At 49.8% G+C, this 65,150-nt stretch overlaps 1 protein-coding gene across 2 annotated transcripts; it reads right to left on the bottom strand.

The window, feature by feature from the left end:
• Positions 1 to 4,646: 4,646 nt before the first annotated feature.
• LOC144721174 (tektin-like protein 1) lies at positions 4,647 to 58,678 on the bottom strand. 2 transcript variants are annotated; one of them, XM_078598559.1, is made up of 9 exons: positions 58,599 to 58,678; positions 46,333 to 46,452; positions 43,394 to 43,615; positions 40,378 to 40,482; positions 30,636 to 30,786; positions 27,141 to 27,307; positions 26,162 to 26,257; positions 10,975 to 11,088; positions 4,647 to 5,186 (listed from the first exon to the last, which is right to left on the bottom strand). In XM_078598559.1, exons 2-9 carry the CDS (start codon positions 46,432 to 46,434, stop codon positions 5,019 to 5,021), a joined length of 1,125 nt encoding a protein of 374 aa, XP_078454685.1. In that variant the 5' UTR covers positions 46,435 to 46,452; positions 58,599 to 58,678; the 3' UTR covers positions 4,647 to 5,018. The 2 variants fall into 2 exon arrangements, with proteins under 2 accessions (XP_078454685.1, XP_078454686.1); XM_078598560.1 differs by lacking the exon at positions 58,599 to 58,678 and adding an exon at positions 50,106 to 50,289.
• Between the last annotated feature and the right edge of the window lie 6,472 nt (positions 58,679 to 65,150).

Genomic DNA, 65,150 nt, shown 5'->3' with positions numbered 1-65,150 from the left:
AACCCACAACCTCCTGCATGCCAGGCAATGTAGTTAACATTTCGCAGATTGTAAAACTTGGCGATTTACAATAGGCAAGACCCTTTCCCTCCGTGGCGCAACTCCCTCCCTCTCTAGCGGGCTCTATTCTGCCCTTCACGCCGCTGAACCCGGACTATCTTGTCGCTCGCGTTATGGCGCCTTCACTCAGAAACCACAGCCTTGTAGTTCTGGCAGTGAAATGGTAGCCTTCAGGCCCACCCACAACAAGGCCCACCTATGACACCTGGCTCACCCATGACAGGGCCCACCACAGATCGGTTGCCGCGAGTGGGAAGGGATTGAGGGGCCTGACGGTCATTGGCACTTTGGAGGTGAGGTAGTTACCGGCACGCAGATGCAGCTCGGCCCGTCACCACTTTCGCCGCTGTGAGCCCGAGCAGCGCGTCACCTGCACGACGTCGCCCTACCCAAACCCACCCTGCTTAACAGTTCATTCGTCTGACAAGTCAGGGTTATGGTTACAGGTTAAAGGTTATGGTTAGGGGTTAGTGCTTGGGATTATAGCTAGGGGGTTAAGATCCCTCTCTTGGTGGCGTGGTCTCCTCCCTCTCTCTGGGCCTGCGCTGTCGGTTGGCCATGGCCACTCAACGTCTCCCATCGGGTGCCGTTGTCCCTCGGTCAAGCGGCGGGAGTGTCGGCCGAGCGGAACATTCCACCCCTTCAGTAATCCTAAACCTCAAGCCCTGCAAAGTGTCACTAGTTTTGATGCAGTTAACCTAATCATAATAATTATTATAAAATAACGGGAAAATGTCAAAACTGGGTGGTTTTTAACTTTTGCCGACAAAACTGGATCCCAAATGTCAAAACTGGGTGGTCTTGGAAAACGACAGGCAAAACAGGGTGGTGCTTTTTGATATGACAAAACTGGGTGATGTTCAATGTGGACAAATGTCAAAACTGGGTGAAGAAGGTGTACGATTTAATGTATCATTTTGTACACGTTTAGGTCCTTGCGTTATTCATCCATATGTCGCCACAGATTTAGAGCGTTCCAAATGATGTTTCTCGTGGCTCATGTTCCATACCTTGCACCACAAACTTCCCGTTTGCATACTGGCACAGTGTGCCAGCTCGCTACTACAGTAACACTTACTTGCCATATGTATACTGGCACAGTGTCCCAGCTTGCAACTACAGTAACACATTCAGCTCGCGAACATACACGAACTTGCCATTTGTATACTGGTACAGTGTGCCAGCTTGCATGCTACACCTACTACAGTAGAACAACGGTAGATAGTGTTTGCGTCGAAAAGTATGGTGCTGCACACTTAGAACAAAACATGTTTGTTACATATATATAACTACTTCGACGGGCAAGAGCGCTTGTTGTGGCCCTTGGCGCGACAGAAGGAGCACCGCGTGAGGCCCAATGGGCCACCTTCGCCACGGTTGCGAATCCGACGCTTCTTCGGGCGGCCAGCCTTCTTCTGGCGAGGAGGTGGCATCATGGTGTTGTCGCGTTGCAGCTCCTCGGCAATGGGCAGCTCGATACCGGCAACCGAGGTCCATGTCGTGTTGATGGCAGAGACTTGGTAACACACCGCACATGCGTCGTAGAGCTCGGGCATCCGCCCAAACGCCATGAGGGCACGAATGTAGTGCCGACACGGCAAGCCCATCTGCTTCATGTACCCGCACGTGCACGACCGAGAGCTGAGATCGACTCGGCGCTTGGCAGAGGCGTAGGCGTCTGGATCCTTGACGTATGCACGCGTCGAGGTACTCTCGTAGACCTTGTACCTCGGGGCCAACGCCTGCTGAGCGTCGATGAGTCCTTGAGCGTACGGCGTAATGACACGCCCTTGAGCGGCCCACTTCTCGGCGTCGCTGCAGTGGGCAAAGGCCGTCGTCATCATGTCTTCCATGTGGTGCATGAGGAAGTGGAAGGGGTCCATCTCGCGAGCCGGCAGGGCCTCGCTGTTCGTGGACTCCACAAAGTTCGTCGTGCGCCAGCCGTACAATGGCGTCGTGTGCAGGTGCGGGTAGAGCGCCCACGTGTGGGGGTCGATCTTGTTGTAGTACGTGGCCGCCGCAGGCAGAGCTACGCCCAAGCAGCCCAAGGAGCTGCGGAACGCGGCCTCGGAGGCGCACCCTTGGGCATCGTAGATGATGCCTTGGAGGTCGGGCGTGAACGCGGAGCCGATGTTGTCCACGCCGTTGCAGATCAAATGCCGCGTGCAGTGGATGAGCATGAGGTCCTTCCAGTCGGAGGCTAGGATGCCCGTGCCACGATCGCAGAAGACCGGCGTGCCGTCGAGCTCGATGTCGTTGGTCGTGCAGCAGTTGAGAAACCAGTCGTAGGCCGCTGCCGTCTCGGACGGCACCAGCGCCACGGCGAGAAGGACGTTGCGGTTGTTGCCGTCGCGCCCAACGAGGACGAGCATGGTTCCATTGTAGGCGCGCGCCTTCATGTGCGACCCGTCGATGCCGACGACGCGTTGAAGACTTGGCTGCAACGAGCGTGCGATCGGGTTGCAGATGAACGCACCCCAGAAGATGCCCGCGTCTTCTCGCACACTGCAGGTCGTCGCGTTGAGCTTGCCGAACGTCTCCACCAGCGAGTTGATGAACTCGAAGCCTGCATGGGCCGCACTCTCGTTCGCCGCGATGCACGTGTCCTTGGCGCGGTACATCATCCGGGTCGGGACAATGACGCGAGCAACGTCGGCGACCTGGGCAATGACAGTCGGTGCGGAGGTACGGGGGTTGGCGCGAAAGGCCGAACGGGCTGTCGTGTTCGCCTCCACTTGGCGCTGCGTGATCTTGGTAGTGCCCGTGCAGCCGTGGTGATCCGTGCACAGCGCCGAGACGCGGAAGCCGCGTCGTTCCCCCGTGAGCTTCGTCAGCTTCACCTTGAAGGAACAAGGTGTTGAACTAGAGCAGACGATGGCAACGTGCCATCCGCCGCTTCGCTTGAGGTCAAGGACCGCGCGCTTGCCTTGTTGCAAAGCAAAGTCTTGGATGCCGTGGATGGCCTCGCGGCGCGTGGTAAAAGTCTTCTTGGGGTGGAGGGTTGCCATTCGAATGTGAGCAAGGTGGCAGTGCGCCCGCCTGGTCGCAAGCCCGCCCCGAGCTCACTTCCGAGTCCGAGCCGTAGCTTGAAATGTTGGTCGTTGGGGTGCTGGCACACTGTGCCAGCGTACAAATATCAAGTATGTGTAGTTATATGGTGCTGGCACACTGTGCCAGCATACTAATACCACGTGTTTAGATGAATGGGGTGCTGGCACAGTGTGCCAGTATACAAATACCAAGTGTTTGGATGAATGGGGTGCTGGCACACTGTGCTAGTATACAATTATCAAGTGTATTTGACAAATGTCAAAACTGGGTGCACCCTGAGTGTCCAAAACTCAAGTTTTCAGCCACCCAGGGTGCACCCAGTTTTGACATTTGGGATCCAGTTTTGTCGGCAAAAGTTAAAAACCACCTAGTTTTGACATTTTCCCATAAAATAACAGTTCCGACATTGCCATTCAGAATCATACAGTAAACCTTAAATAGCAACGTCGTGTTTAATTGCTATTGTTGGTGGCTGTGAGCGGGAATCGAACTCGGGCTGTTGGGTACAAGGCGCAGTGCGCTAATCGCTACACGACTGCTTCCACTGTAATTGCTCTTATTTATAAAGAAAATTAACACTAAATGAGAATTGCATTGAATTCAATGCAGACATTTATCTATTACAATAATCAGCCATCTTGTATTGGCAGTCAGCATTAAACAAGCAGTCATCTTATGTTGGAAAAATCCCATTCTAATCAATGTATAAATGGTCGAGTTTGTAGTAACTTACACTTGACAATGTGTAGAGAACTAAATAATTCCACCAGAGGGTGAAGTAAAACCACAACACAAACCCATAACAACTAATCATAACCCCCAGCCATAACCATTAACCTATAATCATAACTCTGTGCCTCAGACCTGTCACATGAATTGACTGTAAGGAAAGGTGGGTTTGGGTAGGACATGTCCTATAAAAACCACAACCCTAACTCTGGCCTCAGACTTATCACATGAATTGACTGTAAAGAACGGTGAGTTTGGGGGGCATGTCATGGCTAGAAATGAAAAAATTAACCCGTAAAAACAAAGTTTTTCACTATAAATCCTTTATATGCGTGGCGGCTAGAGTCCTCTCGTCCTCTGGCTTGAGATGGCTGCCACCTATGGGTCAGATGATTGTCTGCCACCATTAAGCAATTGGTAATTAAATATAAAAAAAGCCTAAAAAGTGTAAAAAAAAATGTTCACGAAAATAAATTGTCATGCACAACGAGTCTGTGTGCAAAATGTCAGCTCGATTGGATCACGGGAAGTGGGTTAAAAAACGACCGAAAGATTTGCACGGTCGTAAGGGCACAAGCAAGCAAGTGAACTTAATATAAAGGATTTAAAAAGGCCAGTGGCAGAGGACTAACAACTGACTGGCAGCCAAAGGAGGAATGCGCCAGAGAGCACATCCACTATGTAGATGGAGTGATAACTTCAGTTTGTGGGCAGGGGCTGGGTGGATTGATACATTGAGAGGCGATGACAACTTGGGGAGGCCTTCATCCAGCAGTTAATGAATCATGAATGACACAATCAAGAGCTACTGTTGAAGCAATTCTTTATTTTCTATACTGCAATGACAACATTTAGTAACAATGAAGATATTTGAAAGTATTTTGCAATACTGAAATGTACAATTACTTTAAAACAATGAAACAGGACTGGATGTGTACTGTATGTTATGATATTGAAGAAAATAACACTCTGCACATCACGCCAATAGCATTGATTTATGTTTAAAGGCAAAAATCTAAGCGTGCCGCTCTCTAATTTGTATCTGACATCAAGATAATTTAACAATATGAGGGAATTGTCAGAACAATTAAACACTTTAAATTACACACAATCAACAAATGCTCAGATTGTTGACATTCTTGAGAAGGTAAACGTGTGCCGGTGAATGTTTTACTCTGCTAGTAGCGGAAAGTGGCACACCGCCTTCTAAAACGAGCAGCTTCTGCATCTACCCGAGTGGCAGCCACCTTGTCGCGTAAGTCGGCAGCTAACATGTGCTGAGCGCTCACGAGTTGTTCCAGGTCCCCTTTGCATGCAGCAAGAGAATGGGACAGCCCTTCCCCTGCCTGGACACACGCACAGACACGTTTACGGTCATGGACAGCAAATGGATAAAAACCTACCTGTGGGATCATTTGCCAGTATGAAGATGATAACAAATAAGAGGCTTTACCCTTTCTGGCATAAAAACAGGTGTTAAGATGTTCTAACAGCACAAGGTTGATGCAAACGCCAAAGCATGAATAGCTCGGGTTAAGAAGTTATATATATATATCACTATAAAAATATAACTGGGAGGGAGGGAAGAAGCAGAAAGAGAAATGTTGTGATATGTATATAACTGCTGTACTCAGTTTAACACGTAGGCTTTCGCGACCAATATTATCCATATGTAATGCGAGCAAGGATTGAGAGAGGGCGGAGTCTGGGTCACGTGAGGAGTGGGTGGAGTTAGGGTCACGTGGGGGGAGAGGATTTAGGGAGAGAACCGGAAGGGGAAGGGGGAGTTGAGACGGAGTGAAACACGAGGAGGCCACGCTGGGCAGGACGGAGAGCGTGGCACGGTCGCCACGCGGTGAGAGACGTCGACACCGTCAGCCATCAGTGTCAGACGCAGAGAGCTAGCGGCTGTGGGAGGCTAGCTGTATACGGGGCAGCAGTGAAGCTAGAGAGCGGAGCAGCAGTGGGGCTGCAAGGCGGAGCAGCAGGGAGACTGCCGAACAGAGCAGCATGGAGACTGCATATCAGAGCAGCAGGGAGACTGCATATCGGAGCAGCCGAGGGGCTGTGGAGAGGTCATCGAGAGGGACGCGGGCCTGAGCGAGTACGCCGTGGTATCGAGATTCTACGAACCCAATAAAGGACAACGGAGATCGACATCTGAGAGAGAGTCCTTTATTACATTGGTGTCAGAAGTGAAACGGCATGTCAAAACAGCTCAGGAGGAAGACCGTCCCTGCACCATCTTCGGCAACATCTTCCGACGACGACCTCCCTCCAGCGGTGGCGCTACCCACGATGGAGGAGGAAAGCGGAGCAGGGACGAGCGGGGTTCCAGCCGTGCAGGACGTGGCCGCCTCGGTGGGCCCATCCGCGCGACTGGACGCTGAGGATGGATGGCGACAGGTGGCGGCACAACTGGAGGCGATGAAGACGGTGTTGGCGCAATTGTGCGTCCTTGTGACGCCGGCGATGACTTCGGGGAGGCCCGGCGGGGAACAACGGGCCGGGGCCTTGCCGTCGCCATCAGCCCTCTCGACCAAGCGGCACAAAGACGCCATCTTGGGCGTGGCCGAGGAGGAACGGTGGGAAGCCGCCATCTTGCGCCCTCCGCCGCGGGAAGCCACCATCTTGCACACGTTGCGGAGTGACGCCATCTTGTCGCTGCCGCGCGTGTCACCATCGGAGGAGGACGGAGGAGCAAGAACCCGCAGCCGTCATTTAACAACGGTCAAAGAATTCTCAATCGGCGGCGATTGGAGCGCATTCGCCTGCCGTTTTCAAGCGGCTGTACGCTCCGCCAAATGGACGGACGCGGAGGCCCTGGAAGTCCTACCAACACTTCTCGACGACGAGTCCGTCCGGTTCTTCCGCTCCATCAAGGCCGACAAGAAGAAGACGCTGCAGGGTGTCTTCGAGGAGATGGCGGATGCGTATGAGCCTCTGGACGACGCCCATCGGAGATTTGTTCAGTGCCAACGGGCGCCTGATGAATCGCCGGTGGCTTTCAGAGGCGCAGTTCTGGAACTGGCGATGGCGGCATACCCCGAGACGGAGCCTGATCTGTTGGAGCCCCTCGTGTTGGGCAAGATGCTCGAATTATCTAGAGACCTGGGGATCCCCATGCCGGTGTGCAGCCATGATAAATTGACGTCCCGTGCTGTGGCTAAGTGATTGGACGCTCAATTTAATCTCCGACGCTGGAAGCAGGTGTCAGCTTGGACGGGGGGACCCATCGTTGAAGGCTGTGCTACGGGGTGGGATCCTACGAAGGCGGTCTACGTTCCTGACGACAAGGGTCCACAGGAGTTGACGGCCGCCTCCGTCCAGTGGCCTGCTCGGGGAGGGACGGGGCCGAGGTCTGGCCCGCTGGCGCGGGAGCGTCGGGACAGAGAGGGTGCCATGCGCCGGAACGACGTGGAGTGTTTCCGCTGCGGCCGTAAGGGCCACTTCGCCAGGGACTGTTGGGCTCGCATCCCGGGGCCGCCCCAGCAGGAGGCCTCGACCACGGACATCGCGCGAAAAGACCCACCAGGACAGATGAGCCAGCCGTTACGCAGGTGGATGTGGCGAATCCTGCTCTGGGTGGGCCTACCACGGCGATGGGGCCACTTGACCCCGCTGCCCCTCCAACCCCACCACAGACACGGTTGCCGGAGACCCTGGACTTGGGTCTCCCTGGGGAACGGGACCTTGGCGTTGACGGGCCTCCAACAGCGGCGGGCGGTTCTACTCCCGTCAATCTCAAAACCCCGTCGCGTTCTCGGTCTGTGGGGGGACCGCCGCCCGTTCGGGACAGGCCGGCGACCCGCACGCGTTCCAAATCCCTTTCCTTTCGTTGATTGTTATTGTTCTTGTTGTTCTTGTTATCGTTCTTATATTCTCCATTGTCCAGTGATGTCAGATGGTTACAATATTGCTCGCATTATTTTATTGTAATTATTGCAGCCGGGGACGGCTGGGTTTTCATTAGGGGGGGGTCGTGTAATGCGAGCAAGGATTGAGAGAGGGCGGAGTCTGGGTCACGTGGGGAGTGGGTGGAGTTAGGGTCACGTGGGGGGAGAGGATTTAGGGAGAGAACCGGAAGGGGAAGGGGGAGTTGAGACGGAGTGAAACACGAGGAGGCCACGCTGGGCAGGACGGAGAGCGTGGCACGGTCGCCACGCGGTGGGAGACGTCGACACCGTCAGCCATCGGTGTCAGACGCAGAGAGCTAGCGGCTGTGGGAGGCTAGCTGTATACGGGGCAGCAGTGAAGCTAGAGAGCGGAGCAGCGGTGGGGCTGCAAGGCGGAGCAGCAGGGAGACTGCCTAACAGAGCAGCAGGGAGACTGCATATCAGAGCAGCAGGGAGACTGCATATCGGAGCAGCCGAGGGGCTGTGGAGAGGTCGTCGAGAGGGACGCGGGCCTGAGCGAGGACGCCGTGGTATCGAGATTCTACGAACCCAATAAAGGACAACGGAGATCGACATCTGAGAGAGAGTCCTTTATTACACATACTAGAGGTTTTGTTGAATTAGATCGCATAAATATAAATGTGTTGTTTAACCCGCTACTACCCAACACAGCCAATTAGTAAAGCTTGTCAAGGAAACAAAACATGCCCAATAGTTACTAGTTCAGTACACTGGTGGATTGGAGGGTAAACTGATATGTAAATAAACCCCAAATGTAAATGTTGTGAGGTGGACGGGTTGAACGCCACATTTACATTTACGCAATCTAACCCAAAAAACTTATATTATGAACTTCTGTACTGTTCATCTTTTTGCAGCCTTTGGTCTAGCACTGGTGAGACAAAGTGTGATGCCGCTGCCACGAAGCCGTTCGGCAGGCGCCCTATCCCCGACCTCGCCACCACCAAGCAACGGAGCCAACCCCTCGTCCCCCTCACCTCACCTCACATGAACACACCCGCACGCATTTCCCCCCCCCCCCCCCATAGAGCTGGAAGGGAAGGTCACCTGATCGACCGGTTTTTATCCGAGAAACCCTTATCGGGATTAACTCTCACGGTTTCTGGCGATCAGGGAATTGGACGGCCTCCCCCGACGCTACGTTGCACCGCGGCGCTGCGACCTGCCTTAAGATGGTATGGCCGCGGCGAGGGGCATTCGGCCACCGCGGTTGAAGCGCATCCCCCACACACACCACCCACGTGTCGACGGGGCAAGCAGGGGAGGGACGGGACAGCATGAGTAGCGGGACCGCAGGGGCTCTTGCGCATAGTCACGGATGGTTGGGATAATTACGCTTGAGCGCGCAGGCACCATTGTTAGGGAGGGAAAGGGATTAATTAGAATTTACGCCGCGCAACGCCGCACACTGATTAGCATATCACAGGCGCCCGGAACCGCGGTGCGCGTGCCAGAGGGGCGCGAGCCCATTGTTCAGAGCCGCATCCCTTTGAGGTAGGGAGGATAAATAGTGGGCGCAAAGGGGAAATCGGGCTCTCTTCTCTCCAGCGCCAGGCGACAGGACGCTCTCCAGTCCAGCGACCCGAACGTCCGTGAGACGCATCGAGGCACGCTGCGAGTACGGGATCAACGAACCGCCGTGGGCATCTAACAGGGAGTAAGAAGGTGAAGTAGGATAATAGCCGGTAGATAAGGAATAGGTACAGGTTTAGTGGAATAGGCCAGCCTCGTCGACTCACTGATTCAACATTAGTTACCAGGTAGCGAATAATAAATCATTAATAGCGAAGCGTGGTCTCGCGTGATCTTGTCGAGCAGTGGGAACGTGTGGGTGCGCGTGTGTACACAGTGGTTCGCCACGTGAGTGAGCGCTGCGTAGAGCGGCGCACAAGTGGGTGTCGCGTGTGTGCAGGTGTGTGCGCTCGTAGTGTGGGGGAAGGGGTCGGTGCGTCCGCAGGCCCCCGCTCCGTCTGTCGCCGCCGGGACTCGCGCAGTGTGAGGGCAGCGTCGTTCGCCCTCCGACCCCTGACCCCCGTTTAATAGCGCGTGATCCGTGGAGAGACAACGCAGCGCCTGCAGGTGAACGAGGGCGTGCGGCGAGCTATGCCTCTCACACGAGCTCGCGGAGGGACGGACCAGGGAGGGGAGCCGTCGGGCGATGAGCCCAGCGACGGCAGCAGCTGCTCGCAGAGCAGCGAGGGGTCGGCGCACGGCAGAGCCCCTGCCATAGGCACGGAGCAGGGAGGGACTTCGGGGACCAGCGGCCCCAACAAAAGCCATAAAAGAGGCTGTCTGGTGTTTCACGTTCAATGCATGCGTTATCAAAGCATATTTGTTTGCACGTTTCACCACAAGCATGCATGGGTTCGTGCAGACTTGATGCCTTGTGATAGGTGTGTCGATTTGTATTCATGCCATAGAGGGTTAAAAACATTTTATCAGAACAAAACTTAGTTCAAACACAATTGCTGAGCACAGATCGAAAAGCTCGGAATGTAAAAAGGCCAGCAACAAATAGTACAATAAAAGGTCTAACATAAGATTCAACACATTTATTGAATCGAACAAGGTTATAAGAGCTTGGAAAAGAGACAATGGGAGGGAATTTCAAAGTGGAGGAGTGGGAGAGATCTAATCTAGATTTGAAGTTTTCGTGTGGGAGAGAAGCAGAAAGATAATTATGGTGGCCTGCAGTGTGGTGAGTTAGTGAGTGGGTGCGTGAGTTGATCGATGCGTATATGATTATGTGTGTGAGTGAGCATTGGATTAGTGAGTGAATGAGTGGATAAATGTGATTAATTTTATTTTATTTTATACCTACGTGACTTTACCGAAAGAACCAAAGAGTAGTGGATACATGATTAAGTTAACAAATGAACTTGTTGTGAACTGCAGTGTGGTGTTTGAAGACAGTACAGACATGATGAAACAGTCAACATGGGTGGAGGAATCAGTGAGTTAAGTTGACAATAACAGTAACCATGGTCGTAGCAATATAAGAGTGATAAGGAGACGACTATTCACCGTGAGTGAGCAAGTGACTGAAGGGAATCAGCTAGTGCTGGATCATAAAACACCCAGATTGCTCGACGTTGAGACACCTTTGCAGTTTTGTTCTTGGAAGATATTATTTTGAATGGATTTTATTGTAATTTTCTTGAAATAACTAGGCTTCATTTATTGAAATAACTAGGCTTCACTGCACAGACGCACTCACCTGTAAGATTCCAGTTGCTTCAGGCAGCTGAGTTCCCGGGTGCCTCTGGTAAACTTTGACCATGGGTCGATCCAAACGCTCTCTCAGTGGAATGTCACCGTATCTCTTGGGACCCTAAACCACAGTAAATAGAAGATGTCACGCTAAAGCTATGCACGCTCGTATACTCATGTTAATACTTATCTGCATGCTCTTACCTGGCTGATATGTGCAAAGTGCCAATTCTTTCCAGTGCCGGTTGTCATTACGCGCTGATATGCTTGTCCCACGCTCTGAGACATCGAGATACAATCCCTATAGTTTTGCACTGTATGGCATTTGCTGAGCAAATGCCCAGAGATTCAAAATGTCAAGTGGCCAGCAGTAAACATCATTATCAAAGATGTAACAGATAAGAGTTAACATATTTCTTGAATTGAACAAGGCTATAAGTCCTCTGGAAGAAAAACGATGGAAAAGCATCCCAAAGACCAAAAGTGAGAGGGAGGAAGCATGAAGAGATGTGTTTTGACCTGCAGTGTGGTGAATGGGTGAGTGTATGAGTGGTATACAGGCGTTCGAGTGGACGGGTTCTGGGTCCAGTCACCATGCGGCAGAAAACTGCCAAACAACAGGGAGTGGTTTTGATTTTGAACAAAAATTTTTAAGAGGGTGTGGGAGCGTGGAGGCAAGGTGTGGGAAGCTGAGTCCCAGGCTACTGTGGACTCGCCTCCCCATCAACAGGATGCGAGGAATGGTGGTGGTAGCTCATGCCCCACCAAAGATAAACAGCAGTAGAGGGATGCAAACAAAGCCTCATTCATGCTAATCTCCCTCCCTAATCCCTCTCCCTAATCCCCCATTAACACAACTGAGGTGCTTGTGTCCGGGGGTGGAATTCCTTTCCAACTCAGACCCTGCTTGCTTGCCCATCGCCACATATATAGCCTTGTTGTAGCTGCTCTCTCGCTAGTTCAGCTGTTCCACTACTGGATTATAGTTTCTGCCTGAGGACGACCGCTTGTGTTGCGATCGAAACGTCGTGATTTATTTTATACCTACGTGACTTTACCGAAAGAACCAAAGAGTATGACTGACTTATCTACCTACAATAGGCATTTATAAATAATACAAAACAAAGTACTCAAATGCTGTCCCCATGACCATAAAGTCCACACTACACAACTCCTTTGACATGCCAAAAGCCTATAGCATGTAGGCCATGACCTGCTATATTTGCACAGTGCAATCTCGCGTTGTGACATAGCAATTACAGCCATGGGCGCCTTTTTCACCGCCCTGAATGGGTCTCAAAAGGCGTGGCTAAAATGCTAAACTAATCGCAATGAATGAAAGGATATCTCTCACTCGGACGCCTTCACAGCCACCCCGAGACCTCACCGGGACACAATCAGACTGTGTTGCAGCAGTTTCTAATATGGACATTAGGTAATTCACGTTGAAATAATTATTATATGTATATATTTTTTTAAACACAACAAAACAATTTAAAGAAAAGTAATTTTTATTAGAAAAATAATTTCTCATTTCCAGCTGCTTGGTGGGGTGGCACCCCAACGCCCCTAGTGGACGAACCGCGCCTGCCCATTGGTGATGAGGCAGATGTGGAGAGACTGGATAAGTTTCTGTATCTGGGCAGTGTGCTTCTGACCAGCTCCGGTTTAGCAGCTGAGGCACTGTGGAAACTACCTGAGCTATCACTCCATATGATGCTAAAGTTCATTTCAGCCACAGTTATGCCCAACCTTCTCTATGCATGCAAAATGCAGACAAATTTGAAGGAGCATACGGGTCAGCTTTAAACATTTAGGCTGGTCTGTCTACGATCAATCCTGTCTCTGGTGTGGACCAATCAGTTTCAAAGACAATGCATATATTACACTGTGTAACAATTTTTTTTTTAAAAGAATTGCTCCTGGGTAGTGTTATTTCCCAATTGCTTATGCCCCAAAAGCAGTGGCGGAGCCAGTGATCCGATCAAAATCCCTAATTTCGATCAGATCATTGGGGTTTATCTATATATAGGGGAAATTTGTGATTATGTGTGTCTGTTCAAAATGTTTAGCGTACTTCCCGACATGCAACAAACTTGAAATTTGCCATGTGGGTACTTTCCAGACTGTAGACAATGCAAAAATATACTTTTGTATATTTTTTTGGGGAGGGGGGCTCAATAATGCATATTTTTTTGCACGGCAAGTGAGCTGTAATGTCACATGTCATGTGACCTGCACATGTGGAAGCGCGCTGCGTTATGAACCCGACGACCCGAGGTCGATTCCCGCTCTCAGCCACCACTGGTGACGATTATTTGAACCGGTCCTGGGCCTCCCCTAGGTCGACTCAGCCTCAAACGAGTCATTAGTGTGGTGTGTGAACATCGCCACTGGGGAGACAAAGGCGGCCGGGCGTGGTGAATCCAAGTCCTGGGCGAAGCTGGGTAGTAAAGCTAGTTAGTAATAAATCGGCATTTTGTGACCCCCACCGCCACTGTGTAGCATATTATTACGTGCCAGGGACTCTATGAGATGATAGGACAATAGTCTGTGTCCATAATTAGCAATAAGTAACGGCAAAGCAGTTATAAGTGACTCACAGAAGTGTGCGCAGTTGCGTATACAGTACACGACTTCCCTGAAGGCATACCTTCAGCGAGCGCGATGCCGATCACACACGGTTCCAATTCGACCCTCGATCGATGGCTGCGCCATCGCCGCACACGCGTCGAATAAAAAGCAAGGGACAAGTCCCTACTTACTAACAACTCCTAACATATTTCATTGCTGGAGGGGTTGCCCCCCCTACCTGAAAATCCTAGCTCTGCAATTGCTCAAAAGTACAGAAAATGGCTAATATTCCCCACAAACTTTGCTTTGTGACCAGGACAGTGATATTTTGAAATTGACCTATCTTCCAGAACATTCCAGATAGATTCAGTGGTGAGTAAACTTGGAGTAACTTCTAGAACATTCTAGAACTTTCCAGTAATATAAATAGAAGTCAGTTTAGTTTCAGCTGCCTAAGTGAATACATATGTAGAGGAGTAGAGGAGAGTGGTGGCGTCGCGTGCGCTGTCCGGTGCTGTGACATCACGGGACGTGGGGTCGCACGCGCCGGGCAGTGCACGTGACGTCTCGCCTCAGAGGGTATTTAAGGGAGACCCCGTGACGTAAGCGGGGTCACTGGAGGAACGGGGATAGTGGAAGGGGTGAAGAGGGAACCCTTATAGTGATACCTGTTAATAAACCCTGGCGGAAGCCCCTAACTCACCTCCGTCTCCGAGTACCTCCGTCTACAACAGCAACAACTACTTAACAACTGGTGTCAGAAGTTTACACCGTCGCCAACATGTCAAAAGCGGGCGCACGGCGTAAGAACCCACCGGCACATGACTTGGAGGGTGCCGAAGGCGGAGAGGAGGCTCCAGCAGTGACCCCGGAGCCCGGGACCCCGGTGACGGTCCCCATGGAAACGAGCGGGCCGGAGCGGGAGGATTCGGCTGCGGGGAGTGCCAGCTCACCGCCGCCGCCAGAGACGGAAAGCGTCCCCGCAGCTCTGCTGCACCAGCTCCTGCAGGCGGTGGGGCAGCTGACCGTCAGGTTGGCCGAGGTGGAGGCACGGACGCAGCCAACCGCCCCGCACTCGAGACGGGAGCAACTGTCAACTGCCAACGTTGAAGGCGCCGCCGTTTTCCCAGCGACCGCTCCACCGGAAATGGCCGTCATGTTGGCTGCGACGCAATCCGCGGCGGCCATGTTGGCTCGGGAGACGTATGCGGCCGCTACTACGGCTGCGACGCGGCGGGCGGCGGACTTGGCTGCCATGGCGACCGCGACGCCGCGTCTCTCCACCGACGCGGCCGGGGTTTCTCGGCACGCCGCTCCTGCGGGACCAGCCGCCGGCGACGACGCGGCCCTACATCAAGCTGCGCCCGCCGGGGGGGCCCCGGGTAAGTACGCGCGTGCCGTCCTCGCCGGGCCGCCGGGGTGGGCAGCGGCGGCTGCCGCTGCCCCGTACATCGCTGTGCCGCCGGAATGGGCCGCGGGTGCTGCCATGGCGACCGCGACGCCGCGTCTCTACACTGACGCGGCCGGGGTGTCTCGGCACGCCGCTCCTGCGGGACCAGCCGCCGGCGACGACGCGGCTCTACATCAAGCTGCGCCCGCCGGGGGGGCCCCGGGTAAGTACGCGCGTGCCGTCCTCGCCGGGCCGCCGGGGTGGGCAGCGGCAGCTGCCGCTGCCCCGTACATCGCCGTGCCGCCGGAATGGGCCGCGGGTGCTGCCGCGGCTCCACCTGTCGCTGCGCTCACGGGGCCGGCCACCGGCGATGCCGCGGCTCTGCACCTCGCCGTGCCTGCGTCCCTTGTCATGGATGACGCCGCGGCTCCGTGTTATACCGCCGCGTCTTCGGCGTGGCCCATGGAGGCTGCAACGCCGTGGTGCCTCGCCGCGTCGCGAGAGGTTGCGGCGGCTGCGGCCGCTGTCCCGCACCTCGCTGCGCCGGCGGGGTGGGCCGCGGGGGCCGCCGCAGCTCCGTGTTATACCGCCGCGTCTTCGGCGTGGCCCGGGGAGGCCGCAACTCCGTGGTGCCTCGCTGCGTCGCGAGAGGTTGCCGCGGCTACGGCCGCTGTCCCGCACCTCGCTGCGCCGGCGGGGTGGGCCGCGGGGGCCGCTGCAGGCCCGATTTATACCGCCGCGTCTTCGGCAACGCCGTGGTCCCTCGCCGCGTCGCGGGACGACGCCGTGGCTTCGTACGCCGCCGCTGACAGGTGGGTCGCGAAAGCGCAGGTGCCTTCACACCTCGCTGCATCTACGGCGTGGCCCATGGGGGCCGCAACTCAGCCGCACTTCGCTGCGTCTACGGCGTGGCCCATGGGGGCCGCAACTCAGCCGCACTTTGCTGCGTCTACGGCGTGGCCCATGGGGGCCGCAACTCAGCCACAATTCGCTGCGCCTACGGCGTGGCCCATGGGAGCCGCAGCACCACCGCACCTTTCCGCGTCTTCGGCGTGGCCCGCGGGAGCCGCAATGCTGCCACCGCCGCACCACGTCGCGTCCGCCGGGTGGCCCGCAGGTGCCGCTTGGCTTCCACACCTCGCGGCGCCGCGCGGCCAATGGCAGCGCCGGTTACCCGACGTTGCGCCGTTTGTCGCGCAAGGGGGCGACTGGTCGGCCTTCCAGGACCGGTTCGACGCGGCATACATGTCGGTCGGCTGGTCCATGGAGGAGGCCTTGCCGGCGCTTCCGACCTGCTTGGACGAAAGGGCTCTGCAGGCCTTCAAGTCCATCCATCCGGCCAATCGGGCTACACTCCCGGCGGCCTATATCCAAATGGCCAACGTTTTTGAGCCGCCGTCCACCGCGCAGCTAAAGTTTTCATTGCGGCGGCGGGAGGAGGGGGAACTGCCGCTGGCCTTCCGCTGCTCGCTCCTGGCCCTGGCACAGGCTGCATACCCTGACCTGTACGGCAGGGCACTTGATTCTATGGCCTTGGGGAAGCTGCTTGACCTGGCAAGGGAGCTAGGAATTGCTCTGTCAATCAACAATGATCGGCAGATCACATCCTTGGCGGTCGCCGAAAACATTCAGGCGCACCTCTCCCTCCGCCAACGGCCTCAGATGGCGGCGTGTGCGGGGGTCCCGGCGCCGGACGGGGGGGTCACCTCTCAGGGGGTGGACACCCTCGCGGCCCTGGCGGTGCCCGATCGTCGAGGAAGGGGGGCGGGTGGTCGCCGTCCGGAGCAGCGGGGGCGGCCGGGACCTTCCCGTCCACAGGAGGCGGACACGGTGGCCTGCTTCCGCTGTGGTCAGCGGGGCCACATTGAGCGGGGCTGCCGGAATGCCCCGGGGGCCTTTGGAAAAGGGACTCCACCTTCTCCTAGACCCTCCTTGGCATCGGGTCCGGGGCCCCAGGCGAGTCGCGACGCATCATCTGCGCGGCCGCTCCCTTCACCTCATGCATCTAGCGGGGCTAGGACCCATCGTCATGGGGTTGTCCTCGAAGGGTCGGGTGCACCATCGTCATCACCCCCTCAATGGCCCAGACAGACCCGCCACTGGGATGCACTTGCGCATAGGATGGTGGCGGCAGCTGCCGGCTCCTCAGCGGTGGCAGGATATGTGCAAGGGGTGCACGTTCGCCTCCTGGTGGATACGGGGGCATCGGCCACCATTATTTCGGAGGCCATTTTTGGGCTGCTACCCCGCAGCGTGGGTCCGTTAAGGCCGGTTCGCGGGGCTTGTGTCGCCGCGAACGGCGGCAGTTTGGGCATCTTGGGCCACGTTGTAGCGTCGGTTCGGGTTGACGAGATTGAGTTGGCCGGGCCGATTTTGGTCTCCAGGACCTTGGCAGTGCCATGCCTCTTGGGGACCGACTTTTTGTCTAGGATGCCCATCCGAATTCTCGTTGACCAGGGCTGTGTGGAAATGCCGTCAGGGAGGCGGCTGAAATTCCTACAATCGCCTACCGTCCTGTCTCCCTTGGTCGCCGGTGTACGGGCCTTGAATAAAGTGCCGGTGACCGTACCACCGGCGTCACAAATCCTGATACCCCTTAGGTTGCGCAAACCGCTCGAAATGGGCTCCACGGAGACGGGTATCCTCCTGTCCCCGTCAAGCTACTTTTCAAGGACGAAGGGGTTGGTGGGCGCCTTGACAGCCGTGTCGGGGGGCCAGGACCTTTTTTTGCAGGTCCTCAATTCGGGACCCTTGCCGGTCGTAGTCCCGGCCGGCGCCGTTTTGGCACACGCGACCCCGGCTCCTCCACCCGAGAGCGCTGCCCCGGATGGAGGGGTCGTGGCGGGCGTGATGCGCACGGGGGACCCCGACGCATCATGGATTGCCACGTTGTGCGACGAGAATGCCTCGTTGTCCTCCGGGGAACGTCGGCAACTCCGCGACCTCATCGAGCGGTTCACCGATGTATTCAGCCAAAGTAAGTTTGATCTGGGTCGCACTACTCTTTTGGACCACCACATAGACACGGGCGACGCGGCCCCTATTCGACTTAATTCCCACCGCTTTAGCCCAGCGGAAAAAGATCATGTCCGCTCGGCTGTCGAGGAAATGTTGGCGGCGGACATCATCTCCCCATCTACTAGCCCTTGGGGTGCCCCCATTGTGCTAGTCAAGAAACGGGACGGGAGTCTCCGGTTCTGCGTCGATTTTCGTAGATTGAACAAGATCTCGGTGGCTGATGCATATCCATTGCCTCGCATGGATGATTCCCTGGACGCCCTCTCGGGCGCGCGGTTCTTTTCGACTTTAGATTTGCTCTCCGGCTTCTGGCAATTGCCACTGGATGAGGCCTCTAGACCCAAAACAGCGTTCCGCACACCCCAGGGGTTGTTCGAGTTCAATCGGCTTCCTATGGGTCTCCATTCGGCCCCGGCCACCTTCCAGCGTCTCATGGAGATGGTCTTGGCGGGGCTGCAGTGGGAGTCTTGTCTAATCTACTTGGATGACGTTATTGTTTTTGGCCGTACGTTTGGCGAGCACTTGCAACGCCTTGAGGCGGTGTTCGTCAAAGTGCGTGCTGCTGGCTTGAAATTCAAACCCCAGAAATGCCACTTGCTACAACCATCGGTGAGGTATTTGGGACACATTGTTAGCACGTCAGGTGTCGCCACGGACCCGGATAAAACGGCTTGTGTCCGGACGTGGCCGACTCCCACATCTGTCGCGGAGGTGCGTAGCTTCGTTGGCTTCGCATCGTACTATCGCCGGTTTGTCCGCGATTTTGCGACCATTGCGAAGCCACTGCACGCCCTTTCCGCCAAAGGCCAAAGGTTTCACTGGGGCGCGGAGGAGGAGGCGGCTTTTGCGGCGCTTCGCACGGCCTTGGCGGATGCGCCGCCCTTGGGGTACCCGGATTTTACGAAACCCTTCCTGCTCGATACCGATGCCAGCGACACGGGAATTGGGGCTGTCCTGGCCCAGGTGGTCGACGGGGTTGAGAGGGTGGTAGCCTATGGCAGTCGCGTTCTGTCCTCGACGGAACAGCGATATTGTGTGACCCGGAGGGAACTTTTGGCCATAGTTTATTTTGTTCAGTTGTATAGACCATATTTGTACGGTAGGCTGTTTACGGTCCGAACCGACCACGCGGCCCTGCAATATTCGCTGAAGATTAGTCAGCCCTCGAGTCAGCTGTCTCGCTGGCTCGAAGTGCTCCAGGATTACCCCTTTGATGTAATCCACAGGAAGGGGACACAGCATGGAAATGCGGACGGTTTATCCCGATTGCCGGCAGGCGGTGGGTGTGCTTGCGCCCTGGGCTCTAGCCGTTGCAAGGCCCCAGGGGACGCCGCGGCCCAGTTGGTCGCGTCGGCCGAGGCGGACACCCCTCCAGGTGCGGCGTCGCCCGCGGATTTCGGCCTTGGACTTCCCCGGGAGGTATGGTCCGGCTTGCAGATGGAGGATTCCTCTCTGCTGAAGCTACGGCGCCGTGTCGGACATAAGGCCCGGAGCTCAGCTTCGTCGGCTGCCCTGGAGATCGCCGTGCATGACGGACTACTCATGCGTTGGGATGCCCAATTGGAACGCTATTGTGTGGTTGTGCCCACTAGCCTGCGTGGTAAATTAACCCGAGCCATTCACGAGAAGCTTATGCACCTTGGCTACCACAAGACCTTATTGACCCTTAAGCGGGACTATTACTGGCCGGGTGTTGAAGGTGACGTGGCACTGATTTTAAAGGGTTGCCACGACTGCGCGCGGAGGAAGGCCCCAGTTGTCCGGGACCGGGCCCCGCTGCAGTCCATCCGGGTTTCTCGCGTTAATGAGCTCGTGGCGCTCGACATTTTGGGGCCATTCCCTGCATCCCAACGGGGCCACAAATACCTCTTGGTGGGCGTTGAGTACCTCACACGTTGGCCCATGGCATGGCCTTTGGTCGATCAGTTGGCCTCTTCTATCACCGAGGCCTTCGTCCAGGGGTACGTGTTTGACAAGGGCGCGCCGGAACAATTGTTGACTGACCAGGGGCGGAATTTCTCGTCTAGGTTGCTCAAGGAGGTGTGTGACCTCCTTGGCACCAAGAAAATCCGCACCTCGCCCTACCACCCCCAGTCAGACGGGATGGTAGAGCGCTTGAACCGCACCCTTACGTCCATGCTGTGCCACCAGGTGAACACGTCCCAGTCAGACTGGGACCTGTTCGTCCCGGGGGTCTTGGCGGCGTATCGGTTGGCCCCTCATGCCTCCACGGGATTTTCGCCTTTTTATTTGATGTACGGTAGGGAACCGGAGCCCCCGGTGCACGTCCAGATGGACATTGGCTCCTCCAAGAAGGGGTCGGCGGTGCCGACCCCTTTGAAGGTCGCGCTTGACCGGCTGCGCGAGGCGCGACAGGCCGCTGCCGAGAATTCCGCAAGCCGGCAGGCGGCTAATGAGCGGCTGCCCAAACACCAGGCAGCTGGCCTCCCGTGGATAGCGGGTCAAAAAGCGTGGCTGCATTGTCCCCAGGTCCCCGTTGGCACATCGGCCAAATTGCATCGCCCTTGGCAGGGCCCTGTGGAGGTTGTGGAGGTCCGCCGGCCGCAATGCGTCCGGATTCGGTTCGGTCGCCGGCAGTGGATAGTGCACCCGTCCCGGCTCAAACGTTATGTTCCATCTACCCTGGGGGATCCACCCCCAATTCCGGAGCGGCCGGCTGATGATGTGTCCGGCGTGCCTGACCGGCCGGGTCTCGCTGACGGAGGTGACGTCCGACCTGTGTGTGTGCCCCCAGGCCCCTCCCGAGTGAGGCCGACAGAGACCCCCCGGTCACCGGAGGCCACGGCGGTGGGCCTGTTGCCCGCTGACGGGCCACCTGCATGGGAGACGGACATCATACGGGGGAGCGGGCCAGCAGCGCATACCCGCTCGAGGGGGATGCGGCTCCGGTGACGGCCCTGATGGCCGTTCAGCGGGCCCAGCCCCTGGCGCCCGTTCGGCGCTATCCGGCGGATGAGGCCTTCGGGGTCTATTTGTCTTGTTTTTTGTTGTTGCTGTTCTGCTTGAGGGGCCGTGCTGCCCTAAGGTTTAGTTTCTAGCAGCCGGTTATACCTTCAGGCACACGAACTCGTGAATATTCGGTCTTCGGTCCGGTGTGGGGCCCCGCTTGCGGGGTGCTTGCAGCCGGGTCGGCTGTTTTTTTTCACGGGGGGGGGTGATGTAGAGGAGTAGAGGAGAGTGGTGGCGTCGCGTGCGCTGTCCGGTGCTGTGACATCACGGGACGTGGGGTCGCACGCGCCGGGCAGTGCACGTGACGTCTCGCCTCAGAGGGTATTTAAGGGAGACCCCGTGACGTAAGCGGGGTCACTGGAGGAACGGGGATAGTGGAAGGGGTGAAGAGGGAACCCTTATAGTGATACCTGTTAATAAACCCTGGCGGAAGCCCCTAACTCACCTCCGTCTCCGAGTACCTCCGTCTACAACAGCAACAACTACTTAACACATATTTGCATTTTTCTGAAATGGCATCAAGTGGCTGCAAGCATCCGAAAGACGCATTTTGCTATGTCTGTGGCCAATTTATCAAGACAAGAGCGAAAAAGTACTCTTTGGCAGCATCTGCTAAGATGTGTGAGGCCCACAAGGCATATTTAGGATATTACGGCATGCTTGTCGGGGATCGAGACAAACCCTGGGCACCTCATTTCCCATGCGAGCAATGCAATAAAACTCTGGAGGGTAAGATGGACAATTGTTGCTCGGAATTTTGTTATAAAATTTGTTTAAAAAAATTAAATTGTACAAGTTTTTAATTTTAAAATAATTTTACAATTTTAAATGTTATTGAAAAAAATATATCTTATATGCAAAATGTTGTGAGAATCTCTTACACATTAGTCATGGGTGAAATACATGTATTTTTGTAGGATGGTACAGAGGGGAAAAGAGAGCCATGAAGTTCGCTATCCCAAGAATTTGACAGAAACCCACTGACCACTCAAGCAACTGCTGCTTCTGCATGGTCGACCCTTCCAAACGTAGGACTGGAAAGAATGCACCTGCTATCACATATCTGGACCTTCCTTCATCTATCGCCCCGGTGCCACACTGCCATAAGCTCCCCGTACCCACTCTTCTGGAGAGAGAGCAGCCGTCTTTAGAAGAGAGCAGCAAGTCAGAGTGTGAGGAAGATGTTGTAGATCCAGATGACAATTTCAGAGGTGGAGCTGAGGAGAGAAACCCATACTACTGTAATAAAAGGACTCTTCACCAGTGTAGATCTCCGTTGTCCTTTATTCGGGTTCTCGTCTCTCTCTCGCCCCTACGGCGTCCTCACTCAGACCCGCACCTCCTCCACCGTACACCCTGCAGCCACACTGCTGCTCCGCTCTGCAGCTACACCGCTGCTCCGTCTGCAGCCACACCGCTGCTCCGCTCTGCAGCCCCACTGCCGTTCTGTGTGCCCCGCACACTCTGCCAGCTCTTCACGCCCGGCTGGTTTCCCACACTCCACTAGCTCTGCTGTGCCCCACGTACACCGCTGGCCGACGGTGCCGTGGCCTCCCACCACGTGGCAATCGCGCCACCCTCTCGCCACTGCCCAGCGTGGCCTCCTCCTGTTTCCACTCCTTCTCAACTCCCAGATCCCTTCCGGTTCTCCCCCTAAATCCTCTCTCTCACGTGACCCTGACTCCTCCTTCTCCTCACGTGACCCAGACTCCGCCCCCTCATTCCTTGCTCGCATTACATGACCCCCCTCCTGATGAAAAACCCAGCCGTCCCGGCTGCAAGAGAACAAAATAATGCGAGCAATTCACAACCATCGGGCATCACCAGACAACGGAGATTATAACAACACAACAACAAGAACAACAATTAACGAACAACAACAACAAGAACAATAATTAACGAAAGGAAAAAGACTTGGAACGCGTGCGGGTCGCCGGCCCGTCCCGAACGGGAGGCGGCCCCCCCACAGACCATGACCGCGACAGGGTTTTAAGAGCGACGGGATCGGAACCGCCCGCCGCTGTTGGAGGCCCGTCAACACCAAAGTCCCGTTCCCCAGAGAGACCCGTCGCCGGGGTCTCCCGCAATCGCGTCCGTGGTGGGGTTGGAGGGGCAGCGGGGTCAAGTGTCCCCGTCGCCGTGGTAGGCCCACCCGGAGCAGGATTGGCTGCATCCGCCAGTTTCACGGCCGGTTCGTCTGTCCTGGATGGTCCTGCCGCGTCGCGTCCGTGATCGAGGCCTCCTGCTGGGGCAGCAGCAGAATGCGAGCCCAACAATCTCTGGCGAAGTGGCCTTTACGGCCGCAGCGGAAACACGCCAAGTCGGTTCGCCGTGCAGCACCCCCTCTGTCTTGGCGCTCCCGCGCCGGCGGCCCGGAGCGCAACCCCGCTCCCCCTCGAGCAGGCCACTGGGTGGATGCTGCCGTCAACTCCTCAGGTCCCCTGTCGTCCCGAACGTAGACAGCCTTCTTCAGGTCCCATCCTGTCGCACCGCCTTCGACCGAGGGGCCCCCCGTCCAAGCTGACACCTGTTTCCACCGTCGAAGGCTAAATTGGGCATCCAGGCACTTAGCCGCCGCACGGGACGTTAACTTATCGTGCCCGCACACCGGCATGGGGATGCCCAAGTCCCTGGATAACTCCAACATCTTCCCCAATATCAGGGGTTCCAACAAATCGGGCTCCGTCTCCGGATACGCGGCCATAGCCAGCTCCAGCACGGCTCCCCGGAAAGCCACCGGCGATTCTTCAGGTGCCCGTTGTCGCTGCACGAACCTATGATGAGCATCGTCCGGGGGTTCATACGCCTCCGCCATTTCTTCAAACACCCCCTGTAGCGTCCTCTTCTTTTCGGCCTTGATGGAGCGGAAGAACCTGACGGACTCGTCGTCAAGAAGAGTTGGCAGAACCTCCAATGCTTCCGCGTCCGTCCATTTCGCGGATCGTACAGCCGCTTTAAAACGGCAGGCGAATGCGCTCCAATCTCCGCCGATGGAGAACTCTTTCATAGTTGTTAGACGATGGCTGCGGGTCCCTGCTCCGCCGTCTTCCGTCGATGATGATTCGAGCGGCAGCGACAAGATGGCGTCACTCCGCAACGTGTTCAAAATGGCGGCTCCCCGCGGTGGAGGGCGCAAGATGGCGGCTTCCCGCCGTTCCTCCCCAGCCACGCCCAAGATGGCGGTTTCGTGCCGCGTGTCGGAGAGGGCCGACTGCGTCGGCAAGGCCCCAGTCGGATGGTCCCCGCTTGGCCTCCCCGAACTCGTCGTGGGCGTCACAAGGGTGCATAACTGCGTTAAAACAGCCTTCAGCGACTCAAGTTGGGCCGCCACGTGTCGCCATCCTCCGTCGGCGTCCACCAACGCGGACGGACCTCCTGAGCCGGCAACGTCCTGCACCCCCGTCGCGTCGCTCGTCCCTGCGTCGCCTCCTCCCTCCATCGTCGTTAGCGCCACCGCCGGAGGAAGATCGTCATCAAAAGATGGTACAGAAGATAGTGCAGGGACGTTCTTTCTTCTGAGCTGTTTTGACATGCCGTTTCACTTCCGACACCAATGTAATAAAAGGACTCTTCACCAGTGTAGATCTCCGTTGTCCTTTATTCGGGTTCTCGTCTCTCTCTCGCCCCTACGGCGTCCTCGCTCAGACCTGCACCTCCTCCACCGTACACCCTGCAGCCACACTGCTGCTCTGCTCTGCAGCTACACCGCTGCTCCGTCTGCAGCCACACCGCTGCTCCGCTCTGCAGCCCCACTGCCGCTCTGTGTGCCCCGCACACTCTGCCAGCTCTTCACGCCCGGCTGGCTTCCCACACTCCACTAGCTCTGCTGTGCCCCACGTACACCGCTGGCCGACGGTGCCGTGGCCTTCCACCACGTGGCAATCGCGCCACCCTCTCGCCACTGCCCAGCGTGGCCTCCTCCTGTTTCCACTCCTTCTCAACTCCCAGATCCCTTCCGGTTCTCCCCCTAAATCCTCTCTCTCACGTGACCCTGACTCCTCCTTCTCCTCACGTGACCCAGACTCCGCCCCCTCATTCCTTGCTTGCATTACACTACCCCAACCAAAAAAACCTCAAAAAACTTGATCAGAGATCTTGGTCTCACCAAGTCCAATTCCGAGCTTTTGTGCAAGTCGCAGATCAGAGGAAGCATCACAAACCTTTTTGCAGCTTCTTCACCCGTCAAGATGGGCTCTGCTTCGGCCACAATGTGACCAGTCTGTTTGAGGCAATCGGAATCACCTGTAACCAAAGTGAGTGGCGCCTCTTCATTGATAGCTCATCCAGGAGCCTCAAAGCCGTGCTGCTCCATAATGGTAACAAGTACCCGTCTCTTCCCCTGGCTCACTCGGTGCACCTCAAAGAAAATTACAAAAGCTCCAGGATGCCGGTTCTGGGAGTGAACTCGTCGTCGCTGTCCTCGCTGCCGCCTTCGCCCAATCTTTACGCGGCCGGACAGTAGTTGGTTGTCTCGGTCGACGCCGTTGGTGCAACGCAGACAGGGTCGTGTCTGGGCCGGGTCGTATGGTAACGTGGTCGTGAGATAGGGGGCTGGAGTTGGTGGCGTGAACACAATAAAAGGGAAGGACCGTGCCTTCTGCGACCACCTCGTCTTCGACTGAGTGTGTGCGCGACACACGCCACCCGCACACACACACACAAGCCTCGAGGAGAAGGAAGAAGAGACTTCTGACACTACACTATTATTCTTCTGCTGGTCTGTAGATAGAGTAATAATTTTCATTATAAATGAACATATTTTGAGTGGAGTTAGAATGAGAACAGCTTAGAGTATAAGTGTGTAAAGCCAAGACTTAAAACGTTTGTTTTCGTAATTTTTGTGCCTGAATTTACAGTACAAATGCCATTTCTAACTTCATCACGTGAATTAGTCCATCTATGTGTGTGTGTACGTGACTGCGTGGGTGTCTAGTGGGAAGCTGTAGTGCAGTGGTCAGGGCACTGCTTTACAGACCCGGTGGTCCAAGTTTGATTCTGACTCACAGCAACATCGGTGATAAAGATCTGAACTAGTCCTGGGCCTACCCTAGGACGACTCACACCGACATGAGTACCTATTGCAGTGTGTAAAATAGCATTTGGGAGACAAAGGCAGCCAGCATGGTGCCCCCCCCCCCCCCCTGTGTGTAATGCCAGCCTTAATAGGTGCTTGCTAATAGCACTTGCAAAAGGCTGCATGGGGGATTTTTGTATCTTTGTGCGTGACTGGGAGCACGCTCACCTCTATGTACCCCTGTGCTGTTGAGATCGCCGCATGCCACCTCTGTGCTTGGTGGATTGCCATGCGTGTGTGGCCTGCGCTCACTTGCAGCGCTCGCTGGAAAAAACAAGACATCCATCATTGTTTCATGATTTCTACTTTTTTGCAATGTTTTTAATGCACAACTGGATTCAAGCTACTAACAGAGTGTAAGTCACCATCCACTTGAGAGGTGTGTGCGTTCCGTGTGGTCAACGAATCCTGGTTATTTCTTTGGTGTGAATTATTCATACTATGCAGTTTGCTTCACAACGAACGTTAAAGATCTCATGACGTCATTTGAAAAGAGGCCATTGTGTGCCAGCGTCAAGGTCCGATTTTGTCCAATTCGAAAAATGATCCAAAAATTATTCAACTGGGATAAGGTATAGCAATATCACTCCCACTAGCACAAGAATGCCTTACAACAGGGCCAGATTCTGAGTCACCTTGTGCCTCAGGGACAGCTGCCACTGGGGGAGCTCTTTCAATATTTGAGATCAGATGAGATGCAATTTGCTTATTTTGTGTGTAAAGAACTATGAGATGCTAACACTAAACTATTTTTCTTTTACCAGGTAAGGCACACTGAGCTATATAGCTCTTTTCCAGAAGCGACCTGGCCACAAATTATAGCTTAACGAAGTGGCTTATCATGCAGAAATTAATAGCAGTGAAATACTCTAAACGTGTGATGTTAATTCTAAATGTGGAAGAAAAAACAGGAGGACTCAGAGAAAATCCATGCGACCACAGGGAGAGAGAACATGCAAACTCCAAATATACAGGCGGCAGGGTCGGGATCGAACCCTCGACCTCCTGCATACCAGGCGAGGGAAATAACATCTCTGAGTCACTGTGGCAACCCCAAAAAAAAGGGCAAAGACATATCATTGTCATTATGACTATCTGTGTGAGAGCTGTGCACGTTTCTGTGTGTGGTATGTGCTGCGCTGATTACCGCGAGGCAGTTGGTCTCCACTAGCTTCTGGCCCAAACCTTGTGTCACACGCTGGCGTGCTCTGCTCTGCAGGTGAGCCACCTTCTTGATCACGTGACTAATCTCAGAGCGGATTGCCATCACCTCCTTCTGACCTTGTGCAGCTTCTTCCAGCACGCGGGCGCACTCTGACATACGTGGGCACAAGGATTTTATCCACAGGTGCATATCGGAGATTATGCAGAGAACATAATTTATAATGTGGTATTGTATTATTATTGTTTGCTTACCCAGCGTAGCCTCAGTCAGTCTCAAGATACTTTGTCTGGATGGTCCGACCAAGACTGTGGAGTCGGGGGTAATGTTGCTATGTATAATCCCAATTGACTAATTTTCAGGTAATAATTCAGCATTGGGATGTTTAGTTAACACCCCTTCTTACATTGCTTTGTTAGCTTATGGGATGAAACCAGATAACCTGGAGAAAACCCACACAGGACAGGGGTTGATCATAACTTCACACATAAAGGCATCAAAGTTGGGAATCAAACCCAGGTCCTTGCTGGGTTTACACAGCATACCCATAGTGCCTTTGTGTATAATACAAAATGTCACAATAACCAAATGTACTAACAGGGAAACCTCACTAGTGCGACCCCGTAGAATGCTGATTCTTTATAGCACTCCTTGTCCTGGAGAAAATGTTTACGAAAAAATGTAAGATCAAAACATCTATACTGTAAAGCACCTACACATTTTTGTGAGAATACGCAGCAGTGCTGGTCGAGGAAATGTACCCACCCCCATCATTCTCTGATGCATGGCTCTCAGCCAACCAGACCCCACCCCCAGAGATTCGATTGGCTCCTACAAAATTCCACGTGATAAGCCACTTCATTAGGCTACAATTTGTGGCTAGGTCGCTTCTAAAAAAGAGATATATAGCTCAGTGGGCCTTGCCTGGTAAAATAAAAATAGTTGAGCTTAGTTTTATCATGATTTGTAGTCACAATTACATTTTTTTAAATCTATTTTTATTTTTTAAATGTCAATGTTAGTGAGATAAGAACTCACAAAAACAGGATAAAGTCTCTCAGGCTCCACCTAAAATAAACCTCACTGAGAATGACCGCGATTGGGAGTGCAGCAGCAGCTCCAACAACCTCGCCTCTCACCGCTGTCTTGTAGGGGTGCAGTAGAATGCACTCATGAGTACAGTACATCATACTTACTGATGTTATAATAAATTATTCTTATATTACTCATACAAAAGAAATAACGCTGTCGGGAACGCATCTGCATATATAGAATGGTATTATGACCCCATTTACCGCTTATTCGATGAGTGCTCACTTTTTCAGGAACGCATGTTCAGCGACAAGCGAGGTCTGCCTGTATGTATTTATTATGTACTAGCACTTACCACGCATTTGTGCAGGATATTACTTAAGTGACTGCAAATTATATGGATTCCTTGATGACACTCACTAGTCAATTCTAAATCAACAACAATATCATAACAACATCAACAATGTTGTGACATTATCAACAGTAATAATGTTCATATCAACATCAACAGCAATAATATATCAACATCAACAACAAATTAAAACAAATATTGTTAATATTATCACAACGTGTATAAATAGTAGTAACAGTTGTACAACTATTTTACAACCACAAATAAAGCCACACTATAACTACAACCATCAACCACAACTACAGAGACATAACCACAATAGCTGCAATATAACCACAACTATATCCACAACCTGCATCTTAAAAACTATAACCACATTGCAACCACAAGCATAACAACCACAGAATCACAACCACAGCAGCCAAAATATAACCACAACCACAATTTAAGCACAACCACACCAGGCACATTATAACCACAACACATTATAACCCCATTGAGACCACAACATAACCACAACTTTCTAAGCACAACCACATAACTTCAACATTACAACAACAGTTACATTACCAAAATCAAAACATAACCAACTATAACTACCACATTACCACCAGAACTACAATATATCCAGAACAAAATATCCACAACATAACCACAACCCAAATAACCATAACCACAACCACATTATAACCATAACCATGATAACCTAACCAAAACCATAACCATATTCTAACAACAATAGGAGCATATAATCCCAACCAAAACTACATTTTAACCACAACCATAATAACCACATTATAATCACTAACAAATTATAAACACAACCATCACATTATAACCATCACCACGTTAAATAATCACAACCAGACACATGCTATCCACAACCATAAGCTTATTCAAAACACAACCATAACTAAATTATAACCACAAACACGTAACCAAAAACGTAAACATATTTTAAGCACAACCATAACCACAACTACCACATTATAACCACAATAATGAGCACATTATAATCACGACCATAACCATATTCTAACCACAACCATAACCATATTATAATCACAGCCATAACCAGAACCATGGCGTGTGTGGTGGAAGAAGCACTGACGAATTTCCATGCCAAATCTGGACAATCCCAACTCAACCTAAGCGCAAATGGAGAGGACACAGGCATTGACTAATAAATGTTTTACCTGTTTCAGCACATTCGTTAACAATAATAAAGGAATGTCACATTCATTTATAATCCATCTTCACAGACCTTTTATACAATTTCCTGGGAATGTCCTCGGCAAGGGAAATTGTTTATATTTTATGGATTTTGTTCTCCCACACAGCGTTTGGGAATTCAAGAGCATGATAGATAAATGAACGGATATACAAATGTAAATTATATATATGTAGAAGTAATTGGCCCTTATTGGTCATATTGTGCTGTATTATATGGCTCCGGTCTCGCTCAACTCTTTGGACTCACAGGACTGTGTACTCCCTTGAATCACTGTGTGATGTTGTAAGTACTCTTGACGTATGACATTAAGGCATGGCATGTGTGTCCTGTAACATTATTACTCCCAATACATGGTACTGTACTATTTGGTAGTGACATGGCCCAGCAGGACGTTTGGTGCTTGTTGCAGAGGTTCATGGTTTGAACCTAGCAGGCCACCCTGGTTGATACTGCGGTGTGCCTTCATGGTATATTACCACACACCATCTGCTTAATTTACAGTGGACGTTAAAAATCCTCTAATGTAACTCGAAATGAGTAGGCCATGTGCGCTGGCATCATAGTAAAACATATATTTATAAATTCCCAAAATTACGGAGTGAATTACTCCATTGGAAAACACATATCAAGAATCTCCCCGACTGACAATACGAATGCCTTCTTGCAGGCGAGGTGCTGAGTCACCTTGTGCTCCAGAGACTGCTGCCACTGGGGGTACCCTTAAAGTATTTGAGATGAGATGTAAGGTGCTTCTCACGTATTAAAAGCTGTGAGACACCCCGGCATAAAGAAAGCTACTCTAAAGCAAATTATTATTACGACTTGTGCATAAACATCTGCATGTTCCATACCACGTGTATACCTGGGGACAGTGGGCCAATAGGATCTGGGCTCCATTTGGCAGAAGGAGTCGTATGACTTAGACGACTGGGTGTTGCGTGACCGATCAAGTCTAGCACACAAGACCTCTCAGAGATGCACGCCAGCAACCGCTTACGGCAAAGGGCCAAGTTCTGCATGGAGAGAAAAACAAGTTCAAAGATTAACACTGTAGTTATAAATGCAATGTCCATATGTATGTCTAACTTCTTTCGCACCGTACGTAGCCAACCGTGCTAATTGGAGGTGCAACCATGCAATATATACATTTACAAATAATGTAGTGCCTTCAAGTCGAATAGGTACTATCTTAGTAAACCTGCTCATCACCATTATCAGCCATGCCCAATCCACTGCCGGATGAATACCTCCCCATGCCACTGCCACCTCTCAGGATCCTGCGATGCAGGAATCCATCCAGCACCAGCACGCGAACTGATTATATCACTCCATCTCCTTGATCGCATTCCATTCCTTCAGTGCAACTCCATTGTGATTCTTAACCATCGCTCACTACCCCTTCTCGTCAGGATTATATCCTGCCCGAGCCCAATTACTTTTTAAAATAACACTTTTCTTACTAGTTTTGATGTTAGTTAAAACTGTTAAACGAATTTAAAAAAATTACGACTGGAAGGAATGCAAAGTTCTGTGCTCAATTGCAAAAAAACACCATTGAATATCTGGCAATCCATTCAGGCAGCAGTAACTAGGCTTTTCCTCAACAAGAGCAGTGCATGTGTAGTGGTGATACGCGCTGGGTGTATATGTCGTGTGCCAGCGCGTATGTACGGGTGTGTGTGTGGTGACGCGCGCTGACGGGGAGGAGCAGGCGTCAGTGCGCGGGTGGGGGTAGTGCTGCTGATTGGCTGTGTGCCGGTGACGCGCCCAGAGGGAGTGATCGGGTAGCAGCGCGGTGTGATTGGTCGGGGAGTGGAAACACGCGCTGAGCGGAACCGGATCGTAGGGATAGCGCGTGGGGATTGGGTAACTGAGGAGCGGTGCCGACGTTGAGGTCCGCATCCGCTCCGTCTCCCGGGAAGAAGGGGTATATAAGGTGATGCACAGAGGAGCAGGGGCAGAAGTGGAACCATCTAAGAATGAAGACGAGGGTGCAGAGATAGAGCCCGGAGAGGAGAGTAATGGAGAGTAATGGAGAGTAATGGAGAGTAATGGAGAGTAGAGGAGAGTAAGGTATAAGTGTGTAGCCAGCGAGAGGGAACGGTCTACACGAGCTGAGTAATGTATAGTGTGTAGCCAGCGAGAGAGAACGGTCTACACGAGCTGAGTAATGTATAGTGTGTAGCCAGCGAGAGAGAACGGTCTACACGAGCTGAGTAATGTATAGTGTGTAGCCAGCGAGAGAGAACGGTCTACACGAGCTGAGTGATGTATAGTGTGTAGCCAGCGAGAGAGAACGGTCTACACGAGCCGAGTATGCATACGGTGTAGCCAGCGAGAGAGGAAGGTCTACACGAGCCGAGTATGCATACGGTGTAGCCAGAGAGAGAGATGCAAAGTCTACACGAGGCGAGTGGAGAGTGTAGCAGAGGCGCAGAGTCTACACGAGGCGAGAGAGGAGTGTAGCCGAGGCGCGGAGTCTACACGAGGCACAGAGAGCCGGCAGCACAGAATCCAGAGTCAAGAGAAGCGCATTGTGAAGAAGAGAGGCCACGCGTTGTATTGTTACAAGTCAAGATTTAATAAAAGAAGTGTGTTCCCGTCAAGGAGTTTCCTGCCGTCATTTTCCAATACTTCATCTGGCGTCAGAAGTGAAACGTGCTTCCGAGTATGGAGACGAGGAAGACCCGTAGGACCCACGGGATTGACCGCGAGGAAGACCTGGACGACTCGGGGCCGCTGGTGGCGGGGGGTGAGGAAGAGGACTTGCCCACGCTGCAGGGTCCGTCGACGGCGCCGGCCGAGCGACCGGGGACAGACGCCGGGCTTCGTGAGGCGCACTCCCGACTGGCGGAGCTGCTGCTCGCCGCCGCGTCCATCTTGGCGGAGATCAGCTCGTCGGGAGGAGCGGGGAGGGTGGGGGACATTTTACAAGGTCGCCCCGCAGATTCCCGCCAAAACGAATGGGGGATTCCCGCCATTGCGCCTGGGCCTACTTTTGGCGGGAACGGCGAGCGCCACGTGGTGGTGGGTTCCCAAGCGCGCGCATCGACGTCATCAGCGCGCGAGGGGGTCCGCCATCTTACGTCTGCTGCTGGAGCCGCCATCTTAGACACCGACGGACAGGCGGAGAGGAACCACGAGGCGGATGACTTCATTTTTCAGCAGCGCCTGCCCACGTTGTCAGCCTTCAAGGCGGAAGGCGGAGACTGGGGCCAATTTCAGCGAAGGTTTTTGGCGCATCAAGAGATGTCAGCGTGGTCCGATGCTACGGCGCTGCGGGCATTGCCCGCCATGCTGGACGACGATGCGCTCGCGGCCTTCAGGGCTGCACGGAAGTCGGACCGCTCCACGCTGAAGGATGCGCTGGGTTTGTTGGCCAGGGTCTACGGGCCTCCCTCTACATGCCGCCATCAGTTCTACGCAAGACGGAAAGCGGCCACGGAGACCGCGCTGGCCTATCGCACGGCGTTGCTGGCTCTTGCTGATGCTGCGTTCCCTCGGATGGACGAGGAGGGCCAAGACGCGATGGTTTTGGAGCAGCTGCTCAAGTTGGCGCAGGACCTGGGGGTCCCTATCAACACAGCTGACGAGATTGATATTTCTTCTTTGAGAGTCGCCACGAGTATTCAAGCGCACGAGGCCCTACAACGGAAGCAAGGCGTTGGTTGCAACGCTGCTGTCGTCGCAGCCCCGGGTTTGGTGGTCGCCGAACCCCAAGTCGTCAGCCCACGAGAGGAGGCGTTCGCCACGGGACGACCAGGGGACTGGAGGCCGGGGGCCCGGTCGCCTCTGCGATCGGGCCGAAAGTCGGAGCAACCAAGATCTACTCCGACCCTCGTCACGTGCTATAACTGCGGCCTCCGGGGCCACGTGGCGTCCGGGTGCCGCGCTCCGCGGCAGCGCGCCATGGGAGCTCGGCTGGACGACGACCGAGAGCCCAAGTCATCTCTACAATCCCCGGCAAGTCGCGGCACCTCACACGCTCGGCCTGTTTATTCGGCACACATGGGACGCCGCGTTGCGGCGGAGGAGGGCCGGTTAAGGTTCGGGGATTCGGTTCGGCGAGGGGGGTTCGGCCGGGACCAGGGAGACATTGAATGGGCGGAATTGGGGCATAGAATTGTGGCTGCTTCGGCGGGTTCGTCCGTTGTTACGGGATCTATTGATGGGGTTGAGATTAGGGTGTTAGTGGACACGGGGGCATCGGCAACTATTATATCGGACCTCATTTATAATATTCTTCCAGTCCAATGTCGTCCGCTGCTTCCAGTGGATGTGCCATTTTACGCCGCTAATGGGGGATCGTTGGGCATTATCGGTCAGGTTAGGGCGTCCATTTGCATTGGAGATATCAAATTGTCGGGGCCCGTTTTCGTTTCGTCTTCTTTGGCAGTTCCGTGTCTTTTGGGCACTGACTTTTTGGCTAAAATGCCCATTAAAATTCTTATCGATCAACGATGCATTGAACTGCCATCGGGTCGCCGGATTTCATTTTTGACGGGCCCTACTGACATTCGGACGGCGTGCGCTACGATACAAGCGGTGGCGACGCAGACAGTGCAAGTGCCCCCGGGTTCACAGATGTTGATTCCCCTCCGGTTGCGGAAACCATGGGTGAGGGAGGCTTCGGGACAGAGTATGCTTTTGGGTCCTTCTAACAAGGCTGTCGGGGGTCTTGATTTATCGGTGGCTCACACTTTGGTGCGGGCTGACAGGGATCCGTTTGTGATGGTTTTGAACGCGGGGTCGCGACCAGCTGTCATTCCGCAGGGCACCGTGCTGGCTCACGCGGCGCAGGTCCCTGGGGATGATGGGTTGGTTGCGCAGGTGGGCTCGAGCCCCGCGCGGAACGTTGAGCCAAGGGAAGACCTTGAGTGGGTCCATTCGTTATGTGCCGCCTCGGACGATTTGTCGGCGGCGCAGTTGGGTGCGCTGCGCGAGTTGCTCATTGAATTCTCTGATGTATTCAGTAAACATAAGTATGACATTGGGTGCACGGATTTGTTGCACCATCACATTGAAACGGGCGATGCGGCGCCGGTCAGGCTAAATCCCTTCCGACTGAGTCCCGTGGAGAAGGAACATGTTCAGTCGGCTGTTAACGATATGCTAGAAGCCGATATTATTTCGCCCTCCTCTAGCCCGTGGGGAGCGCCTATTGTGCTGGTTAAGAAGCAGGACGGGTCCCTGCGATTCTGCGTTGATTTCCGTCGCCTGAATAAGATCTCTGTGGCTGACGCGTATCCGCTCCCCAGGATGGATGAGTCCCTCGATGCATTGTCTGGTGCGCGATATTTTTCGACTCTTGATTTGTTATCGGGGTTTTGGCAGTTGCCGCTCGACGAAGAGTCGAAACCTAAGACAGCATTTCGGACTCCAGGGGGGCTGTTCCAGTTTAACCGGTTACCCATGGGACTTCACTCCTCTCCAGCGACGTTTCAGCGACTTATGGAGCTGGTTTTGTCGGGCTTGCAGTGGGATACATGCTTGATTTATATGGACGATGTCATTGTTTTCAGTAAAACGTTTGAGGAACACCTCCGGCGATTGAGAGGGGTGTTCTTGCGAATGCGATCGGCTAAGTTGAAATTTAAACCGGCCAAATGTCACCTCCTTCGTAGGTCCGTTAGATACTTGGGTCACATTGTCGATTCTTCGGGGATCTCCACCGATCCCGCGAAGACGGATTGTGTCGGTTCGTGGCCGACACCTACGTCCGTTTCCGACGTGCGTAGTTTCATCGGGTTTGCTTCTTATTATCGGCGGTTCGTTGAGCACTTCGCCACTATTGCAAAACCCTTGCACGCTCTAACGGCGAAGGGAGTGAAGTTCAAATGGGGACCGGAGGAGGAGGCCGCGTTTCGCTCCCTCCGGGACGCCTTGGTGGGTGCCCCACCCTTGTGTTATCCCGATTTTGCCAGTCCCTTTTTGCTGGACACGGATGCTAGCAACACGGGCATTGGGGGGGTGCTATCCCAAGTCGTTGGGGGTGTCGAAAGAGTTGTCGCCTACGGTAGTAGGGTGTTGTCTCCGGCGGAGCAGCGCTACTGTGTCACCCGTCGCGAGCTGCTTGCCATTGTTTTTTTTGTGCAGCAGTTTAGGCCATATCTTTATGGTCGTCACTTTACAGTCCGAACGGACCACGCGGCGCTACAGTATTCATTGAGGGTCGCCCAGCCCTCGGGCCAGTTGTCGCGTTGGTTGGAAGTCCTCCAGGACTATCAGTTTACGACTACGTACCGTAAGGGGTTGCGACACACGAATGCCGATTGCTTGTCGCGGTTGTTGCCTTGTGATGAATGCGCGTGTTTGTCGGGATCGGCGCGCTGTAAACCGACGCTTGCGGGGGAGATGGGGGCACTGGCTGCGACAGCGGGCGCACCGATCGGGGATGATTCCACTGCCTCTCAGGGTCGGGACTCGCTGCTCTCGCTGTCGCTCAGCGAATGGGGCCGCCTCCAGATGGCGGACAGCTCGCTGCTAGCATTGCGCCGCAAGGTTGGGGGTCCCGAGGGGGACCAGGAGCGTACCGGCTCCTATGTACTTGAGCGGGGCGTGTTATTGAAATGGGACAGTTTGTCCCGGCGGAACGCACTCGTGGTGCCTTCCGCTGTGAGGTGGAGGGTTGTCTTGGCGGCACACGAACGCCTCTTGCACTTGGGAGTTAACAAGACGCTTGCCCTGCTTCAGCGTGACTATTACTGGCCGGGAATGGGAAGTGATGTGGTGCATATTCTGAAGGGGTGCGTTGAGTGCGCCAGGCGTAAACCACCGGCCGTGGCAGCTAATCCACCGCTGCAATCTATTCAGGTCTCGCGTACCAACGAGCTCGTTGCACTCGATATTTTGGGGCCCTTCCCAGTCACACCGAGAGGGAATAAATATTTGTTAGTGGGGGTCGAATACTTTACCCGATGGCCTATGGCGTGGCCTCTCGCTAACCAGTCGGCAGCGGCTGTGACGGATGCCTTCGTCCAGGGCTATGTCCTGGACAAGGGGGCTCCCGAACGCCTGCTGACCGACCAAGGTAAAAATTTTTCGAGTAAATTGTTGCAAGAGGTGTGCGATCTGTTGGGTACCAAGAAGGTGCGTACCTCCCCGTACCACCCGCAGACTGACGGGATGGTGGAGAGACTCCACAAAACCTTGACTTCCATGCTGTGCCAGCAGGTGTGCGAGGCACATGTAGATTGGGACCTGCAGGTCCCGGGAGTCCTTGCTGCGTATAGAATGGCCCCCCATGCAGCTACGGGGTTTTCCCCATTCTATTTGATGTACGGTCGGGAAGCTGACCCGCCAATAGAAACGCAACTTGGCCTGTCCGCTCCACGAACTAATTCTAATTTGGCAGAACATATTAAGTTTAATATTCACAAGCTGACAGAGGCGAGGGAGGCCGCGCGGCTTAATTCGCGGGCTCGCCAAATTGCTAATGAACGGTTGCGGGCACGGAAGGTGTCCATGCACGAATGGAAACCAGGTGACAGGGCCTGGCTGCATTGCCCTCAGGCACCCTTGGCTACGTCGCCTAAATTGTTGAGACCGTGGAGGGGACCCGTGGAGGTCGTGCGCGTTGCACGGCCCCAGTGCGTTCAGATAAAGTGGGGAAAGCGCCGGTGGTACGTTCACCCCTCCCGACTGAAACCGTTCTCGCCTCCATATGGCCTCCCCTTGTGTCGTGATGGCCGGGCGTGTGACGTGACCGGCGACCCAGAGGGGGAAATGTCTCTGCCTGATCCACACGTATTTTCGCCTGATCTGCTCCCAGGTGTCTCGGAACTGACAGCTGCCGATCACCGGCGGCCGGATCCCCGCGGCGGGGCCGGCCCTTTCAGGCCCGTTCCGCGCCGTCTGGAGCAGCCGGAACCGCCGGACGGTCGTCAGTGTCCCGCCCCATACGATGGACCAGCCAGACGGACTCGCGCCAGGTCGTGCTACTTTGCATGACCTGCCTCGTGAGGAGTCGGGGCAGTTGGAGCGCCTCGTCACTGCGTGTAGTCGCAGGGACGTGGGGCGCGTTCGTTTCGAATTTGCTCGTATCGTGTTATTGTTGACTTTTCGGGTTCATTGTCAATCTGTACATAGTTATTCTTGTTGTTGTTGTTGTTGTGTTATGTTACGGGGCACACTCGGGGGGTTACGGGGTTTTTTTTGTTGGTTGTCGTTTTATCGTCGCGGTTGGTTGTTGTTAGCAGCCGGGCCGGCTGCGAGCTATGTGGGAGGGGGTGATGTAGTGGTGATACGCGCTGGGTGTATATGTCGTGTGCCAGCGCGTATGTACGGGTGTGTGTGTGGTGACGCGCGCTGACGGGGAGGAGCAGGCGTCAGTGCGCGGGTGGGGGTAGTGCTGCTGATTGGCTGTGTGCCGGTGACGCGCCCAGAGGGAGTGATCGGGTAGCAGCGCGGTGTGATTGGTCGGGGAGTGGAAACACGCGCTGAGCGGAACCGGATCGTAGGGATAGCGCGTGGGGATTGGGTAACTGAGGAGCGGTGCCGACGTTGAGGTCCGCATCCGCTCCGTCTCCCGGGAAGAAGGGGTATATAAGGTGATGCACAGAGGAGCAGGGGCAGAAGTGGAACCATCTAAGAATGAAGACGAGGGTGCAGAGATAGAGCCCGGAGAGGAGAGTAATGGAGAGTAATGGAGAGTAATGGAGAGTAATGGAGAGTAGAGGAGAGTAAGGTATAAGTGTGTAGCCAGCGAGAGGGAACGGTCTACACGAGCTGAGTAATGTATAGTGTGTAGCCAGCGAGAGAGAACGGTCTACACGAGCTGAGTAATGTATAGTGTGTAGCCAGCGAGAGAGAACGGTCTACACGAGCTGAGTAATGTATAGTGTGTAGCCAGCGAGAGAGAACGGTCTACACGAGCTGAGTGATGTATAGTGTGTAGCCAGCGAGAGAGAACGGTCTACACGAGCCGAGTATGCATACGGTGTAGCCAGCGAGAGAGGAAGGTCTACACGAGCCGAGTATGCATACGGTGTAGCCAGAGAGAGAGATGCAAAGTCTACACGAGGCGAGTGGAGAGTGTAGCAGAGGCGCAGAGTCTACACGAGGCGAGAGAGGAGTGTAGCCGAGGCGCGGAGTCTACACGAGGCACAGAGAGCCGGCAGCACAGAATCCAGAGTCAAGAGAAGCGCATTGTGAAGAAGAGAGGCCACGCGTTGTATTGTTACAAGTCAAGATTTAATAAAAGAAGTGTGTTCCCGTCAAGGAGTTTCCTGCCGTCATTTTCCAATACTTCACATGTATAAGACGAGTGAGTTGTGTGCATGAACACAACGGGGTGGTGACATGGCCCAACAGGAGCGTGTCCGCTGCTTGTTTCAAAAGGTTTGCGGTTTGAATCTGGCAGGCCGCCCTGGTTACTCATTTGAGTTTATTAATCATATAAATAGTCTGATCTCCGATAACGCATAGTTTTCATAACGCGAATTTTATGTAATGCAATGAATATATTAGAGAACACATTTTTACAATGCGGAAGCGAATTGGAGATAACGCGATTGAGTGAATGGAACTACTTTGCACGAGTAGGAATAAGTGGTTGTACAGCTACCTCGGCGAAGCATTATCGCACAAGGCGGAATGCTGCTGGATGCTTCTAGATGCTATCCACGCACCTCAGTGTTTGTTCGGCCTGCGTACGCATCTCACGTGTTATCGCTGACTGTGCTTTATCCTATGTTATATTATCTATTATAATGCCATTTTTCCATAACACGGTGTTCTGCAGGAACGCAACTACCACGTTATAGGAAAATAGACTGTATACGCTATCTGCTTCACAGTGGACGTTAAATATCCCCTCAAACAATTTGAAATGAGGTCATTGTGTGCTGGCAAGTCATGGTTCAAATTTGGGAAATGACCCACAAATTACTCAATTGAGATACCCATAGGAACATCGCCCTCTACCGGCAGACTAATATCTTCTTGCTGGTCGGTGCGGAGTCCTCTTGTGCCACACGGGGACAGCTGCTGCTGGTGATGCCTTTTTCAATTTGCTGAGATGTGATGCAAATTGATAAAAAAGGACTTGTGCCTTCCAAAAGGTATCTATTTGATGTTTGAATATCTTAACATCTGTTTTATTGCCAGAAAGGGTAAAACCTATTCTTATGTTTCATCATTGTTGATCCTGGCAAAAATGTCCTGTAGATATTAATGCTCGACCAGAGATATACGTGTTCTGATACTTGCATTGTCCTTGTACTGTGTACCTTTTGGTGTTCTCTGGTCTAAAACTGCTCAGACAAGGCCAATCAGTTTCAAGGACAAAGAATATATTATCAGAGCATGTTTGTTTGCATGTTTTGCCACAAGTATTTGTGGTTAATATAGACTTGATCCCTTGCAAAAGGTATCTATTTGGTGTTGGAATATCTAAAAACCTCCTGGTGTATTGCCAGAAAGGGTAAAACCTATGATTATTTTTCATTATTTTTGATACTGGGCAAAAAGGTCCCATAGATATGATGCAAGTTGCTTACTGCTTGTAAAGCGCTCTGAGTCACCCCGGTGTGAAGGGGGCACTCTATTAATAATAAACCAGTGTTGCAGTGTGCTACGCTGTACTGCTTGATGCGCTGACATACTTGCTGTAAGGCTTCAGCGCGCAGCAGCGTTTCTGCTAGGACACTCTCCAACTCTGCCAGCTGCTTCCGCTCAACACCAAGCAGCACGTCCACTTCATCTGGACCCTACAGTTCCAGCCAGACCAAGAGAAGAGTTCATACAGTACATGCATTCAGTGAGCTCCCAGCACTCTGAGTACCAGTGTACATGGTAGGGTTGTTAAACAGTAACCAATAAGCCTGCAACCATTTTCAGAATCAAGTACCACTATGGGAACCTCATTTGCCAGTAAAAATATGATAATTGTTTTTTTACCCTTCTACCTGGCAACAAAAAAGGTGTCAGTTTTGTTGCCAGATAGAAGGGTAAAAAACCAATTATCAATAAAGTATCAGTTCTGAAAGTCAGGGAGTGGTTATCGTTTCCAGTCGGGTTATTGGTATGAAGAGATGGGCGCACCCAAACTTTACCCACCACACGCAGTCTGCCCTTGGACTGTGCTGTACAACATTTACATTACTGGCTGGGCAGAGGCAGTAGGGGGGGGGAATTCGAGAGACTTGCACCGTTGTTTCAACTGCCATAGAAACAAACTGGTGACCTTAGGATCATCGCAAATCCAGTGTGCTAACCAATACACTGTGGCAAATCACCCACACGCTCACTCACCGAGCTACACGCTCACCTGTACACACATTCACTCAGGACCGCAGCTCACAACACTTCTCTTTCTGCTTCTTCTCTTTTACTGACCCCATGCATAAAACATCAAGGTGCCTTACAATGGGGGGGGGGGGGGGGTAAGAAGTGGCTAAGTTAAAATTCGAGATGCTTTCTTAAAAGATAAATATTTTTAGGGGGGACCTGAAGGCCAAACTGAACTAGACTCCCTGACCAACTTTGACAGAGAGTTCCAAAGTCCAATGGCCACCGAAGCAAAATCCCGGTCGCCCATGGACCACTTTGAGCTTTCTTCTCGCGACACAGAGATCTAAATCAGCGATTCTGATGATGCAATTTACATGAAAGTGACGCTTCACAGTGGACGTTACAATTCCCGCTGATGGCATTACTACTATAATAGCCCAGAAATGTGTGTAATGCATGTGACGTCACTCCACATACCCCCTCCCTCGTCATTAATAATAAAATAATCATGAGCGGGTGGATTTTTACACTCACGCGGAAGACCGAGTGGAAAGATAGTTTTTTCGCAAAGTTGCTTCAAATATGACGTTTCTTTACAGAAACTAATAAATAAATATACGCAGCAGTGCTAAATCCGTACGTGACGTCACTGCAAAAGAGACACCCCCCCCTCATTCATAATCATGAGCGGATGGATTTTTACATTCCCGCAGGTTGATTGGAAATAATTTGTTTTACGCAAATTAACTTTAAATTTGACGTTTCTTTATTGAAATGTAATCAAATCAATATTTATACGCAGCAACAAAGTGTATTTGGTGTCTTTTTTATTTCTTCAGCACTTGAAACAAAAGGTAAGTCTAATTTTTGCTTCTAAATTATTATAAAAGTAGCCTATAGCCCGTCCAAGGACGGGTGTATTGCAGTTAATCTGAAATATTCAATCGAAAATAAAGACCCGCTCATGATTATTAATGAGGGGGTGGGGCCAGGGTCCACATGAGTGACGTCATCATGCCATGATTATTGATGAAGGGGGGAGCTCCATGTGGAGTGACGGAATCCGCTCATGATTATTGATCAGGGGGGGGAACTCCATGTGGAATGACATCATCCGCTCTTGATTATTAATGAGGGGGTGGGTGGCGTGGTCCACATCAGTGACGTCATCCGCTCATGATTATTAATTAGGGAGTTTGTGTCCCGCGCGTGACGTCACTCCACATCCCGCACCCCCCGTCATTAAGGTAGAGCAGAATTATTATTTGTTGCAAATTCGCTTTAAGTTTCACGTTTCTTTATTTAAAATGAATCAAATAAATAATTCTACGCGGCAACAAATTGGATTTGGGGTCTATATTTTTTCCTAAGATAAGTCTAATTTATGCTTCTACATTTTGGTTAAATAGACATTTCTCGGTGATTTTCCAGATATTGTATTGCAATCCAATTTATTTGCACCCCAGTGACCGAAAGCAGAAAATAATAAAGTATCAGAGCAGTGCATTAGAACAAATTGAAGGTCAGTTATATACAGTGCTACAGTGAAATGCAGTGAAGTGCTTTATGACATAATTTCGTACAAGATTCACTGACATTCAATTAACACAAGATACAATTATACTCTGCTAATTTTTTTTGTAAATATTACAGCTTCCGTCCTAGGATGGGCAAAAAAGCTAGTTTGATAAGAGTAGGCCAATGTGTGTTGCTGTCACGGTTCAAATTTTCCAAATTCACAAATGACCGACAAATTTCTCAATTGGCATTCCACAAAGCAACATCACAAGATGTAGCTACTGCAGACTACTGTATGTGCTGTACTGTGCCTTCGTGATAGCCTTGCGCTGTAAGCCTTGCGATTTTACGCCTCCCCCTTTTATATCGTTTAGAAAATATGTTGTCACTTCATTATCAACACCACCGCTACCCGACTAGCGTTGCCTCAACCCACACTCATGTTGCTGACAGCATCGTCCGCCCTTTCTCGTAACCGTCGCCTCTCAACCTTCACCTCCACCTAACCCTGTACACAAACTACTTTGCATCGCGCATAAAGAAATGTTCTGTACTGTGGAGTACAATATACTAATTACGCATGATATTTTAGTGATTTTATTTTCATAATGTACTGCTAATAATAATGTTTTAACGTTTACTGCCGAAACTAGTATTGAGTGTAGTATTTTTAGTAATTGAATGTAATGTTGCGGATACGTCTAGGATGAAGATGCACGCATTAACACGGCTTCAGCATTGTTTAGTCCTCGTGGCAAAATTGCGTTGATTTACGTCGTTTCGGTATTCATTGTCGCACATTTAAGGAAAGCATCCCCGACATAAACCGGGGTATTACTGTCAACTAAATGATTATTATTCAAGACTTACCACCTCACGTGTAGGTCGTCGCGATCGCATGCTAGAAGCTTGCACATTTGCCTGTTTTTCATTACGAACGTGTCCCAAGGCCTTGTTCAGATCACCTTGAGTGTGGGCCAAGGCAACTGCGTGCACGGACAGTGACCCACACTCGGCGCGGAGACGTGCCACCACCCCACGCACCTCGCGGCTGTACAGGTACATGTGGCGCACACTCACATTCACCTCCACCTGTCAGGAGGACAGAAACAAGAGTTAGGGACAAAGACATTTTTATTATTGTTACACTTCCTGACCCAGAAAATCCTAAGTCTCAAGAATATTTTAACGAGGGTCATGCCATTTTTTTGGCAGCAGGAGGGGATGATGATTGCATGTGTCATCCGAATTCAGCAATTTTGCAAGTAATTTCCAGCATTGGGATGGATGAGCAATACATGTTCAATTGGAAGGGGTTTTTTATTTTATGGGAGGAAATCCATGTGTAGTGAGTCCAACTGAGTTGCAGAAGTTCTTCTTCAGATGCAACGCAGTGCATCGCACGCCATGCTCTGCTAGAGCCGGCATCACTCTGCAACACACACGATGCTGTCCGGCACCATACCATACAGTGACATCTCCAATGTCACTCACTACGCATGTGTAGAGTAGTATGACGACATGACATCATGAGCGCTGTGAGGCGCAATGACGTCATGTCACGGGAAATACTTAAGGGGGACCCCGTGGCGAAAGCGGGGTCGTTGTGGGAGCCCGGGTTGGTGAGCGTCTTAAGAAGGTCTCTCCTGCTCGTGACCGGACGGTGTTGGCTGATCCCCCGTCCGGGTTCTACGAGTAGGAGAGCCGAAGATACAGCCAGGGGTAGGGCTCAGAGAAGTCTGCAAGAGCCGGTTAAGATTACGTGGGGTGCTGCACTCCTCGGTCGGGTGGTGTTGGATAAGCCCCCATCCCAACTCGAGTGAGAGGCCAAGAGATAGCCCAGAGCCTGACGTCCGCGTCAAGGACTGAGTGTAGGGACACCTACCTCTGGTGTGTTTTGTTACCCGTGTTAATAAACCGGCGCAAGCCTTTACTAAGAGTTCAGTCTACGAGTCGTCCATGTACAGCAGGTGGAGAACATAGACTCCTCAATTAAGCCCACAAATCAACTATGCATCATAACGCTGGCCGTGGAAACCTAAGTTTATGAATAAAATAATTGACGTGGCTCAGCGGTAGTGCATTTGCCACTTGTTGCAGAGGTTTGCGGATCTATTCCGACAGGCCGTCCTGGTTAATACTGAGATGTACGAGCCGTAAAATAAACGCCATCGGCTTCACAGGGGACATCGAATATCCCGTTTAACACGTAGGCTTTCACGACAAATATCATCCATAAGAGGTTTATTTAGTTAGATCGTGTAAATATATGTGTCGTTAAAATCCGCCACCACCCGACACAGCCAACTAGTAAGGGTTGTAATGTAAACAGAACATGCCAATTTGTCACTAGTACAGCACACTGGTGTGTTGGAGAGCCAAGCCACAAAATTTACAATCTGAGTACGATGTTTTGCCAGTAATTACAACTAGCTTCATCAGGCGACAGACAGATTTGTGGAGAAGTCCACCTGTTTTGTTCCTTATATGGAGGCGTAGATGTGGTGACCACACTTCACACTCTTGCGCAAAATGCAGGGGGGGCGATTAATGAGTCAACGTACATTATGCATGTGCATTATACGAGCCCTTTTATCTTGTCCTTCCAGTCCATTGTGTGTATTAAAATAGCCGTATCAATGACAATACTATATTCTATCAAAAAAAATAAAAAATATATTTTGAAACAATCTTTTTTATATGTTATGTTTCGGCTTGGGTCTAATTGTCAACGCTCAACTTACGTTGGCTGTAATTGACCACGGTCCCTTACGTTATGGCAAGCCTCGTGGCCACTTCCTGGAGTTGTGGAGTTCTGCCATTACTCATACTGTACATTTCATTAAAGCGTGTTTAAAAAAAAGTATTTTAAAATATTACTTATTCAAAAGAAGGTTTAGCATCTGTATTATTAGTGCTGTTACCAATACCTCAATGAAGCCCTCATATATTGCTCATACATGTGCAATAATACAGGTCGACGACAAGCGACTGTGTTCATTCAGACGCTGTCTTTCCGACAGACCTGTTCTTCACCTGAGGACGGCTGCTTGCGTTGTGGCCGAAACGTCGTGAGAATTGTATTTTATTATGTTTTATTTTTATTATTTTATTATTTCCCTTCTACGTGACTTTACCGAAAGAACCAAGAAGAAGCGACTGTGTCTCCATCTGTTTATTTCTTCGTTATATGGACAGCTCACGTTCCGCTCTCTCGGACGTTCCGCGGCAAGTCGCGTGAGCTGGCGTCCCGCTCTCACGCCGTTCTCTCGCTCTCGGCGCGTCGCGTGAGCTGGCGTCCCGCTTCCCCGCTCCCGCGCACCGCTGGCAGACGGCGCGCTGGGAGCCGTCTCCGCGTCGCCACGTGGCCGATGGCTCACGGAGACCCGCGACGTAGTCCAGCTTCCAGCTCTCACCAACTGACCTCGAGCCCCTTCCGGCTCTCCATTATATCCCCTTCCCGCGTCACCCAGACTCTGCCCTTCACCACACCCCTTGAGAACTTTCCAGATAATACCACCCCCTAGCGCCCGCGGGCTCCACCCTTGAACCCTTTACCCGATGGCTCGTGTCGCCTGGATGGCTTAGGGGCTGGGGCGGCTGGGGCGGCGAAGCCCAAGCCTACGCTCGCATTACACATGTAAGAATTAAAGCTGTTGGGAATGCATCCCCATATATACAATTGTCTAATGAACTCCTTTATGCGCCGATTTTATTAGTGGCCACTTCTCCAGCATACACATTTTGAGCGCTAAGTGAGGTCTGCCTGTACAATAATTTTCACTATTATTATTCAAGCACACAAATACCTCTCTAGACGTGGGCAGCATGGCTCGACCTCTGGTCTTGCTCCGTGAATTGCCGGCATTCTCGCAGACGCCCCATGCCTCACTGCATGCAGCTAAAGACATGGCTGTACTCTCCAATTGCTGTCAAATGAGAAGAGAGTTTAAGACACCATGAAGCACTTTTCATGACACTGCAACACCACCACACCATCTTGACTAGTTGTACCGTGTCAATGACCACATATGCCAATGTAATTTATATACAGTGAGGGAACACAGTATTTGATCCCCTGCTGATTTTTTACGTTTGCCCACTGACAAAGAAATGATCAGTCTATAATTTTAATGGTAGGTTGATTTGAACAGTGAGAGATAGAATAACAACAAAGAAATCCAGAAAAACCCATGTCAAAAATGTTATAAATTGATTGCATTTTAATGAGGGAGATAAGTATTTGACCCCCTCTCAATCAGAACGATTTCTGGATCCCAGGTGTCTTTTATACAGGTAACAAGCTGAGATTAGGAGCAAACTCTTAAAGGGAGTGCTCCTAATCTGAGCTTGTTACCTGTATAAAAGACACCTGTTCACAGAAGAAATCAATCAATCAGATTCCAAACTCTCCACCATGGCCAAGACCAAAAAGCTCTCCAAAAATGTCAGGGACAAGATTGTAGACCTACACAAGGCTGGAATGGGCTACAAGTCCATCGCCAAGCAGCTTGGTGAGAAGGTGACAACAGTTGGTGCGATTATTCGCAAATGGAAGAAACACAAAAGAACTGTCAATCTCCCTCGGCCTGGGGCTCCATGCAAGATCTCACCTCGTGGAGTTGCAATGATCATGAGAACGGTGAGGAATCAGCCCAGAAATACATGGGAGAATCTTGTCAATGATCTCAAGGCAACTGGGACCATAGACACCAAGAAAACAGTTGGTAACACAGTACGCCGTAAAGGACTGAAATCCTGCAGCGCCCGCAAGATCCCCCTGCTCAAGAAAGCACATATACATACCCGTCTGAAGTTTGTCAATGATTCAGAGGACAACTGGGTGAAAGTGTTGTGGTCAGATGAGACCAAAATGGAGCTCTTTGGCATCGACTCAACTCCCGTGTTTGGAGGAGGAATGCTGCCTATGACCCCAAGAACACCATCCCCACCGTCAAACATGGAGGTGGAAACATTATGCTTTGGGGGTGTTTTTCTGCTAAGGGGACAGGACAACTTCACCGCATCAAAGGGACGATGGACGGGGCCATGTACCATCAAATCATGGGTGAGAACCTCCTTCTCTCAGCCAGGGCATTGAAAATGGGTCGTGGATGGGTATTCCAGCAAGACAATGACCCAAAACACACGGCCAAGGCAACAAAGGAGTGGCTCAAGAAGAAACACATTCAGGTCCTGGAGTGGCCTAGTCAGTATCCAGACCTTAATCCAATAGAAAATCTGTGGAGGGAGCTGAAGGTTCGAGTTGCCAAACGTCAGCCTCGAAACCTTAATGACTTGGAGAAGATCTGCAAAGAGGAGTGGGACAAAATCCCTCCTGAGATGTGTGCAAATCTGGTGGTCAACTACAAGAAACGTCTGACCTCTGTGATTGCCAACAAGGGTTTCGCCACCAAGTACTAAGTCATGTTTTTCAGAGGGGTCAAATACTTATTTCCCTCATTGAAATGCAAATCAATTTATACAATTTTTGATATGCGTTTTAATGGATTTTGTTGTTGTTATTCTGTCTCTCACTGTTCAAATAAACCTACCATAAAAATTATAGACTGATCATTTCTTTGTCAGTGGGCAAACGTACAAAATCAGCAGGGGATCAAATACTTTTTTCCCTCACAGTATGTAAAACTGCTCAATTATTTACAACTAGCCTTTAGCCCGTCCAAGGACGGGTGTATTGTAGTTAATCTGAAACTTGCAAGTGAAAAGCAGACCGCGACGTGATATTCATTGCATTAATGCGTGTGCAATTTGTAAGGGCGCAGTGACACAGACCTATTTCATTTTAAGGTTATAATCCCTTGTTCATCATAACGTCATTTTTACTTTGATGTCTCAATAGCATTACAGAGATTGCTTGACTTGAGGGTTTTGCCTTTGTAGTGAGGTTTGTAAGTTAACGCTGAGGAGGGGGGAGGAGGCACCTCGGCCCCCCATGTGGAGTGACGTCAGCCGCTAATTATTATGAATGGGGGGAGGTGTCCATTTGGAGGACGTCACCTTATGATTATTAATTAGGGGGGCTGTTCGATGTGGAGTGACGTCACCTGCTCATGATTATTAATTAGGGGGGTGCGTGCTCCATGTGGAAGGATGTCATCTGCTCATGATTATTAATGAGGGGGACTGTTCGATGTGGAGTGACGTCACTTACGCATGATTACACTATGTGTAACACAATTTTTGTCCCTGGGTAGTAAGTGTTATTTTTTAATTGCTTCTGCCTAAAAAGTATAGAAAATGGCTATTATTCCCCACAAACTTTGGTTTTGTGACCAGGACAGTGATATTTAGAAATGTACCTATTTTCAATGAGAAAACGGGAGAATTTGTGTCTTTTCGTTCACATAAAGTCAGAAAAAAAAACATATGAATCTAAATTAACATGTATTTATACTAAAGTAATACAAAAATTATTACAAAAGATTTAGAAGTGAGTAGTTTTTCGAGATTTACAATTATACTGTAAATTACTTTCATGAATCAGCCCCCAAATGTAGCCTCCCATCATGTTCTAATTATACTGTCCTTGGTAGCGGCGTTAAAAGTCCAGTATATCCTGGTGGAAGCGCTCGCCCATTTCCTCCGAGTGCGCTGCCATATTCTCCTTGAATTTATCAAGATGAGCATCAAGGAAATGGACTTTGAGGGATATCTTACAGCCCATTGTGCCATCGTTCTTCACCAGAGTCTCAACCAGCTCCACATAGTTTTCGGCCTTGTGATTTCCCAGGAAGCCCCGAACGACTGCGACAAAGCTGTTCCAAGCCGCTTTCTCCTTACTTGTGAGCTTCTTGGGGAATTCATTGCACTCCAGGATCTTCTTTATCTGTGATTCGACGAAAACACCGGCTTTGACCTTTGCCTCAGACAGCTTCGGGAAGTACAGTGGAACCTCGGTATACAACCGCTTTGGAATACGTCGAATTTGGTATACGTTGTATACGTATAAAAATATATATCTTGGGATACGACGTCTTGCTTGGGATACGACGCCTTTGCTAAAACTTGTGTGGGTCGGGATGAGTCACCGCGTACAGTACCCGCGTATGCCCCGTTCACGACTGAAACAAAGCGAGAGTGGTGGGGTAGCGGGGGGAGGCGGGGGACGTAGAGAGGGGGGGGATGTAGAGAGGGGCGGGGGACGTGGGGGGCTGCCCCCATGGAGGGCCCCAGGTCGAGGCGCGTGCTACTTGCGGGGTTGAGGCACGCCACGTGGCCAGCGCAGCTGGCAGCAGCGCAGTCACGTGGCTTCTGTATGCATTTTAGTAATTAGTGTCTAAATTATTTTATACAACCCCATTAATGTATAATATGCCATATAAAATATTATTTATTTTCCTCTGGAACGGATTATTTCCTTCCCTTTATTTCTTATGGGAAAAATTCGTTTGGTATACGTCATTTTCGGTATAAGTCCTACCTTCTGGAACGAATTAACGACGTATACCGAGGTTCCACTGTAGTCTTGAAGGCACTTGAAGGCTGCCGACTCCTTATCTACAGCTCTGACAAATTGTTCCATAAGGCCCACTTTGATGTACCGTGGTGGCATCAGCACCTTCCGGGGGTCCACCAGTGGCTCCCACTTGACGTTGTTCCTCCCCACAGAGAACTCGGTCCGCTGTGGCCAGTCCCGCCTGTGGTAGTGCGCCTTGGTGTCCCTGTTGTCCCAAAGGCAAAAATAGCAGGGAACTTGGTAAAACCGCCTTGGAGACCTTTCAGGAATGCCACCATTTTTAAGTTTACGATGACCTCCCTGCCATACTCATCATACTTCAAGGCATCCAGCAAGGTCTTGATGCTGTTGTAATCCTCTTTGAGGTGCACCGAGCGAGCCAGGGGAAGAGACGGGTACTTATTACCATTACGGAGCAGCAAGGCTTTGAGGCTCCTGGATGAGCTATCAATGAAGAGGCGCCACTTATTCTGGTTACAGGCGATTCCGATTGCCTCGAACAGACTGGTCACATTGTGGCAGAAGCAGAGCCCATCTTGACGGGTGAAGAAGCTGCAAAAAGGGTGGTAACGCTTCTTCTGATCTGCGACTTGCACACTTGCATCCAACCAGTTTCACTGCTTGAGCCGAGACATCAAAAGCTCAGCATTGGACTTGGTGAGACCAAGATCTCTGATCAAGTCGTTGAGGTCTTTTTGGTTTCTCTCCTCGGCTCCACCTCTGAAAATGTCATCTGGATCTACGTCTTCCTCGCTCTCTGACTTGCATTGAAAATTGTAAAACATTTTAAAATAAAAAAGTTTTACAATTTTTTATATTTTATAATATAAAATTCCGAGCAACAATTGTCCATCTTACATTCCATAGTTTTTTTGCATTGCTGGCAGGTGAAATGAGGTGCCCAGGGTTTGTCTTGATCCCCGACAGGCATGCCGAAATATCGTAAATATGCCTTGTGGGCCTCACATATCTTAGCAGATGCTTCAACAGAGTACTTTTTCGCTCTTGTATTGATAAATTGGCCGCAGACATAGCAAAATGCGTCTGCCGGATGCTTGCAGCCGCTTAATGCCATCTCAGAAAAATGCAGATATGTATCCACTTCGGCAGCTGGAACTAAACTGAAATGGTGGGCTTAAGGCCCCTGTATTTATACTAGTATTTATATTACTGGAAAGTTCTAGAAAGTTCTCGAAGTTACTCCAAGTTTACTCCGCACTTAATCTATTTGGAATGCTCAATGAAAATAGGTACATTTAAAAATATCACTGTCCTGGTCACAAAAGCGAAGTTTTTGGGGGGAATAGCCATTTTCTGTACTTTTGAGGCATACGCAATTAGAAAATAACACTTACGACCCAGGGACAATATTTCTTCCAGTGTTATTAGTAAGGGGCAGGGGGAGTACTCCATATTGAGTGACGTTACCCATTTTTGATTATTAATGAGGGGAAATGGCGGAGCCAGGATTTTCAGGTAGGGGTGGCAACTCCTCCAGCAATGAAAAATGATAGTTGTTAGTAAGTAAGGACTTGTCCCTTGCTTTTTATTCGACGCATGTGCGGCGATGTGTGCAGCCATCAATCGAGGGTCGAATTCGAACTGTGTGTGATCGGCATCGCGCTCACTTAAGATATGCCTTCAGGGAAGTCGTGTACTGTATACGCAACTGCGCACAATTCTGTGAGTCACTTATAACTGCTTTGACGTTACTTATTGCCAATTATGGACTCAGACTATTGTCCTATCATCTCATAGAGTCCCTGGCACGTAATAGTATGCTACACAGTGGCAGTGGGGGTCGCAAAATGCCGATTTATTACTAATATTGGGGCGGGCACGTGCCACCCCACCCCCCACTAGCTCCGCCAGTAAGGAGGGGTGGGGGGTCCATTTGGAGGACGTCACCTGCTCATGAATATTAATGAGGCGGGCTGGTCGATGTGGAGTGAGGTCACGAGCGTTAAGGACAGACATTCCTGGGTGGTTATTTACAATAGTTATTTTGGTTAGACTACATAACAAACTAGCCAAGATTATGTCATAAGACTCTCCAAAAAAGTGAATTGTCATGTCCACAAGCATTTAACGTGCTAATTATTGTTGTTTGAGCTCATTGGTACATCAGTAAACTTGGTTAATATAAAAAATAAAATTACGTAGAGGGACAGATATTTGAAGGAGACATTGCTTATTTATTATTACTGTACTTATATTCTGCACAACGATGCTACAAATAATTTTGTCTGGTATGCATAACATTCTCCACATGTAGAGCCACTTATAAAGTGCTATATAGTGCTATATTAGTAGTAATGTACATGTGGAGTATGATAATTAGCTGTACACATATACAATATTATATAGTATACTAAATAAAATAATTAATACTGTATCGTCATTGTGAAAAATGTAAGTCCAATAATAATCCAATAATCCGCATTCCTGTGGGGGATCAAATCGTGGGTCCTGTAACCTGCGGTACACCGCGGAGAGTCGTTAAACAATCCCCGTGAAAACATGTTTGCGCTGACGTATATGCTATGGATTATGGGATGAATTAACTGCACAAATGCATTAATTACATGAAATAAAATCACAATTTTTTTTATTACGCGTTTTCTAAAACCCAAATGGTGCAACATCTTCCATGTGCATAATAGAGGTTTTTTGCAAGATATGGGCACTGACAGGCAACTGCTGAAGACCATCATTAGCAGGAAGTGTTACTACCTAGGCCACATTGCCCGAAACGACCACAAATACCAGCTATTAAAGCTAATCCTGGAAGGAAAAATCGAAGGGAAAAAACGACCAGGACGGCCAAAAACGACATGGCTCAGTAACATCAAAACATGGCTACAATTAACAACAGCACAAACTCTACACGCCGTGCTAGACCGGGACCAATATCATCGTGAAGTCGCACACGCCGTTAGGCAGCACTAAAGAAGAAGAAGAAGGGTTAGATCGCGTAAATACATAAATGTGTCGTTAAACCCGCCACCACCCGACACAGCAAAGTAGTAAGGGTTGTCACGTAAACAGAACATACCAATACGTCACGAGTACATCACACCAGTTTGTTGGAGAGCCAAGCCACAACGTTGACAATCTGAGTACGACGTTTCCCAAAAACCTATATTATGAATTATATTGGTCGCGAAAGCCTACGTGTTAAATGTTTCATGTGGGTCTATATTAGAAGATGTCCTTGCATTACACCGTATTGGCGGTACACCGCTGGTGCGCGGTACAGTATCATAACCAAAAATTTGGAATACATTTTTATTTTCCCGCAATTCACAACCCCGGTCAGAAAATATTGCGTCTGTGCGTCAAAATCAATCGGAAGACCAATGTTATGAGCAGCTGAACACAAAGCTTCACAGTCTGTTGCCGTATAGCAGCACAAGTCTGATTGCGATTGACTGGCTCCGTGTTCCAAAGGCAAGATTTGACTCCTCGTGCCCTAGACTTGGTCGGACGGTTCTTCGAATAATTTCCGGAATCATTGCTCGTTGGACGGTGGTATTAAAATATTATAGGACTCAGGGTGTCATCACATGTTCGAATGGGGAAAGTAGCTACTGAATCTAAGTGCAACTTGTGATGGAGAGTTCTGCAGCTCACTCAAGGGGCAACAGCGACATCGTCAGACTACTTCATGAGGACCACCGTTATCTTAATTTGGAGCTTTCGTGACTGCAGGAATTACTCTTTGGTTCTTTCGGTAAAGTCACGTATAAAGATAAAATAATAAATTAAATAATAGCATACAGGTATAAATGAAATAGCAACAAAAATCTAACCAGAAAACTATAGACAGACATATAAGCAGACAGATATGACCAAGATACATAGAGAGAGAGAGTAACACATAGGCACAGAGAGGGAGATCGTCTCTGTGGCGAGGCCTTAAATCAGGGGTCCTAAAACTACAGCCCGCGGGCCACATGCGGCCCGCCGAGGACATTTATCCGGCCCATGGTCACTAATTGGGCTGCGCTTGTGAACACTAATTGGGCTGCGCTGGTGAGCACTAATTGGGCTGCGCTGGTGAGCACTCATTGGGCTGCGGTGGTGGGCACTGATTGGGCTGCGGTGGCGAGCACTGATTTGGCTGCGCTGGTGAGTACTGATTGAGCTGCGGCGGTGGGCACTGATTGAGCTGCGGCGGTGGGCACTCATTGGGCTGCGCTGGTGAATGGTTCAATGGGCCAATTGACTGGACTTGCCCCCCAGGCCTAAGGCTGCCAGCCCTCCCCTGGCTGCGCTTGACTGGCTCTCCCTCCCTCAGCTCCCTCACTTGCCCCTCGGCTCCACTCCCAGTGATATTCCTGTGTGCTGGGGATGTACTGCGATCTGTGAACAAAACTGCAGGTGTAATTAACTTTTTAATGGCACCCGCACCAGTGTGAGCCTGGGGTAAAAGCGGAGTTCCCCCAATCAGACTGCATTGATGGGCAGTGCAGTCTGTATGTCTCTGTGTGGGCAAAGTTATTGCTGGTATATTGTTTTTGTAGCGCTGTATATATATATTGGTATTTTACTAATAGCAATTTTGACTCCCTAGGAAACAATGATGTCAAGAAAAAAAAAATTGACTCGGAGTGTAGGATATTCAAAGAACAGTGGACTTATGATTACTTTTTCATGCAGTACAAGGAAAGAGCTGTGTGTCTGATATGCCAGAATATAGTGTCTGTGTTCAAAGAATACAATTTACGTCAACACTATGAAACTCAACATAAAGATAAATATGATTGTTTGGTCGGAGAAGTGAGAAAAGATAAAATATTAAAACTGAAAAATACATTAACAACTCAGCAAAATACTTTTGTGAAGCAGAAGCAGCTAAATATTTCATCACTGCGAGCAAGTTTTCAAGTTGCCAAGCTAATAGCGTGCACTGGCAGACCATTCGTGGAGGGAGAATTTGTTAAAGAATGCCTTCTTTCTGTTGCCAAAGAGATGTGTCCAGAGAAGGCCGATTTATTTAGTACAGTGAGTCTTTCAGGACCTACAATTACACGGAGGATTGAAGAAATGGGAAACAATTTGCATCAGCATTTGCAAAACTCCACAAAAAAACTTTCCTATTTTTCCTTGGCACTCGACGAAAGCAATGATGTTCGTGATTCTGCACAACTTCTAATTTTTATTCGTGGGACGAATGACTATTTCGAAGTCACAGAAGAGCTTGCTCCACTGCAAAGCATCAAAGGAACAACTACAGGAGAGGATATCTATGAAAAGGTTTGCCAAACTGTGAATGGTTTGGAGCTGAATTGGGCTAAACTAGCCAGTGTGACAACTGATGGTGCTCCTAGCATGGTGGGGTCTAAGAAAGGAGTAATTGCTCGCATTAACCAAGAGATGGACAAACATAACCATTTTCATCCAATAGCCATACACTGCCTCATCCACCAATAAGCGCTGTGTAGTAAATCACTGAAGTGGGACTCTGTTATGAAAATTGTGGTATCTTGTGTTAACTTCATTAGAGCTCATGCACTAAACCACAGACAATTTCAGGAATTTCTGTCTGAACTAAATGTTGACTATGAAGATATTCTGTACCACACAGAAGTCCGTTGGCTGAGTCGAGGGAGAGTTTTGAAACGTTTCTATGACTTACTTCCACAGATTACAGCTTTTCTGCTTTCAAAAAACAAAGAAGTACCAGAGCTCAATGATGCAGAATGGAAATGGCACCTTGCCTTTCTGACAGATGTAACAGAGCTACTCAACAGTTTCAATGTGCAACTTCAAGGAAAGGGGAAGCTCCTCTGTGATATGCAATCACATGTCAAAGCAATTGAAGTAAAATTAGGCCTCCTCATCAAACAAGTTAAGGAGGAAAACTTCTGCCATCTCCCCACAACTCAAAATCTGTTAGCGGAAAAACCATTGGTTGCAATTCCCAAACAAAACATGTGTGGATTCACTGGAAAAATTGCAAAAGGAGTTCCAATTTAAATTTAAAGAGCTTCATCTCCATGAACAGGACATACAGCTTTTCCGTAACCCATTTTCTATTGACATTGAAAATGTGGATACAATTTACCAAATGGAACTGGCTGAACTGCAGAATTGTGACTCTCTGAAAGACGCATTCAAGTCAAGCAGCCTTCATAATTTCTATGCATCTCTCCCCTCTGAGACATATCCTCATCTCAGGAACCATGCACTCAAAATGGCAACCATCTTTGGCAGCACTTATGTCTGTGAACAGACTTTTTCCAGAATGAAACATTTGAAATCTCCAACCAGATCTAGACTAACGGATGCACACTTGCATCCCTTGTTACGACTAGCAGTGACAAATATGGAACCGGACATTGACCATCTCATTAGCCAAAAGCAGGCCCATAGTCACCATTGAAATACTGGCAAGTTTGTTGATTTAACTTTACTTGTTCTTCATTTTAAATATTGTATTTGTTCCCGTTTTGTTTCTTCACTTCAAAATAAGATATATGCAGTGTGCATAGGAATTTGTTCATAGTTTTTTTTAACTATAGTCCGGCCCTCCAACGGTCTGAGGGACAGTGAACTGGCCCCCTGTTTAAAAAGTTTGAGGACCCCTGCCTTAAATAGACAGAGGGGGGCGGGGGCGGAGAGAGGGAGGGGTTAGAGAAAAAATTAACATGTCAATGAGTACGGCGATGCGTGGTAAAGTACGCAAGCTTGAACATTAGGAGAGAGGGAGAAAGAACACACTAAATTAAATAACTTAGCAAAATATCGAAATGTTATGTAATACAACACAGAGAGTCGGTCAACACACAATTACCACATAGCCTGGTCGATTACGTATTTCAAAGATTGCTAAGTTAGAATTTAAGTGTGAAATATCCAAAGAGAGACAAAACATAAAACAAGAGGAACTGAGACACACAGGCAGAGCAGAACATAAGAAGGACAAAAAACGAGTGGAGACAGAAAAAGTACACTAAATACACCGGTAGAGAGAGAAAACAAAAAACCCAGAGAGAGAAAAAGATCAACTTGAAACTTCCCCGTAGAAGTGGTTAAATCTTAATTTGGAGCTTTCGTGACTGCAGGAATTACTCTTTGGTTCTTTTGGTAAAGTCACGTATAAAGATAAAATAATAAATTAAATAACAGCATACGACGTTTCTCTAACCCCTCCCTCTCTCCGCCCCCGCCCCCCTCTGTCTATTTAAGGCCTCACCACAGAGACGATCTCCCTCTCTGTGCCTGTGTTACTCTATGTATCTTGGTGATATCTGTCTGCTTATATGTCTGTCTATAGTTTTCTGGTTAGATTTTTGTTGCTATTTCATTTATACCTGTATGCTATTATTTAATTTATTATTTTATCTTTATACGTGACTTTACCGAAAGAACCAAAGAGTGACCACCGTTATGTTATGCTGTACCGGTGTTGTATCGCCAATGCGTACATTATTTATGATACTTGATATCCAAGTAAATACATGCTAAATACTTCCTACCGGATCGCGTGAGCACAGCTAGTCTATACTGATACAAACCCAAAAGACGACATTGCTGGATTACGGAAGCAAATCGCGAATCACCAATCCCCGAATTACAGGGATTCGTAGATTACCACATCGCGAATTATTGGATTTCTGCTGTAACAAAAGACATTACGCCTCCTGCACATATATATGTCCCTCTACGTACAAAACAACTATGTATATCGACCTTTTGGGAGCGCATCTCAGACAGCATGGGTTCAACGCAAGCAAACTCTGGACCTGTTTTGACATTCAGTGTCTCCATCAGCAGTCCGATTTGGAAGAAACCACAGCTGAAACTTTCTAAATGGTTAGTCGCAATTTCCACTGTCGACGAGTGCTCATTTGCGTGTCGCGTATTTACAGGTGTCGAGGTTGACCCGATTCGAACAGAGCGTCCATTCGCCAATCAACATCTGGTAGCACGCAAAAAAGATCCTCCATGTCGTCTTAACAGACTGTCGGGGCAAGTGCTGGTAGCGAGCAGCACCCACGAAGGCCACACGAGGGGGCGAGGGGCGGGCGAGGGGGCGGGCGGGCGGCCAACACCACGCGCGACCGCGTTTGTCTCCCAGTGGCGATGTTTCTACACACCGTACCAGGTTCTTACATTGAAACCGAGTCGACCTAGGAGAGGCCCAGGACCGCTAACCACGACGCTACCCCTCCCCACGCACACACAATTCTGGCTCTGACTGATGCGGGACGCTCGCTGCCCGTGGTGATCTCGTGTCGCACCGCGTGTGTGGACGCGCTGGCGAGATGGTAGCTACGTCGCTTGGTATACAGGAGGTCGTCGGTTCTATCCCAACCCCGACTTCGGCTGTATATTTTGAGTTTGCGTGTCTCTCTCTCCCCCCGTGTTCGCGTGGATTTTTTTCCGGGTTTTCCCCTCCACATTAAGAATCAACGCGCGTTTGGCTGCTATAAATTTACACGCGATGATACGCCACTTCCGTTGAGGTATAATGTGGTAGTCAGGTCGATTCTGAAAAAGAGCTATAATACAGCTCAGTGTGGAGCCTTAGCTGGTAAAATATAAAAATACTGAATATAGTTTTGAATAGTTTTAGTTGACTGTTACCTGCGCCGCTTTCTCCACTCGCCACGCGCGTCCCCTCGTCTCCCCGGCAACCAACCGCGCGGCGACGTCACGCACCGAGTCCCGATCAATGGGCGAGCGGCGTCTCACACAGCGCCTTGCCACCACCCCCCCAGCAGGTTGCGCGCACTACTTTTGTAACATTGAATGCGACTTTGGAGTTAACGTAAATTGTAATTCGATATGACTCAACTGAATATTTTCAAACTCTGAGAACGTCCTTTAAAAACATTTGAGCGTATGACAAGATCACTTCATTTTTTGTCCCGGGGAGACATCGATTAACAACACTTGAATCGATTCGAAGCGGACGACAATTGATTTCCAAGAGAGCTGCCGTTCGCCACTCAGTAGTGGTGACGTCACCACAGCGCTTGTGCCAGGCTAGGTGCATCTTACGCCTACATGTACTCATCTTCTTGGTTCTTTCGGTAAAGTCACGTAGAATGGAAATAATAAAAATAAAACATAATAAAATAATTCTCACGACGTTTCGGCCACAACGCAAGCAGCTGTCCTCAAATGAAGAACAGGACTGTCATTTCCCATAAATGCTAAATTCCTCTTGATATCTTCTTGGTTCTTTCGGTAAAGTCACGTAGAAAGGAAGTAATAAAATAATAAAAATAAAACATAATAAAATAATTCTCACGACGTTTCGGCCACAACGCAAGCAGCCGTCCTCAGGTGAAAACCAGGTCTGTCGAGGCGACAGCGTCTGAATGAAACAGCACACGTGCTTGGAGACTATATATAAGCTGGATTGGAAGGGGGGGAAAGGGCGCCTTGACAAAATAATATGCATATCAAGAGGAATGTAGCATATTTATGGGAAATGCAGGTATGTGATTAGTACTACTTATGCCCATACATTATGCAGGATTAGCTGCATCAAAGGGAGGGGATCTGGGAAATGCAGGTATGTGATTAGTACTACTTATGCCCGTGCATTATGCAGGATTAGCAGCATCAAAGGGAGGGGAAGTGTTAATAGTATGTAGCTGCAGTAACTAAAACCACCACGTAAACAACTAAAATGTAAACTACATAGTATCATCAGTATGCTAAATATACTCTACAATAAGCTGAAAAAATATATAATATGCTTCCATCTAAACTTTATTCTCTTACATCACACGAGTCTACACCGTACTATATACTGCCATAGACAAACCCAACATTAAATTATATACTGTATTGCTATAAACCATATACATTGTAATATTACACTATGTATTATTCTACCCACCCTAATGTATATCATACTGCTGTATATTCACTATACAATTACGATACTATATATTGCTTTGTACATTGTATTAAGCATATACATTTTTCTATTTGTTATTATACACTGTACCATTGACCGTCGTGTGAAAGATACTAAGAGAAAGCAACGAAATATGTCAATGGGAGAGTATGGGTAGGGAAACTTGCAGCGGAGCAAAGAATCCATTCCCTGCGGAGAATACAATGCCAGTGAGTGGAACGCGGTCTGAAAGTCACCGTAAACGTGAACACAATCAGTTAAGATCCGAAATGGTTTATTACGTCCTTCCAATGATTGCTAAGCCAGAATCCATCTTCTCGGTTGAAATTGTCTCTGTTTGTATATGTGGATCGCCTCATGAACGAATCTCTCATGGTAGCCAGATGGCTTGCAGAGAACCTCTGTCTTGGAGAAGTCAATATCATGTGAGCCCACTGAATTGTAACAGTGATCTGCCACGGCTGAGGTGTTTGTCCTACCGTGTTTTAAGTTTGCTTTATGTTCACGGATGCGGTCCGAGACATGTCGTTTGGTTTCTCCAATGTAACTGCTACCACAGAGGCAACTTAGTTTGTAGACGCCAGGGTACTGTATGTCTGGAACCACATCTTTTACAGACGGGACCAAAAAATTCCTCTTGATATGCAAATAATGTTGTCAAGGCGCTCTCCCCCCCTCCATCCCAGCTTAAAAAAGACGCTCCAAGCCTGGGGTTGTCATTCATTGACAGAGCTGTTCTTCACCTGAGGACGGCTGCTTGCGTTGTGGCCGAAACGTCGTGAGAATTATTTTATTATGTTTTATTTTTATTATTTTATTATTTCCATTCTACGTGACTTTACCGAAAGAACCAAGAAGATGAATCCCTGCAGTCACGAAAGCTTTAAATCGAAAGGCTACATGTACTGTTTAACTTCTTTCGCGCCATACGTAGCTAATCCGTTTTCGAACTGTTTATTTAAAGTGAATAGCTCCCAGGGGTTTCCTAATATCGGAAGAGCGTTCTATAGACAGTCACAGAAACGCATCTGAAAGCGATGCAGTGACCGTCTTTTTTCGATGGCTCGCTGGCAGGAGGTAATGGGACAGACCCAGCAGGTGCCATGGGCTGACTGAGATGACTGGCAGAGGCACCAGCTTTGCCAACTTTCTGCCATTTATTCGCCCGGCGCTCCACTTGCTGTTGTGAGCGTTGCTCCTCTGCCATCCGCTGTTGATGGAGACTGCCTCCAAACGCCCAGTAGCGTCCTTCACGAGCCTCCTCTATAGAGGCCGATCCTGACACTTTTGGTACCGGTCATCAACAATTCCACTCAAGTCCTGTGTAGTGTTGTATATATTGACGAATAAACTTCGAGGCAACACAATATTTATTGTCTTTTCTCAACACGGTCCCTAACACACAAGGGGTATAACAGTCCCCTTACCCGATTCCTGGGGAAGTATGGCCTCCGGACTCTGCGGGACCTAACACTGGTAACCCGTAACCTATCGTTTTCCGGCTGGGACCTAAGGGAGGCTATCTGACCCGACCTTCTCACTGAGCTCCGGCCCTTAGAAGGACATCGGAGCTTGGGGTCCAGGGTCCTCTCTGCCAGGGACCTATTCTCCCCTGACCACTGGCCTCACTGAGCTCCGGCCCTTAGAAGGACATCGGAGCTTGGGGTCCAGTGTCCTCTTCTCCAGCCCGGGCTTCAGTCTTCGGCGTGTAGATAACTGAGCCAGAGCTCTGAGTGCTTTGGCTTATATACTCGTCCGTAGCTTGCTCCGCCTGAGCCACGCCTTCCTTCTGGAACACTCTGGACCATCCTGGAGGATGACATTATTCCCCCGGTCCCCCCCACCCGGGGGCCTAGGGAATGTGTGCCAGGATCCGTTCACTGGGATCCGCCATTGGCCCCTCTCTGGCACCATGGACATGTGCTCTGGCAAGGTACTGCTTCTGCCCCCGATCGACCTTAAGGGGAACTACACTGTAAAAACCGAGACTGGGGTTAATTAATGTTTAGTAAATATATAGGAGTAGCCTATACATAAAAATAATGACTATGTGTAGTTTAGAATCACATTGAGCTGAATTCAACACCTTTCTATTAGTTATTAATTGTATTTTACTCAGTTTTGTTCAAATAAAATCAGCCATCAATAACTGAGTAGACTTTAATTGTATTTTATCAGGAAAGTCAAAAATGCCAAAAATTGATAAATTTTACTAACCGGGAGGTTTTTGAATTTAATAACGTTACACTCCCGCCCAAACTCGAGGCATTTTTTCGCGCCACGTGCATGTCAACCATCTTCTTCAACAGACACGTTTCAGGGACCGCCGTTCTCCCAAAGGTAAGACATGTTTTATTATTTTAGCGAACAATTTTTTAACAAAGGTGTGGTAGCAGTTGAACATTGTTTTATGTTACTGCATGTTACCAGCATGCCAATTTAACTGGCTGTAACGTATATCAGAATTAACTAGCACAACGTTAGGCCTTTGGAAGTCAGTCTGATTCGACTAAAAGCACGAGACTATAATTTTTGTTCCGCACACGAAAAAGTAACGTGCGTGATTAAAACTAGACTATATTCATTCGGATCACAGCGTGTACCGAACCAAAAGTCCTGTACCTGCCGTTACACCTCCAGTATATTATATCTTGGTGTTGATGTACGTACAGTATGCTAACGTTAGCTAGCTTGCCACCAGTCAGTTAGCGTCACCTTTACGTTGTGGCTAGCTTGTTATGTAGTTGCTAGCTAGCTAGATGATGTGAGTGACAATAAGTTGATGTGCTAAATTTGAGCATGAAAATTTGAATATTAAAAATAATAAAGAATTATCTTGTAAATGCGATTCTATTGTCCTCATGTGATTAGAGACCTGGTGGCCTTGCATCTGATACATGGACCTTTTTCTGCCTCAGGTTTTTGCTTATGGAATGGAAGTGTAAAATCTGCAAGTCTTTGTCTGCCACAAAGGGAAATCTACTAAAGCATTACAGACAACAAGCAATATTTGGTCGTGGCCAATCCCAGCCATGCCTATATGACAGTTGCCCTTGCACATTTAAAACGCAGAGTGCCCTTCGCACACATTTGTCCAGATACCATTCAGATGAAAAAAGTCTACGGTCAGGAAACATCTCTGCTTTTAAGTGTTTAGTTTGCAATGCTTGTTGTTCTATAGAGGACTACTTTCAGCATATTGGAAATCATCTGAAGAGCCACAAAACTGTCTTTTGTGTATTTGAAGGATGCAGCTTTCAGACAAATATATACAATACATTTCTAAAACACAAAAGCAAAAGACACAAATCCTATTCTTTGAGTGATTTTAAGAAAGATGTGTATGAGAGTCGCCATAATCAGACTGTTGACCATTCTGATTTACCAGAGGCCAATGATGGTGAGGGCACTAGTTTAGATTGTGATCAGGAAAGTGCATCATACTTAGTTCTTCAAAGAATTGGCTTACTTCTGCTGAAGCTAGAAACCATCTATAATGCCTCAGTGAAGTGCATTGATGCCTTGGTTGAAGACCTTCAGTTCATTTCATCTTCAGTATCAGTTGCAGTTGTTAGGAACATACTAGATTCAACATTGAAGGTGAATAAATGCATTGTTGACCAGGCCATCGTAACTGAATTGTCAGCAGTTGTGCAACTTCCATCCCATTAGTACAGCACTTGGAGCAGGTGGTCCACTTGGTACGGCTTTTAAGAGAAGAAAGTATTTAAGGTGCATTTCCAGTGTGTTGATAGCATTGAATATATTATTGATACTGAAAAGAACAAGACCTTTCAATATGTGCCTATTCTCCAGACTTTGCAGGAAGTCTTGAAGAATAAAGACGTTGCAGAAATAATTTTATCCAGAAAATCAAATAGTACTGGATATATTAAGTCAATTTTTGATGGAAAATCCTTCAAGCAAAATGTATTTTATGCTGGGGAAGAAACAAGACTGTCTATAATCCTTTACGTTGACGACTTTGAAGTGTGTAACCCACTAGGAACTTCGAGAAAAAAAACACAAAATAACAGCTGTTTATTGGGTTTTGGCAAATGTTCCAACAAAGTTGCAATCTGCATTAACGTCAATACACCTAGCTTTACTTTGCAAAGCTGTTGATGTCAAACAGTTTGAATAAAGATCAGTTTTGGAACCACTCTTGAAGGATCTTGTCATTCTTGAACAGGAAGGGATTTTCATTTCCAGTGTTGGAAAAAACATTAAAGGGACAGTACATTGTGTTGTAGCTGACAATCTCGATGCACATTCTATCAGTGGACTAGTTGAATGTTTCACGGGGCCGTACATCTGTAGATTTTGTCTTGGACATTCTTCAGAGTACCAGACACACGAAGTGCGGACCGGAGTGTTTCCACCTCGGACAAAGAAGGAACATAGTTTGCATGTGCAAACTGAGAGAAAATCCAAATGTTACTCATTGCTTTGGCGTAAAGCGGTCGTGTCCATTGACTGATAAATTAAATCACTTTCATTTTGAGTCTGGGTACCCACCAGATGTACTACATGACCTTTTGGAAGGCATAGTCCCAAGGGAACTAGCATTGTGTTTTCAGATTTTCACCAAAAAGAAGTACTTCAGTTTGACTGAGCTTAACGAGTTAATAACTGAGTCTGACTGTCAAAGTTCTGCGTTATAGGCCTATACATCTGATAGGCTATCAGAGAATGCACTGATTTGTTATTGAAAGCTATCTTTATTTTTGTTTAATGTTTCTTGGGTGTTCTAACATTGTGCTTTCTTCTGATGTGACGCTGACCTAGGCCATTGCAAGTGTTTGTTCTAAAGGAATAGATGTAAGATGCATAGAACATCTGTAGGCTGTGCTAGTTTACTTGTTAGGAAGCCATGCTTGTACTGTAATTATGCATGTTAAAAAAGATAGGTCCACCCGGATTGTGGATTATGGCTACTAGTATAAGTACAGGGAATGCAAGTCAATTCACGTGATGTTTTAATCTCTTTTAGCTGTTTGAAAAACATATTGGCCCTTAGGATTTCAATTTGCGCATATAAAAAAGAAATAATATGAAAGTTTTTTTACAGATTTTTTTTAAAACATTGTCGTAATTTAAATGTGCTAAAAAGACAAAACCTTGAATCACATCCAAAAAAGTAATGTGTGCCTGTAATGCCCACAAATTATAAATACCTCCAGTATTGTATCCCGATTGTACACATACATGATTTCTGTCTTTGTTTTGTACTTGTAATATGTTGGATAAACATGTTGAGACAA

This window comes from Lampetra planeri, chromosome 11 (assembly GCF_965212315.1).
Source record: "Lampetra planeri chromosome 11, kcLamPlan1.2.h2, whole genome shotgun sequence".
NCBI lineage: Eukaryota > Metazoa > Chordata > Hyperoartia > Petromyzontiformes > Petromyzontidae > Lampetra > Lampetra planeri.
Note: the sequence above shows the minus strand (reverse complement) of the source record. Positions and strands in the feature narration are given on the sequence as shown.

What these genes read in the sequence shown, in the direction of transcription:
- LOC144721174 (XM_078598559.1), bottom strand. Translation starts at nt 46,434, where the DNA reads ATGTCTTTAGCTGCATGCAGTGAGGCATGGGGCGTCTGCGAGAATGCC. An exon ending in GACGACCTACACGTGAGGTG is followed by an intron (nt 40,483 to 43,393) that starts GTAAGTCTTGAA and finishes CTGGAACTGTAG; the next exon opens with GGTCCAGATGAAGTGGACGT. An exon ending in TGGAGACCAACTGCCTCGCG is followed by an intron (nt 26,258 to 27,140) that starts GTAATCAGCGCA and finishes TGTTTTTTCCAG; the next exon opens with CGAGCGCTGCAAGTGAGCGC.